Here is a 72,089-nt window from a genome sequence, read left to right on the forward strand (position 1 = left end):
GATAATGTCAGGACTTTGTATATCGCGACCGTATTAAAACTCCTCCCATAGACTTCAATGGGTTGCGCCATTTAAAATAACCTAATACTTATCTCTTGCACACTAAACTGACATTGCGTTAACCCCTTAATGACCACAGCACTTTTCCATTTTCTGTCCGTTTGGGACCAAGGCTATTTTTACATTTTTGCGGTGTTTGTGTTTAGCTGTAATTTTCATCTTACTCATTTACTGTACCCACACATATTATATACAGTTTTTCTCGCCATTAAATGGACTTTCTAAAGATACCATTATTTTCATCATATCTTATAATTTACTATAAAAAAATTTATAAAATATGAGGAAAAATTGAAAAAAAACCCAATTTTTCTAACTTTGACCCCCAAAATCTGTTACATATCTACAACCACCAAAAAACACCTATGCTAAATAGTTTCTAAATATTGTCCTGATTTTAGAAATACCCAATGTTTACATGTTCTTTGCTTTTTTTGCAAGTTATAGGGCAATAAATACAAGTAGCACATTGCTATTTCCAAACCATTTTTTTTCAAAATTAGCGCTAGTTACATTAGAACACTGATATCTTTCAGGAATCTCTGAATATCCATTGACATGTATATATTTTTATTTAGTAGACAACCCAAAGTATTGATCTAAGCCCATTTTGGTATATTTCATGCCACCATTTCACCGCCAAATGCGATCAAATAAAAAAAATGTTCACTTTTTCACAAATTTTTTCACAAACTTTAGGTTTCTCACTGAAATTATTTACAAACAGCTTGTGCAATTATGTCACAAATGGTTGTAAATTCTTCTCTGGGATCTCCTTTGTTCAGAAATAGCATACTTATATGGCTTTGGTGTTGCTTTTTGGTAATTAGAATGCCACTAAATGCCACTGCGCAACACACGTGTATTATGCCCAGCAGTGAAGGGGTTAATTAGGGAGCATGTAGGGAGTTTTTTGGGGTAATTTTAGCTTTAGTGTAGTGTAGTAGACAACCCCAAGTATTGATCTAGGCCCATTTTGGTATATTTCATGCCACCATTTCACCGCCAAATGCGATCAAATAAAAAAAAAAACGTTAAATTTTTCACAATTTTAGGTTTCTCAATGAAATCATTTACAAACAGATTGTGCAGTTATGGCACAAATGGTTGTAAATGCTTCTCTGGGATCCCCTTTGTTCAGAAATAGCAGACATATATGGCTTTGGCGTTGCTTTTTGGTATTTTGAAGGCTTCTAAATGCCGCTGCGCATCACACGTGTATTATGGCTAGCAGTGAAGGGGTTAATTAGGTAGCTTGTAGGGAGCTTGCAGGGTTAATATTAGATTTAGTGTAGAGCTCAGCCTCCCACCGTAAACATCAGACCCCCTGATCCCTCCCAAACAGCTCTCTTCCCTCCCCCACCCCACAATTGTCCCCGCCATCTTAAGTACTGGCAGAAAGTCTGCCAGTACTAAAATAAAAGCTATATTTGTTTTTTTGGTGGTTTTTTTTAAAAGCATATTTACATATGCTGCTGTGTACTATCCCCCTTAGCCCCCAACCTCACTGATCCCCCCCAAACAGCTCTATAACCCTCCCACTCTAACTTAATGGGCGCCATCTTGGGTACTGGCAGCTGTCTGCCAGTACCTAGTTTAGACAAAAAAATTTTGTTTTTTTGCATTTTTTTAACTTTTCTGTAGTGTAGCTTCCCCCCACACAAAAACCAACCCCCCACCCCTCCACGATCTCTTTTTGTGGGTTTTTTTGTATTTGATTATGGCCCTTTTAACTTTTTACTGTTAATTGATTTTCTGTAGTGTAGCGGTTACCAACCGCTCCCGCCCCGTGCACGCGCCCCGCCCGCCACCCTCCGTGCACGCGCGCGCGTCCGTGCGCGCCCCCGACGGTGCCGCCCCCGATCCTGCCCCCCCCCCGACGTCACACGGCACACCGATGGCCGCCCACCCGCCTCCCAAGTCGGCTCCCACCCACCAACGATACCGGCCATCGATGTCCGGTGCAGAGAGGGCCACAGAGTGGCTCTCTCTGCATCGGATGGCCATGTATGGTTATTGCAGGATGCCTCCTTATCGAGGCATCACTGCAATAACCGGAAAGCAGCTGGAAGCGAGCAGGATCGCTTCCAGCTGCTTTCCACACCGAGGACGTGCAGGGTACGTTCTCAGGCATTAACTGCCTTTTTTTTGAGGACGTACCCTGCACGTCCTCGGTCATTAATTGGTTAAACAACTGCGCTAATGCCCAAGGTAGTTATGAATTACGTTACATTCTAATGTTCTTCATATAGAAGAAAATTTTATTTTTATTTTTAAATATATATTTTTCTATATATCTGATCAATTTTATGACACATATATCCCTGTGTTTTGTATTTACATAGGGGAGGTTACAAAAGCCTGTGTCACCCTGGGAGGTTCCCAGTTGGTTTGTTTGGAAGTATGCATTGTGTGGGTGCTGGTTAGGGTCCCAGGAAGGGGGAGAACTTGTCGTGGTCCTGGGCTTGATCCTTTGGCGCCAAATGTAACTGACTTCCCCCAGTTTTGCTTTTAAACATTGCTGTGAATCTGCTAGTGAGTGCTGTTTTTTTTTGTGTTTTGTATATATATATATAGATATATGTAGAAATATATATTTAAAGATAAACAAAATATCAGTGCAACCCTCTAATGGTATAACCTTTAATGGATGCATCTTAAAGGGCCATTGTATTGTAAACCAAATTTTCTTTGCATAGATGTTTCTCTTGTTAAGTGTATCCAGTCCACGGATCATCCATTACTTATGGGATATTAACTCCTCCCCAACAGGAAGTGCAAGAGGATTCACCCAGCAGAGCTGCTATATAGCTCCTCCCCTAACTGCCATTACCAGTCATTCTCTTGCACCCAACGACTAGATAGGATGTGTGAGAGGACTATGGTGATTATATTTAGTTTTATACCTTCAATCAAAAGTTTGTTATTTTATAATAGCACCGGAGTGTGTTATTCCTTCTCTGGTAGAATTTGAAGAAGAATCTACCTGAGTTTTTACTATGATTTTAGCCGGCGTAGTTAAGATCATATTGCTGTTTCTCGGCCATCTGAGGAGAGGTAAACTTCAGATCAGGGGACAGCGGGCAGATTAATCTGCAAAGAGGTATGTAGCAGCTTATTATTTTCTGACAATGGAATTGATGAGAAAATTCTGCCATACCGATATAATGTAAACTCAGCCTTAAATGCAGTAGCAGCATCTGGTATCAGGCTGTCATGTATGTATATTTTACACTTCAGTATTCTGGGGAATGGCACTTCACTGGAATTATACTGTGTGCATAAGACTTTAGCCTAATTTGCAGGGACTGGCAACAGGCTCTTTAATAACACTTAATTTATGTTAAACGTTTTTTGCTGGCATGTAAAATCGTTTCATTTTCTGAGGTACTGGGTGAATAAAATGTTTTGGGCATTATTTTTTCCACTTGGCAGTTGTTTTATTTAATTTATGACAGTTTACTGATCTCTCTCACTGTTGTGTGTGAGGGGGAGGTAAAAAAATTCAGTCAGAAGCTCATTGTATTTCCTGCATGATCCGGTTCATCTCTACAGAACTCAGGGGTCTTCAAAACTTGTTTTGAGGGAGGTAATCATTCACAGCAGAGCTGTGAGATTGTAGTTGACTGTGATAAAAAACGTTTATTTCTGTAACTTTTTTTTTTTTTTTTTTTTTTTTTCTGCTATCAGGGTTAGTTATCCTTCGCTAATGGGAACAAGCCTTTGCTAAAATTGTGTTTTTTACAAAGATTTGATGCTATAACCTTTCAGTTTATTAACTTTCAACTGTCATAACTCTTTCTGTGCTTCTTATAGGCACAGTACGTTTTCATATTATAGTAAATTACTTGAAAAGTATTTCCAAGTTGCTAGTTTATTTGCTAGTGTGTTAAACATGTCTGATTCAGAGGAAGACATCTGTGCTATATGTGCTAATGCCAAAGTGGAGCCCAATAGAAATTTATGTACTAACTGTATTGATGCTACTTTAAATAAAAGTCAATCTGTACAAATTGAACACATTTCACCAAACAACGAGGGGAGAGTTATGCCGACTAACTCGCCTCACGTGTCAGTACCTGCATCTCCCGCTCGGGGGGTGCGTGATATTGTGGCGCCGAGTACATCTGGGCGGCCATTACAAATCACATTACAGGATATGGCTACTGTTATGTCTGAAGTTTTGGCTAAATTACCAGAACTAAGAGGTAAGCGTGATCACTCTGGGGTGAGAACAGAGTGCGCTGATAATGTTAGGGCCATGTCAGATACTGCGTCACAACTTGCAGAACATGAGGACGGAGAGCTTCATTCTGCGGCTGACGGTTCTGATCCAAACAGATTGGATTCAGATATTTCAAATTTTAAATTTAAGCTGGAAAACCTCCGTGTATTACTAGGGGAGGTGTTAGCGGCTCTGAATGATTGTAACACAGTTGCAATACCAGAAAAAATGTGTAGGTTGGATAAATATTTTGCGGTACCGTCGAGTACTGACGTTTTTCCTATACCTAAGAGACTTACTGAAATTGTTACTAAGGAGTGGGATAGACCCGGTGTGCCGTTCTCACCCCCTCCGATATTTAGAAAGATGTTTCCAATAGACACCACCACACGGGACTTATGGCAAACGATCCCTAAGGTGGAGGGAGCAGTTTCTACTTTAGCTAAGCGTACCACTATCCCGGTGGAGGATAGCTGTGCCTTTTCAGATCCAATGGATAAAAAGTTAGAGGGTTACCTTAAGAAAATGTTTGTTCAACAAGGTTTTATATTGCAACCCCTTGCATGCATTGCGCCTGTCACGGCTGCAGCAGCATTTTGGTTTGAGTCTCTGGAAGGGACACTTGAATCAGCTCCATTAGATGAGATTACACACAGGCTTAAAGCTCTTAAGTTAGCTAACTCATTTATTTCAGATGCCGTAGTACATTTAACTAAGCTTACGGCTAAGAATTCCGGATTCGCCATTCAGGCGCGCAGAGCACTGTGGCTAAAATCCTGGTCAGCTGACGTTACTTCTAAGTCTAAATTACTTAATATACCTTTCAAAGGGCAGACCTTATTCGGGCCCGGATTGAAAGAAATTATCGCTGACATTACAGGAGGTAAAGGCCATGCCCTGCCTCAAGACAGAGCCAAACCTAAGGCTAGACAATCTAATTTTCGTTCCTTTCGGAATTTCAATGCAGGAGCAGCATCAACTTCCTCTGCTCCAAAACAAGAAGGATCTGTTGCTTGCTACAGACAAGGCTGGAGACCTAACCAGTCCTGGAACAAGGGCAAGCAGGCCAGGAAACCTGCTGGTGCCCCTAAAACAGCATGAATTGAGGGCCCCCGATCCGGGAACGGATCTAGTGGGGGGCAGACTTTCTCTCTTCGCCCAGGCTTGGGCAAGAGATGTCCAGGATCCCTGGGCGCTAGAGATAATATCTCAGGGATACCTTCTGGACTTCAAATACTCTCCCCCAAGAGAGAGATTTCATCTGTCAAGGTTGTCAACAAACCAAATAAAGAAAGAGGCGTTTCTACGCTGCGTACAAGAGCTTTTATTAATGGGAGTAATCCATCCAGTTCCACGGTCGGAACAGGGACAAGGGTTTTACTCAAATCTGTTTGTGGTTCCCAAAAAAGAGGGAACTTTCAGGCCAATCCTGGATTTAAAGATCCTAAACAAATTCCTAAGAGTTCCATCGTTCAAAATGGAGACTATTCGGACAATTTTACCCATGATCCAAAAGGGTCAGTACATGACCACAGTGGATTTAAAGGATGCTTACCTTCACATACCGATTCACAAAGATCATTACCGGTATCTAAGGTTTGCCTTTCTAGACAGGCATTACCAGTTTGTAGCTCTTCCATTCGGATTGGCTACGGCTCTGAGAATCTTCACAAAGGTTCTGGGTGCTCTTCTGGCGGTACTAAGACCGCGAGGAATTGCGGTAGCTCCGTACCTAGACGACATTCTGATACAAGCTTCAAGCTTTCAAACTGCCAAGTCTCATACAGAGTTAGTACTGGCATTTCTAAGGTCGCATGGATGGAAGGTGAACGAAAAGAAGAGTTCTCTCTGTCCACTCACAAGAGTTCCCTTCTTGGGGACTCTTATAGATTCTGTAGAAATGAAGATTTACCTGACAGAAGACAGGTTAACAAAGCTTCAAAATGCATGCCGTGTCCTTCATTCCATTCAACACCCGTCAGTAGCTCAATGCATGGAGGTGATCGGCTTAATGGTAGCAGCAATGGACATAGTACCCTTTGCACGCCTACATCTCAGACCGCTGCAATTGTGCATGCTAAGTCAGTGGAATGGGGATTACTCAGACTTGTCCCCTACTCTGAATCTGGATCAAGAGACCAGAAATTCTCTTCTATGGTGGCTTTCTCGGCCACATCTGTCCAGGGGGATGCCATTCAGCAGGCCGGACTGGACAATTGTAACAACAGGCGCCAGCCTACTAGGTTGGGGCGCTGTCTGGAATTCTCTGAAGGCTCAGGGACAATGGAATCAGGAGGAGAGTCTCCTACCAATAAACATTCTGGAATTGAGAGCAGTTCTCAAGTCGGACAACATCACGACTGTAGCTTACATCAACCATCAGGGAGGGACAAGAAGCTCCCTAGCAATGATGGAAGTATCAAAGATAATTCGCTGGGCAGAGTCTCACTCTTGCCACCTGTCAGCAATCCACATCCCGGGAGTGGAGAACTGGGAGGCGGATTTCTTAAGTCGTCAGACTTTTCATCCGGGGGAGTGGGAACTTCATACGGAGGTCTTTGCCCAAATACTTCGACGTTGGGGCAAACCAGAGATAGATCTCATGGCGTCTCGACAGAACGCCAAGCTTCCTCGTTACGGGTCCAGATCCAGGGATCCGGGAGCGGTTCTGATAGATGCTTTGACAGCACCTTGGACCTTCGGGATGGCTTATGTGTTTCCACCCTTCCCGATGCTTCCTCGATTGATTGCCAGAATCAAACAGGAGAGAGCATCAGTGATTCTAATAGCGCCTGCATGGCCACGCAGGACTTGGTATGCAGATCTAGTGGACATGTCATCCTGTCCACCTTGGTCGCTACCTCTGAAACAGGACCTTCTGATCCAGGGTCCCTTCAAACATCAAAATCTAATTTCTCTGAAGCTGACTGCTTGGAAATTGAACGCTTGATTTTATCAAAACGTGGTTTTTCTGAGTCAGTTATTGATACCTTAATACAGGCTAGGAAGCCTGTTACCAGAAAGATTTACCATAAGATATGGCGCAAATACTTATATTGGTGCGAATCCAAGAGTTACTCATGGAGTAAGGTTAGGATTCCGAGGATATTGTCTTTTCTACAAGAAGGTTTAGAAAAGGGTTTATCCGCTAGTTCCTTAAAGGGACAGATTTCAGCTCTGTCCATTCTTTTACACAAACGTCTGTCAGAAGTTCCGGACGTTCAAGCTTTTTGTCAGGCGTTAGCTAGGATCAAGCCTGTGTTTAAAACTGTTGCTCCACCATGGAGTTTGAACTTAGTTCTTAATGTTTTACAGGGGGTTCCGTTTGAACCCCTTCATTCCATTGATATCAAGTTGTTATCTTGGAAAGTTCTGTTTTTAATGGCGATTTCCTCGGCTCGAAGAGTCTCTGAGTTATCTGCCTTACATTGTGATTCTCCTTATCTGATTTTTCATTCAGACAAGGTAGTTTTGCGTACTAAACCTGGGTTCCTACCTAAGGTGGTCACTAACAGGAATATCAATCAAGAGATTGTGGTTCCATCTTTGTGTCCTAATCCTTCTTCGAAAAAGGAACGTCTACTACACAATCTAGATGTAGTCCGTGCCCTGAAATTTTATCTACAGGCAACTAAGGATTTTCGACAAATGTCTTCCCTGTTTGTCGTTTATTCTGGTCAGAGGAGAGGTCAAAAAGCTTCGGCTACCTCTCTCTCCTTTTGGCTTCGTAGCATAATACGGTTAGCCTATGAGACTGCTGGACAGCAGCCTCCTGAAAGAATTACAGCACATTCTACTAGAGCTGTGGCTTCCACTTGGGCCTTTAAGAATGAGGCTTCTGTTGAACAGATTTGCAAGGCTGCAACTTGGTCTTCTCTTCATACTTTTTCCAAATTTTACAAATTTGACACTTTTGCTTCTTCGGAGGCTGTTTTTGGGAGAAAGGTTCTTCAGGCAGTGGTTCCTTCCGTATAAAGAGCCTGCCTGTCCCTCCCGTCATCCGTGTACTTTAGCTTTGGTATTGGTATCCCATAAGTAATGGATGATCCGTGGACTGGATACACTTAACAAGAGAAAACATAATTTATGCTTACCTGATAAATTTATTTCTCTTGTAGTGTATCCAGTCCACGGCCCGCCCTGTCACTTTAAGGCAGGTAATTTTTCCATTAAACTACAGTCACCACTGCACCCTATAGTTTTCCTTTCTCTGCATGTTTTCGGTCGAATGACTGGTAATGGCAGTTAGGGGAGGAGCTATATAGCAGCTCTGCTGGGTGAATCCTCTTGCACTTCCTGTTGGGGAGGAGTTAATATCCCATAAGTAATGGATGATCCGTGGACTGGATACACTACAAGAGAAATAAATTTATCAGGTAAGCATAAATTATGTTTTTGTAGATGATCAATTTATATAGCCTATCTGGTAGTGTTTTTGTAACAATGTTTAGTTTTTTGTTTTTTTTCAAACAAGCGTTTTTGATAAGAGAGTAGCATAAGACAATACACTTATTTTGGAAACAGTAGGGTTTCAGACATAGTATGAAATAGCAAGATAATACATAAACCAATTGTCTCATTATCTTTCAAGGATAGAATCTAGTTTTGCTTATTTTTTAATAACATTGTGCATATTTTCAGACTTCTAACCAAGCCCCACAGTGTCAGAAGTAGATTTACTTTCCAGTCTACTGCTGGCTTCTGTTTGTATAATCTGTCTTTTCATATGCAGGGGAGCGGGGGAGTGTCTTAAATGTAGTCACTTTCCCTGGGTGTTCCTGCTAACCTAATCAACAGTACTAAACTTGGAGCTTCAAAGTAAGTTTTTTTAAAGGTTTTATACTGGATGTTTAGATCAGTATCTGTGCATCTGTGCAATATCTTCTTTATAGTAGTGTCTATTACATGCAGATTTATGAAAAGTGGTGTATACTGTCCCTTTAATTCTAAATGCTATTAACTGTTTATGTATCCCTATTGTATTAAAACCTTCCTACCTAAACCACAACTAAACCATTTACCACTTTGCACGACTCTGCAGCACAAAGCCGCTCCATCAAACCCCTGCCTGAAATCATCCTTTTAAAAAAAAAAAACACCCACAAAAACATAGCCCCAAAACAAGCACCAAGCTTCCCCCTAATGCAAAGACATTAATCTATGATCACGTAATGTCTTCTTTCTTGTTGGATGAATAAGTGACACAGAGGTTCACAAACGCTCTAATGCAACATAACGCTTTATTTCAAACAGTGATCATTTGTATGAAACGCGTATAATGCAGAGGGGTCATGGTCCTTTCACTTTGCTTTCTTTTACTATGTAACCCGGTGCACGATATATGTTCTTAGGAAAATCAATTTAACACCTGAACTCTTACTTTATCTGGCTTGGCTGTTTGAAATAGAGCATTATGTTGGATTAGAGTGTTTGTGGACTACTTAGTGCCGGAACATCTGTGTCACTTGTTAAGCTTCAGTTTTATCGGGGGTCGTCTCCATTGCACCCGACTTTTCATTCACACCCAACAGTGTGTTGACATGGAAGAACACCACTGTCTACCTTTGGCTGAGCATCCCCCCCACCTTGTGTTCCTATTTCTTGTTGGATTGATGGGTGGAGGAATGGCCAAACTGATAAATAGGGGAATTGGTTAGCTTTATATACTTCAAAAGCTTTCCTGCCTTTATAATCAAACACCAATTATTTTTGTCTATTGCCATTTATTCATAATAGGTGTTTATATTTCACAGCAAATACAATTTGTGCAATTGAGATAAATATACATCCCAAAATATTTCATACAAGTCTCCCCTTTGTAATGGTCCATGTTCTTTTAATAGAATCACTGGGGTTGTATTGTGCTTTTATGATTATCTTAAATCATCAGAATATAGAACTTCTTCAATGTAGAATGACCCCAAAAAATCTTCTACAAATATAATTAAAAAAATGAAGAGAAAACTTTCAATGACATGTTCTTGTTATTCAGGATGTTGTCTTCATGATTCAGATCCAGGTCTTCTCAAAAACAGGTCTAGACTAAGCAGCTTGGCCTTTGTATTGTTAGCGAGGGACGGCATACATAGTATATTTCCTAGGTCTTGATGCGTTGCTGTTAGGTTCTGGTGTGATCTCAATGTCCTTTTCATCTACTGTCGGCTTCAAGGTTAACTTCTGTAGTATGGTGGTTAGGAAAAGAAATAACTCCATACGGGCCATGCCTTCACCAGCGCACACTCGTTTTCCTGCAATAAGGAGATGGGAGACACAAGTATATTGAGATGAGAAAAACCAATCATGAAACCTTCTACTTAAAAAGTATATGTTCCCTAAAATAGCATTCTAGAACCATCGACACAATGTTGACGGAATATATGTCAACATTAAAAAAGACAACGGGAAATTATATAACTGACCTTGGTTTGTACTCACTTCTCTGTTGTCTGGTGCTGTTTGGCATTACCTAAGGTATCCTATCCTCTTGGATGTCTATTATGCACACTGCAACATGATAATATATTTTGATAGCTCTAGTATTAGTATTTCCCTTTTGCTTTTATAACAGAAAACCTACCAAACAACATATTTTAAATAGCAAATCTACTATTGAGAACCAATGTAAGATATATAATTGTCCCATTCTGTTTTTTATCAATGAGGTGAAGCTGATCAAGGGTTTGCATAAAGGAAACTATTCAAGGGACATGATACCCAAATATTTAAGCACTTGAAAGTAAAAAGCTGACTAGAAAGTATCACCTGAACACCTCTATGTAAAAAAGGAAGATATTTACCTCAATTTTCAAGAGACTTTAAGTAGCCAATTAAGATGCTGGTCCCAGGGCTAACTAGGTAGTGTGCATTGGGAATGTGCAATCACAGTCATGCTATTTTCCTGTTCAGTTTAAGGAAGTTTTGTATGAAATCTCACAAGATTTCAGTGACATTTCATGAGATCACAGCAAACCAAAGCATGACCATAGCACTGCTGATGCTGATTGGCTATTTGTTTTTTTTGTTTTTTTCCATTTTGCCGCTGGACAGCAGCTGAAATATAATTGCTCAGAGAGCACTCACTATTGTGAGCTGAAGAAATTTTGAGGTAAAATATCTTCCCTTTTTTACATAGAGATTTTCAGGTGATATTTTCATGTCAGCTTTTTACAGTTACGCTGCACCACTTTCAAGTGATTTAGCATATGAGTATTATGTCCCTTTAAGTCACTTTCCAAAGGATCATTTATATTAAACAATAAGCAGAAAAAAAAACAATATAGGCAATGGGGCCTATCTATCAAGCTTCAAATGGAGCTTGAGGCCCCGTGTTTTTGGCGAGTCTGCAGGCTCGCCAGAAACAGCAGTTATGAAGTAGCGGTCTAAGGAACACTTTATACGTGTTCCTAGGGATCCCTATGTAAAAGCACTTTTGGCTGTTTTTTGTTGTTGTTGTTGTTTTTTTCTAACACCTGAGACCTGATATCTTTGAGCCCTTATATCTTTTTATTGCAATTTTTTTTAAAATAGTTTTTTTTAGATACTGTTATAATAAGTGTAACTGTACTCTGTAATGTATTTGTGATGTGTTTTGTGACACTTTTTTGACTCGTGTAACCGTTAACCAGAGCTCTGAAGTTGCGGTAATCATTCTAGCATACATTGAAATTGTGCTCACGTGTTCGCATTTACTTTCAACTTGAAATACAGGTGGATTTTAATTTGAGCGCAAACAGCCACAAAAAAAAAAATGATATCACTTATAATCTAGCCCTTATAGTTTCTACTAAATTGTCAAAATAAAGTGCAGACATTTTTTAGAACATTTGTGTACTGCACAAGACTTCTTATCAAGAGTTTATTAAATACATCTTATTAATCAGAAATGGTATCGCACACATGGAAATTTCCTAAAATCTCAACTATAACAATTAGAATCCACTAGCAAGTGGACTTTAGATTATTCAGGTATAGGGTTGCAAGGTGTCCAATTTTTAACAGGACAGTCCAGTATTTTTTATCAGGTTGTCCAGTATAAAATCTTCCCAAACATACTAGACACTTAAATGTCCAGTGTTTGTTGTAGTTTTTAAAGTTCCTGAGTGTTATATAAATATAAAAGACATCTTATACCCAAACGTGTTACAAATATGGAGCAGACAGAAGTGAGGGGCAGTCAAGGGGGTGAAATCTGGCAGCCAGAGATTAAATAATTGATATGTATGTTACTGGCCACCAAGGGGTAAACGTACTGCTCAGCTGTGAAAAATATACATTATGGGATCAAGAGTTGGGGGCTAATGTACAGCTTTTGGGGGGGAAACATTTTGTGAATCCCACCTACCATTTTACCCCAGTTGGCCAGTTTGCCCAGTATTTTTGTGGAGGGAAATTGGCAACCCTATTCAGCTATCAGTTAGGAATTGTGAGATGACCGTATTGGTTTTCTTGAAGCCAGTGAGCTATTATTGGTGACTTATTGATCTTACCTACAGAAAATGGAATAAAACTCTCAGATTTCTTAAAACCTCCGTTTTCATCAAGAAAATGATTCGGGTCAAACTGTTGTGGATTTTTGAAATATTTTGGATCCTTCAGGACAGACGTTAATATTGGAAACAATGTCATACCCTAATATAGGAAAATAAATTAAAGTATCATTTGTTATACAATGTTTATAATAATGATAGCAAATTTAAGGAATCAGTGCTTCCAAAAATACCAAAGTGTTCCTTTGTGTTCATTTTTGTATTTGAAATAATTGGTTTTGCTCATTAATCCCATAACACGGGACATGCCCATAACAATGGGCTGAGCCTGCAAGTAAAGCAGATTTGCTACTGTTATTTATGTTAGGTATCAAAATGCTAATTATGACCGGAAGGTTGAATAAACACAAGCAGCTATTTCGTGTACACAATCTCTCCCTCCTTTCCCCCCACTAGGAGATTAATTAGGACTATCGTCTCCTGTTGACATAGTTTTTCTACAGAGAATATGTTTGTTATTAATATTTTTAGTAAAGGTGGTAGTTCCTAGAGACAAATGCAGCTATTTCAAATAACAAAATAAAGGTACAGGAAGTGTTTGCAAAGATTAAAATTTTAGCGTACAAAACCCCTTTATCTAGAGAATAGAAAGAGTAAGGCACTTTAGTGCAAGCCTGCATTGAAAGAAATCAGGGAGAGGCTGAAAGGAAGTTGCTTGAAACCAGATCATTTGGATTTACGAGAGAAAACTTTGTTGAATTCCTCTAACCTTTGGGATATGGTATCCTCTAAAGGTTGTGTCTTTGCTGGCTGCACGAGGAACCCCCATTGGCACAATATCTGCAAATCTCTGAATCTCATGGATCACAGCATCGGTATATGGCATTTTGCTCCGGTCATCTATTGATGGCAAGCGCTCATGGCCTACCACACGATCTATCTCATTGTGGACCTTCTCTGAAGACAAATTAGAGTTATAAACACGCATTACAAGAAATAAAAACAAAGACAATGTAACATATACTAGGGCCATGGATTTAATATCCAATGAATGTGCTCTAACCTCTATGGCAGTGGAAAAATAACAATTTTTATATTTAAATTACAGTAAAAACAGGCAATACAAATACTGTATAGATGCACTGCAATTGTTTTCACTATACATAATCTAACTTTTTATGGGTAATTACAATTTTAGTGTAAAGGTCATTGAACTATCACCAAATGTATAAATCTCCCTAAATGACCTGAGAATGGAAGATAAGGATTACTGCTTTTTGATGTAGAATAAAAATATAGTGGTGCCGATTCCATTACAGAGACTGAAACTGTACACTTATCCTATATAATAAAAGGCCAAGTGTGTTTGTCCGAAGCTGTCATGCGCAGTAGAGACTGCGTGTGAGGACAAACACACCTGGCCTTCCAACTGATCTGGCGTTGTGGAGTGGGCATGGCCAGGCGTGGCCGACGTGGGTGTGGCACGCGGATACGGTGTGGGCGGGGCGTGACGCGGATGGGGCCGGGTGTGACACGGACGGGAACGGCCGGGGTCAGGCGGGACCAGATGCCGGGGCCGACTGCAAAGACAGGAGAGCTCTAAAGATGCAAAGAGACTATATAGAGAGACTAGAGCAGAAGAGGGGGATAAAGAAAGGGAGAGAGACAGCAAAAGAGGGGGAGAGCACAAAAGAGAGGGGGAGAGAGCACAAAAGAGAGGTGGGAGAGAGCACAAAAGAGAGGGGGAGAGAGCACAAAAGAGAGGGGGGAGAGAGCACAAAAGAGAGGGGGGAGAGAGCACAAAAGAGAGTGGGGAGAGAGCACAAAAGAGAGGGGGAGAAAGTACAAAAGAGAGGGGGAGAGAGCACAAAAGAGAGGGTAGGGAGAGCGCAAAAGAGAGAGGTAGAGAGAGCAAAAGAGAGGGGGAGAGACAGCAAAAGAGAGGAGAGAGAGAGCAAACGAGAGGAGAGAGAGAGCAAACAAGAGGGGGGAAGAGAGAGAGGGAGAGAGACAGCAAAAGAGGGGGAGAGAGACAGCAAAAGAGGGGGAGAGAGACAGCAAAAAAGGGGGAGATAGAGCAAAAGAGAGGGGGGGAGAGAGAGAGCAAAAGAGAGGGGGAGAGAGAGCAAAAGAGAGGGGGAGAGAGAGCAAAAGAGAGGGGGGGAGAGAGCAAAAGAGAGGGGGAAGAGAGAGAGAGCAAAAGAGGGGTAGAGAGAGAGCAAAAGAGGGGGAGAGAAAGCAAAAGAGAGGGGGGAGAGAGAGAGCAAAAGAGAGGGGGGAGAGAGAGAGAAAAAGAGAGGGGGAGAGAGAGAGCAAAAGAGAGGGGGAAGAGAGAGAGCAAAAGAGAGGGGGAAGAGAGAGAGCAAAAGAGAGGGGGAAGAGAGAGAGCAAAAGAGAAGGGGGAAGAGAGAGAGCAAAAGAGAGGGGGAGAGAGACAGCAAAAGAGGGGGAGAGAGAGCAAAAGAGAGGGGGAGGGAGAGAGCAAAAGAGAGGGGGAAGAGAGAGCAAAAGAGAGGGGGGGAGAGAGCAAAAGAGAGGGGGGGGGGAGAGAGAGCAAAAGAGAGGGGGGAGAGAGAGAGCAAAAGAGAGGGGGAGAGAGAGAGCAAAAGAGAGGGGAGAAAGAGAGGGGGGATAGAGAGAGAGCAAGGGGTGGGACCACTGTACTGCAAAAAATGGCCTGTGTACACGGGCTTTAGGACTAGTTTCTTCAATAATTAAATAACTTATATAATACTTCTATAATCTAATAGTATACCTAGGTAAGCTCAGGAGCAACCATGCACTACTGGGATCTAGCTGCTGATTGGTGGATGCATATATGCCAGATGTTTTTAACTAGCTCCCAGTAGTGCATTGCTGCTCCTCCAACAAAGGATAAGACAATGAAGCTAATTTGATAATAGAAGTAATTTGGAAAGTTGTTTAAAATTGTACGCTCTATCAGAATCTCGAAAAAATGAAAAATGTTATGTCCCTTTAAGTTTGGCGTTTTGAAAAAAGTCTTCAGACTGATATTGGGTAAAACATAAACAGGCAAGTTACCTTGTATGTGAGGGTATTTCAGCATGATCAAGAGGGCGTATGTTAATGTTATGCTTGTAGTCTCCGTCCCAGCAAAAAATAGATCATCAACAGTGCTGATTAGATTATCATCATTAAATTCAGTGTTAGGATTTTTTTTCTCCTGTTTAAAGTTGAAAAATGAATTAGAAAAAAAAAGTAAAACCTTTCCCATAATTGTTCACCTTTTATATTTAAAAAAATACCTCATTCATCTTGATAAGGAAACAGTCAATTAAATCCCGGGGGCAATTCTCATCCAGTGACTCTTTGTGGGCAGCCAACTTTTCCTTCAAAAACTCCTTTATACTGTTGAAGTATGTGAAAATCTTTTGATGAGGACCAGGTATATAGCTGATAGCATTTGGAAAGAAATTGAGAAGCTGTGAAAATGGAAAACAAAATACAAAGATAAAATTAGTTTGAGGCTTTAAAATGAGCTACCTAATTTACTGCCAATACATATTCCTATTCTTAATCTTATCGATAAGACTAACCTGCCCAGTAGCACTGCCAAAAAGTTTGGTCATTTCTCTTAGGTTGAACAGAAGAGTCTTAAACTCCTTGTCTTTGTAGTCAAACCTCTCACCAAAGACTACGGAGCAGATGACATTGGAGACAGATGATATTAACATGTACGTTGGGTCAAATGGGGAATCTGTCAGAGTAAAAGAGTGAATCATTATAATCTAAAATTTAATATTTGCAGCAATGATTAGCACAAATAATTAGGTTAGGTTCACCACCAACCTCTTAAATCTATCTACTCTGTCTTATCTTAACAATTCCAATATTATGCTGCCCAACTTGGGCCTAGTTTCCATTGAGGTGGTAAAGTTTGGAATATAAAAACATTTATCTCCATTAAAGTCTATGGAGAATTTTTATGTTACTACCAGTTTCCAAACTTTACCAACTCAATGGAAACTAGGCCTTGTACACTTTAGGCCTAGTTTCCATTGAGATGGTAAAGTTTGAAAACTGGTGGTAACATAAAAAGTCTCCATAGACTTTCATGGAGATAAAGGTTTTTATCTCCAGTTTCCTCAATTTAATACCTCAAGGGAAATGAGCCCTAAGGCCTATTTTCTATTAAGGTGGTAAAGTTTGGAAACTCTTGATAAAAACATTTATCTCCATTAACGTCTATGATCAAGTTTCTATTGAGGTGGTACATTTTGAAAAATGATGGTTACATAAAAATTATTTATAAACTTTAACGTAGATAAATGTTTTTATGACGACACCGATGGAAACTAGGCCTATGGAGATTTGTTTGATACCACCAGTTTCCAAACTTTACCACCTCAATAGAAACTAGGTCTATGTAGGTCCTAGTTTCTATTGAGGTGATACAGTTTGGAAACTATTGGTAACTTGAAAATTCTCTTTAGACTTTAATGAAGATAATTGTTTTTACTATAAGTTTCCAAACTTTACCACCTCAATGGAAACTAGTACTAAATTCTTTATGTTAACCACCAGTTTCCAAAATGTACCACCTCGTGGGAGACTAGGCCTATGATTGGTTTGATTTTGTCTATGGTATCCCTAGAAAAAATGGTGTGGAAACTGGTGGTAAAAATATTTATGTTCTTTAAAGTCTATGGGCTAGTTTCCATTGAGTTGGTAAAGTTTGGAAACTGGTGATAAAAACATTTATCTCCATGAAAGTATATGGAAATGTTTTAATGTTACCACTAGTTTCCAAACTTTACCAATTCAATGGAAACTAGGCCCAAGGTCCCACATTTAGGCCTAGTTTCCATTGAGGTGGTAAAGTTTGGAAACTGGTGGTAACATAAAAATTCTCCTTAGAATTTAATGGACATAAATATTTTTAATACCAGTTTCCAAACTTTACCACCTCAATGGAAACTAGACTTTATTCAGGGGGTTTAAAATGAGCAATGGGATTACAGCTTGATTTACCAATGGGATTACAGCTTGATTTACAATCTAGGTTAAAGTAGAAAATATCCATGAACGGGAGGGAGGGGGGGGGGGGCATTAGTTATGCTTCTGTCTGCAGCTAACAGTGGAACATAAACATTATATTACAAAAATGACCCATGAACATTTTAAAAACGGGGAGGTAGGTAAAAAAGTTGTCAACAACAAATAGTAACACACGTTTTATTATAAAGGAGTTTTAGATAACACTTAACTCACCCAGAATGGGCCAGACTACGAGAGGCGCGCTAACAGTTACGTGCGAGCAACAAGGGGTTTATCGTGGCTGTTTACGTGTGTAGGGTGTAGCGTATTACAAGTTAAAAGTAAACGTGAGCTTGAGCACAATTAAAGTTAACGTGCGTTGGGAAAGTGTGTCCTCACAGCTCCGGTTAACCGTTTAGCAAAAAAAAAATTGCCATTAAACACATGAAAAATACATTGAAAAGTACAGTTACACTCATAATAACACTAATAAAAATTATTTTAAAAAACTGCACAAAATATTTATAAAGGTTTAAAGATATGAGGCCTCAGGTGTATATACTGTGTGTATGTATATTTCTTTCATGTAATTAGCAAGAGTCCATGAGCTAGTGACGTATGGGATATACATTCCTACCAGGAGGGGCAAAGTTTCCCAAACCTCAAAATGCCTATAAATACACCCCTCACCACACCCACAAATCAGTTTTACAAACTTTGCCTCCTGTGGAGGTGGTGAAGTAAGTTTGTGCTAGATTCTACGTTGATATGCGCTCTGCAGCAGGTTGGAGCCCGGTTTTCTTCTCAGCGTGCAGTGAATGTCAGAGGGATGTGAAGAGAGTATTGCCTATTTGAATTCAATGATCTCCTTCTACGGGGTCTATTTCATAGGTTCTCTGTTATCGGTCGTAGAGATTCATCTCTTACCTCCCTTTTCAGATCGACGATATACTCTTATATATACCATTACCTCTACTGATTCTCGTTTCAGTACTGGTTTGGCTTTCTACTACATGTAGATGAGTGTCCTGGGGTAAGTAAGTCTTATTTTTGTGACACTCTAAGCTATGGTTGGGCACTTTTATATAAAGTTCTAAATATTTGTGTTTAAACATTTATTTGCCTTGATTCAGGATGTTCAATATTCCTTATTTCAGACAGTCAGTTTCATTATTTGGGATAATGCATTTGAATAATCAATTTTCTTACCTTAAAATTTGACTTTTTTCCCTGTGGGCTGTTAGGCTCGCGGGGGCTGAAAATGCTTCATTTTATTGCGTCATTCTTGGCGCGGACTTTTTTGGCGCAAAAAAATTTTCTTTGTTATTTCCGGCGTCATACTTGTCGCCGAAAGTTGCGTCATTTTTGACGTTTTTGCGCCAAAAATGTTGGCGTTACCGGATGTGGCGTCATTTTTGGTGCTAAAAGCATTTAGGCGCCAAATAATGTGGGCGTCTTTTTTGGCGCCGAAAAATATGGGCGTCATTATTGTCTCCACATTATTTAAGTCTCATTGTTTATTTGCTTCTGGTTGCTAGAAGCTTGTTCACTGGCATTTTTTCCCATTCCTGAAACTGTCATTTAAGGAATTTAATCAATTTTGCTTAATATGTTGTTTTTTCTTTTACATATTGCAAGATGTCTTAGATTGATCCTGAATCAGAAGATACTTCTGGAAAATCACTGCCTGATGCTGGATCTACCAAAGTTAAGTGTATTTGCTGTAAACTTGTGGTATCTGTTCCTCCAGCTGTTGTTTGTAATGAATGTCATGACAAACTTGTTAATGCAGATAATATTTCCTTTAGTAATGTTACATTACCTGTTGCTGTTCCATCAACATCTAATACTCAGAGTGTTCCTGTTAACATAAGAGATTTTGTTTCTAAATCCATTAAGAAGGCTATGTCTGTTATTTCTCCTTCTAGTAAACGTAAAAGGTCTTTTAAAACTTCTCATTTTTCAGATGAATTTTTAAATGAACATCATCATTCTGATTCTGATAATGATTCCTCTGGTTCAGAGGATTCTGTTTCAGAGGTTGATGCTGATAAATCTTCATATTTATTCAAAATGGAATTTATTCGTTCTTTACTTAAAGAAGTCTTAATTGCATTAGAAATAGAGGATTCTGGTCCTCTTGATACTAAATCTAAACGTTTAAATAAGGTTTTTAAATCTCCTGTAGTTATTCCAGAAGTTTTTCCTGTCCCTGATGCTATTTCTGAAGTAATTTCCAGGGAATGGAATAATTTGGGTAATTATTTTACTCCTTCTAAACGTTTTAAGCAATTATATCCTGTGCCATCTGACAGATTAGAGTTTTGGGACAAAATCCCTAAAGTTGATGGGGCTATCTCTACTCTTGCTAAATGTACTACTATTCCTACGGCAGATAGTACTTCCTTTAAGGATCCTTTAGATAGGAAAATTGAATCCTTTCTAAGAAAAGCTTACTTATGTTCAGGTAATCTTCTTAGACCTGCTATATCTTTAGCGGATGTTGCTGCAGCTTCAACTTTTTGGTTGGAAGCTTTAGCGCAGCAAGTAACAGATCATAATTCTCATAGCATTGTTAATCTTCTTCAACATGCTAATAATTTTATTTGTGATGCCATCTTTGATATCATTAGGGTTGATGTCAGGTATATGTCTCTAGCTATTTTAGCTAGAAGAGCTTTATGGCTTAAAACTTGGAATGCTGATATGTCTTCCAAGTCAACTTTGCTTTCCCTTTCTTTCCAGGGTAATAAATTATTTGGTTCACAGTTGGATTCCATTATTTTAACTGTTACTGGGGGGAAAGGAACTTTTTTACCACAAGATAAAAAATCTAAAGGTAAATTTAGGTCTACTAATCGTTTTCGTTCCTTTCGTCACAATAAGGAACAAAAGCCTGATCCTTCCCCTACAGGAGCGGTATCAGTTTGGAAACCATCTCCAGTCTGGAATAAATCCAAGCCTTTTAGAAAGCCAAAGCCAGCTCCCAAGTCAACATGAAGGTGCGGCCCTCATTCCAGCCCAGCTGGTAGGGGGCAGATTACGATTTTTCAAAGAAATTTGGATCAATTCGATTCACAATCTTTGGATTCAGAACATTGTTTCACAAGGGTACAGAATAGGCTTCAAGATAAGGCCTCCTGCAAGAAGATTTTTTCTTTCCCGTGTCCCAGTAAATCCAGTGAAGGCTCAAGCATTTCTGAAATGTGTTTCAGATCTAGAGTTAGCTGGAGTAATTGTGCCAGTTCCAGTTCTGGAACAGGGGCTGGGATTTTACTCAGATCTCTTCATTGTACCAAAGAAGGAGAATTCCTTCAGACCAGTTCTGGATTTAAAAATATTGAATCATTATGTAAGGATACCAACATTCAAAATGGTAACTATAAGGACTATTCTGCCTTTTGTTCAGCAAGGGCATTATATGTCCACAATAGATTTACAGGATGCATATCTGCATATTCCGATTCATCCAGATCACTATCAGTTTCTGAGATTCTCTTTCCTAGTCAAGCATTACCAGTTTGTGGCTCTGCCGTTTGGCCTAGCAACAGCTCCAAGGATTTTTACAAAGGTTCTCGGTGCCCTTCTGTCTGTAATCAGAGAACAGGGTATTGTGGTATTTCCTTATTTGGACGATATCTTGGTACTTGCTCAGTCTTCACATTTAGCAGAATCTCATACGAATCGACTTGTATTGTTTCTTCAAGAACATGGTTGGAGGATCAATTTACCAAAAAGTTCATTGATTCCTCAGACAAGGGTAACCTTTTTAGGTTTCCAGATAGATTCAGTGTCTATGACTCTGTCTCTGACAGACAAGAGACGTCTAAAATTGGTTTCAGCTTGTCGAAACCTTCAGTCTCAATCATTCCCTTCGGTAGCCTTATGCATGGAAATTCTAGGTCTTATGACTGCTGCATCGGACGCGATCCCCTTTGCTCGTTTTCACATGCAACCTCTTCAGCTCTGTATGCTGAACCAGTGGTGCAGGGATTATACAAAGATATCTCAATTAATATCTTTAAAACCGATTGTACGACACTCTCTGACGTGGTGGACAGACCACCATCGTTTAGTTCAGGGGGCTTCTTTTGTTCTTCCAACCTGGACTGTGATTTCAACAGATGCAAGTCTGACAGGTTGGGGAGCTGTTTGGGGGTCTCTGAAGCACAAGGGGTTTGGGAATCTCAGGAGGTGAGATTACCAATCAACATTTTGGAACTCCGTGCAATTTTCAGAGCTCTTCAGTCATGGCCTCTTCTAAAGAGAGAGTCGTTCATTTGTTTTCAGACGGACAATGTCACAACTGTGGCATATGTCAATCATCAAGGAGGGACTCACAGTCCTCTGGCTATGAAAGAAGTATCTCGAATACTGGTATGGGCGGAATCCAGCTCCTGTCTAATTTCTGCGGTTCATATCCCAGGTATAGACAATTGGGAAGCGGATTATCTCAGTCGCCAAACGTTACATCCGGGCGAATGGTCTCTTCACCCAGAGGTATTTCTTCAGATTGTTCAAATGTGGGGACTTCCAGAAATAGATCTGATGGCTTCTCATCTAAACAAGAAACTTCCCAGGTATCTGTCCAGATCCAGGGATCCTCAGGCGGAGGCAGTGGATGCATTGTCACTTCCTTGGAAGTACCATCCTGCCTATATCTTTCCGCCTCTAGTTCTCCTTCCAAGAGTGATTTCCAAGATTCTAAAGGAGTGCTCGTTTGTTCTGCTGGTGGCTCCAGCATGGCCTCACAGGTTTTGGTATGCGGATCTTGTCCGGATGGCCACTTGCCAACCATGGACTCTTCCATTAAGACCAGACCTTCTATCGCAAGGTCCTTTTTTCCATCAGGATCTCAAATCCTTAAATTTGAAGGTATGGAGATTGAATGCTTGATTCTCAGTCATAGAGGTTTCTCTGACTCAGTAATTAATACTATGTTACAGGCTCGTAAATCTGTATCTAGGAAGATATATTATCGAGTCTGGAAGATTTACATTTCTTGGTGTTTTTCTCATCATTTTTCTTGGAATTCTTTTAGAATTCCTAGAATTTTACAGTTTCTTCAGGATGGTTTGGATAAAGGTTTGTCTGCAAGTTCCTTGAAAGGACAAATCTCTGCTCTTTCTGTTCTTTTCCACAGAAAGATTGCTAGTCTTCCTGATATTCATTGTTTTATACAGGCTTTGGTTCGTATAAAACCTGTTATTAAGTCAATTTCTCCTCCTTGGAGTTTGAATTTGGTTCTGGGGGCTCTTCAAGCTCCTCCGTTTGAACCTATGCATTCGCTGGACATTAAATTACTTTCTTGGAAAGTTTTGTTTCTTTTGGCCATCTCTTCTGCTAGAAGAGTTTCTGAATTATCTGCTCTTTCTTGTGAGTCTCCTTTTCTGATTTTTCATCAGGATAAGGCGGTGTTGTGAACTTCTTTTAAATTTTTACCTAAGGTTGTGAATTCTAACAACATTAGTAGAGAAATTGTGGTTCCTTCATTGTGTCCTAATCCTAAGAATTCTAAGGAAAGATCATTGCATTCTTTGGATGTAGTTAGAGATTTGAAATATTATGTTGAAGCTACTAAAAATTTCCGAAAGACTTCTAGTCTATTTGTTATCTTTTCCGGTTCTAGGAAAGGTCAGAAGTCCTCTGCCATTTCTTTGGCGTCTTGGTTAAAGTCTTTGATTCATCATGCTTATGTCGAGTCGGGTAAAACTCTGCCTCAAAGGATTACAGCTCATTCTACTAGGTCAGTTTCTACTTCCTGGGCGTTTAGGAATGAAGCTTCGGTTGATCAGATTTGCAAAGCAGCAACTTGGTCTTCTTTGCATACTTTTACTAAATTCTACCATTTTGATGTGTTTTCTTCTTCTGAAGCAGTTTTTGGTAGAAAAGTACTTCAGGCAGCTGTTTCAGTTTGATTCTTCTGCTTATAATTTCAGTTTTTTTCATTATAAGATTTAAACTTTGTTTTGGGTGTGGATTATTTTCAGCGGAATTGGCTGTCTTTATTTTATCCCTCCCTCTCTATTGACTCTTGCGTGGAAGATCCACATCTTGGGTAGTCATTATCCCATACGTCACTAGCTCATGGACTCTTGCTAATTACATGAAAGAAAACATAATTTATGTAAGAACTTACCTGATAAATTCATTTCTTTCATATTAGCAAGAGTCCATGAGGCCCACCCTTTTTGTGGTGGTTATGATTTTTTTGTATAAAGCACAATTATTCCAATTCCTTATTTTTTTATGCTTTCGCACTTTTTTCTTATTACCCCACTTCTTGGCTATGCGTTTAACTGATTTGTGGGTGTGGTGAGGGGTGTATTTATAGGCATTTTGAGGTTTGGGAAACTTTGCCCCTCCTGGTAGGAATGTATATCCCATACGTCACTAGCTCATGGACTCTTGCTAATATGAAAGAAATTAATTTATCAGGTAAGTTCTTACATAAATTATGTTATATATATATTGTATATATATATATATATATATATATATATATATATATATATATATATATATATATATATATATATATATATATATATATATATGTGTGTGTGTATGTATATATATATATATATATATATATATATATATATATATATATATATATATATATATATATATGTGTGTGTGTGTTTAAATTTGTGTGCATTTCTATTTATGTGTCTATATGTATTTACAGACATATATACACATATAAACACAAATACATATGTATACATAAATAGACATATTTATATATATGTGCATTGGAGCCCTTTGGCCCTTTGCTGTCAAGTAGATGAAAAAGCATATTTATGCAATATAAGTGTTATACTGTGTATTTACTGAGGAGGCTCTCAATACCTGGCTGGGTAGGGATGCTTAATAATCTGGATATCATCAACTTTAAATTATCAACTTTCATCAACTTTAAATTAGAATATGATTTACAACAGATACACTTTTTGGATCTGAATATATTTAAAGTTGACAGAGAGGGATTATGCAAATTTGGCACCTCCCTATACACTAAACCCACTGACCAAAATTCCTTACTTGAGGCCCACAGTTATCACCCTGCACATCAAAAGAGGGGGATTGTTGCCTCCCAGCTCACTTGGGTTCTGCGAAACAATACAGAGGCAGCAGTCAGAGAGAAGCAGCTTTATGAGATGTCAAATAAATTGACTAAAAGAGAATATGAGGATATGACTTTGGGCCATTCTACTCTGGTGACTGAGCCATACATGATTTTCATCTAGTATGTACAATAAGGTGCACCGCCGCCGTATATTCTCAATGTGATTCCTGAACTGTATGATCATTGCCAAAAATATTGTGTAAGATTGTGCATATAACACATCTGACTGCTTAAGTCCTCTGCTAAATGTTTTTACCATACATCTTGAAGCATGACTGTCATCACTATTATGATGTTTTTATATTGATTTTAATTGTCTCCATGCCGTATTGGGCTGTGATATGGTGGCGTATGGTAACACTGTAGTGATCTGTTCAGCCCTATTGACGTATAGCCCTGTGTTGAGGGCACGGTACTGGTAGTTAAATACCATTGGATAACGGGCTGACAACAGAATACATGCCCCCTTAATATACGCATCGGCACGAGTCGTACGCTGATGACGTCATTAATATGGGAGCCAACACGTGGATCGCAGATGCGGCTCGGCGTTTGGAGATGTGACACTTATGGGTATTTAAGGTATTGGTTTTTAGATAGATACAGCGCCTGTATAGATGTTTGCTCTAACATGCATTTGATAAAGGGGATGTAATCTCTCCAAAACATTATGCTCTGTTTTATTGAATAACATTAAAAGTTATATTTTAACTTTGAAAGCCAGTGAGTGCCTTCTTTTTTGCTTTATTATTTATAATAATAATAAATTTCAGTAAACACACTATGTACTTTGCGAACAATCTCGTTCCAATAGAAAGATCAACCACAGATCAAACTGCACTTCAGTTCAAAGGCAAAGTACATCAAGAGGTAAATTTGCACTTATCTTACGCTAGTATCTGATGTTTCGACGTTCATACAAACACTCCTCTACCATCCTCTCTGGGTGTGAATACACCGATGTGACGTATCAGAGGAGGAGTGGCTACTCTGCCACAAACATCAAGGGATCCTAATTAGCCAAACAGTGGCCCAGCTGTTGCATCAGCGTTAACGCTCTGGCTTTGTATGAAATAAAACAAATCTTACCAAAGATGTACCCTCTTTTGAAAGTAACTTGAGTTGTTTACTTAACTGCGGAACCACACTGCATAACACTATATTCAGTGTCACAAGTCTTACCAGAGATGTACCAGCATCTTTCCGAAGTAGCCAATGTCGCTCACTTCACTGCGGATCCATGCCGCATGAACACTGTATCAAGTGTCACAAATCTTACCAAAGATGTACCAACTTTTCAAAGTAACCGGTATAGCTCACTCTGCTACTGCTCCATATCCCACAAACAAGCAGGCCGGGATCCTGGCTTAAATGATAAGTTAGAGTTTGCCAGCTTCCTATAATGTATAAAGTATAATATGTGGAATATATATTTATATATATATATATATATATATATATAGCCAAACTTAATGTGAATCCGCCCTCCTAAGGCCAACCATCCGGATGTTCTGTGTAAATATTACAGCTTCACAATAACAGCAAACAAACCAGGATTTCTTCAAAGTGAGTCAAATTTATTGACGTTTCGGGGAGTAAACCTGCCATTCCTCAGAACAGTTACATCACTTCCGGTTTCGGTTAGTGCGGAAAAACGTCAGTGCTGACGTTATTTCGTGTTACTGTTTACCAACATTCTCATGTGCTCCTTAACTGAACAGGTAATATACTATTGACAATACTCTTGTGAACAATTTTGAATAGTGCAGTCAAAAATCATAGGCCTAGATTTGGAGTTTTGCGGTAGCCGTGAAAACCAGCGTTAGAGGCTACTAACGCTGGTTTTAGGCTACCGCCGGTATTTGGAGTCAGTGATTAAAGGGTCTAACGCTCACTTTTCATCCGCGACTTTTCCATACCGCAGATCCCCTTACGTCAATTACGTATCCTATCTTTTCAATGGGATCTTTCTAACACCGGTATTTAGAATCGTGTCTGGAGTGAGATTTAGAACTCTAACGACCAAACTCCAGCCGCAGAAAAAAGTCAGTATTTAAGAGCTTTTTGGGCTAACGCCGGTTTATAAAGCTCTTAACTACTGTGCTCTAAAGTATACTAACACCCATAAACTACCTATGTACCCCTAAACCGAGGTCCCCCCACATCGCCGCCAATCTAATAAAAATTTTTAACCCCTAATCTGCCGACCGCTACCTACGTTATCCTTATGTACCCCTAATCTGCTGCCCCTAACACCGCCGACCCCTATATTATATTTATTAACCTCTAATCTGCCCCCCACAACGTCGCCGCCAGCTACCTACAATAATTAACCCCTAATCTGCCGACCGCAAAGCGCCGCCACCTACGTTATCCTTATGTACCCCTAATCTGCTGCCCCTAACACCGCCGACCCCTATATTATATTTATTAACCTCTAATCTGCCCCCCACAACGTCGCCGCCAGCTACCTACAATAATTAACCCCTAATCTGCCGACCGCAAAGCGCCGCCACCTACGTTATCCTTATGTACCCCTAATCTGCTGCTCTTAACACCGCCGACCCCTATATTATATTTATTAACCCCTAATCTGCCCCCCACAACGTCGCCGCCACCTGCCTACACTTATTAACCCCTAATCTGCCGACCGGAGCTCACCGCTATTCTAATAAATTTTTTAACCCCTAAAGCTAATTCTAACCCTAACCCTAACACCCCCCTAAGTTAAATATAATTTTATTCTAACGAAATAAATTAACTCTTATTAAATAACTTATTCCTATTTAAAGCTAAATACTTACCTGTAAAATAAACCCTAATATAGCTACAATATAACGAATAATTACATTGTAGCTATTTTAGGATTAATATTTATTTTACAGGCAACTTTGTAATTATTTTAACCAGGTACAATAGCTATTAAATAGTTAATAACTATTTAATAGTTACCTAGTTAAAATAATAACAAAATCACCTGTAAAATAAATCCTAACCTAAGTTACAATTAAACCTAACACTACACTATCAATAAATTAATTAAATAAAATACCTACAATTACCTACAATTAAACCTAACACTACACTATCAATAAATTAATTAAATACAATATCTACAAATAAATACAATTAAATAAACTAACTAAAGTACAAAAAATAAAAAAGAACTAAGTTACAAAAAATAAAAAAATATTTACAAACATAAGAAAAATCTTACAACAATTTTAAACTAATTACACCTACTCTAAGCCCCCTAATAAAATAACAAAGCCCCCCAAAATAAAAAAATGCCCTACCCTATTCTAAATTACTAAAGTTCAAAGCTCTTTTACCTTACCAGCCCTGAACAGGGCCCTTTGCGGGGCATGCCCCAAGAAATTCAGCTCTTTTGCCTGAAAAAAAAACACATACAATACCCCCCCCCAACATTACAACCCACCACCCACATACCCCTAATCTAACCCAAACCCCCCTTAAATAAACCTAACACTAAGCCCCTGAAGATCTTCCTACCTTATCTTCACCATACCAGGTTCACCGATCGGTCCAGAGTCTTGATCCAAGCCCAAGCGGGGGGCTGAAGAGTGATGTCCATCCTCGGGCTGAAGTCTGTATCCAAGCGGCGGCTGAAGAAATCCATCATCGGGCTGAAGTCGGAAGTCCATCATCGGGATGAAGTCTTCTATCAAGCCGCATCTTCAATCTTCTTTCTTCTAGAGCGGAGCGGAGCCATCTTCTTCCAAGCCGACGCGGAACATCCTCTTCAACGGACGACTAGACGACGAATGACGGTTCCTTTAAGGGACGTCATCCAAGATGGCGTCCCTCAAATTCTGATTGGCTGATCGGAACAGCCAATAGAATGCGAGCTCAATCTGATTGGCTGATTGGATCAGCCAATCGGATTGAACTTGATTCTGATTGGCTGATTCCATCAGCCAATCAGAATATTCCTACCTTAATTCCGATTGGCTGATAGAATCCTATCAGCCAATCGGAATTCGAGGGACGCCATCTTGGATGACGTCCCTTAAAGGAACCGTCATTCGTCGTCTAGTCGTCGGTTGTAGAGGATGTTCCGCGTCGGCTTGGAAGAAGATGGCTCCGCTCCGCTCCAGAAGAAAGAAGATTGAAGATGCGGCTTGATAGAAGACTTCATCCCGATGATGGACTTCCGACTTCAGCCCGATGATGGATTTCTTCAGCCGCCGCTTGGATACAGACTTCAGCCCGAGGATGGACATCACTCTTCAGCCCCCCGCTTGGGCTTGGATCAAGACTCTGGACCGATCGGTGAACCTGGTATGGTGAAGATAAGGTAGGAAGATCTTCAGGGGCTTAGTGTTAGGTTTATTTAAGGGGGGTTTGGGTTAGATTAGGGGTATGTGGGTGGTGGGTTGTAATGTTGGGGGGGGGTATTGTATGTGTTTTTTTTACAGGCAAAAGAGCTGAATTTCTTGGGGCATGCCCCGCAAAGGGCCCTGTTCAGGGCTGGTAAGGTAAAAGAGCTTTGAACTTTAGTAATTTAGAATAGGGTAGGGCATTTTTTTTATTTTGGGGGGCTTTGTTATTTTATTAGGGGGCTTAGAGTAGGTGTAATTAGTTTAAAATTGTTGTAAGATTTTTCTTATGTTTGTAAATATTTTTTTATTTTTTGTAACTTAGTTCTTTTTTATTTTTTGTACTTTAGTTAGTTTATTTAAATGTATTTATTTGTAGGAATTGTATTTAATTAATTTATTGATAGTGTAGTGTTAGGTTTAATTGTAGGTAATTGTAGGTATTTTATTTAATTAATTTATTGATAGTGTAGTGTTAGGTTTAATTGTAACTTAGGTTAGGATTTATTTTACAGGTAATTTTGTTATTATTTTAACTAGGTAACTATTAAATAGTTATTAACTATTTAATAGCTATTGTACCTGGTTAAAATAATTACAAAGTTGCCTGTAAAATAAATATTAATCCTAAAATAGCTACAATATAATTATTCGTTATATTGTAGCTATATTAGGGTTTATTTTACAGGTAAGTATTTAGCTTTAAATAGGAATAAGTTATTTAATAAGAGTTAATTTATTTCGTTAGAATAAAATTATATTTAACTTAGGGGGGTGTTAGGGTTAGGGTTAGAATTAGCTTTAGGGGTTAAAATTTTTATTAGAATAGCGGTGAGCTCCGGTCGGCAGATTAGGGGTTAATGTTTGAAGTTAGGTGTCGGCGATGTTAGGGAGGGCAGATTAGGGGTTAATACTATTTATTATAGGGTTATTGAGGCGGGAGTGAGGCGGATTAGGGGTTAATAACTTTATTATAGTAGCGGTGCGGTCCGCTCGGCAGATTAGGGGTTAATAAGTGTAGGTAGGTGGCGGCGACGTTGTGGGGGGCAGATTAGGGGTTAATAAATATAATATAGGGGTCAGCGGTGTTAGGGGCAGCAGATTAGGGGTTCATAGGGATAACGTAGGTGGCGGCGTTTTGCGGTCGGCAGATTAGGGGTTAATTATTGTAGGTAGCTGGCGGCGACGTTGTGGGGGGCAGATTAGAGGTTAATAAATATAATATAGGGGTCGGCGGTGTTAGGGGCAGCAGATTAGGGGTACATAAGGATAACGTAGGTGGCGGTCGGCAGATTAGGGGTTAAAAATTTTTTATAGAGTGGCGGCGATGTGGGGGGACCTCGGTTTAGGGGTACATAGGTAGTTTATGGGTTTTAGTGTACTTTAGAGCACAGTAGTTAAGAGCTTTCTAAACCGGCGTTAGCCCAGAAAGCTCTTAACTACTGACTTTTTTCTGCGGCTGGAGTTTGGTCGTTAGAGTTCTAAATCTCACTCCAGACACGACTCTAAATACCGGCGTTAGAAAGATCCCATTGAAAAGATAGGATACGCAATTGACGTAAGGGGATCTGCGGTATGGAAAAGTCGCGGCTGGAAAGTGAGCGTTAGACCCTTTAATCACTGACTCCAAATACCTGAGGGCGGTAAAAACCAGCGTTAGTAGCCTCTAACGCTGGTTTTCACGGCTACCGCAAAACTCCAAATCTAGGCCTAAGAAAATAAACAAATCCTATATAATAAAAGGCCAGGTATGTTTGTCCGATGCAGTTGTGCGCAGTAGAGACTGCGCAAGACAAACATACCTGGCCTTAACACCTTAACAACCAGCACTGATGCACAATAGTGACACCTGGCCTTAACCCCTTAATGCCCAGCACCATACTCTGAGCCTCACTCTGCCGCAACCTCGCTAAAAGTAGCAAGACCGCGCTATTTCTGCAGGCCCCACGAGTGGAGCAGTGCAGAAATAGTCTTGCAGAGGTCCTGAAGCAGAGAGGGACACTCTGTGTTCCTCTCTGTATCGGGCAGCGGTGGTGCTGATCGTTGGTTGCCTGGGAGGGTTAGTAGGGTGGGCGGCCCATTGCTGGAGGGGGACGGAAGCGGATGGGACCTTAGCGCTACAGAAAAAAAAATGTTAAGAGCGGCAGGGAGGGGGAAGGAGGGATGGGGGATGAGGGAGAGGGGATCCTAGTGGATGGGGGGATCAGAGGGTAGGGAAAGGTTTTTGGAGGGAGAGGTTGGTAAATGGGGGAGGGAGTTAGGCAGCTACATACCTGGCCTTAAGGATGAGTGTGTGCTCAAGATAAAAGTGCACAATGCCTCCTAAGAGGTATATTTATTTCCTTAAACATTTTGGCTCATGTACACGGGCTTTAACACTAGTATATTATTTTAAAAAATAAAAAAGGAAACTTTCCAACAACTGTAGCCTTCCTATATATCTTAACTGCCAATGCATATCTGTTTTCCTTCCTTTCCTCCTTCCTACTTTCTTTCTTACAGCATATATTCATCCTTTAACATTAAAGAGACAGTCTACTTGAAAAGTGTTATTGTTTAAAAAGATAGATAATCCCTTTATTACCCATTCAACCAGTTTTGCATAATTAATATACTTTTTACCTCTGTGATTCCCTGTATCTAAGCCTTTGAAGACTGCCCCTTATCTCAGTTCTTTTGACAGACTTTCATTTTAGCCAATCAAGGCTGACTCATAAATAACTCCACAGGAACGAGCACAATGTTATCTATATGGCACACATGAACTAGCCCTGTCTAGCTATGAAAAATTGTCAAAATGCACTTAGATAAGAGGTGGCCTATAAGGGCTTTGGAATTAGGATATGAGCCTACCTAGGTTTAGTTTTCGACAAAGAATACAAAGAGAACAGAGCAAATTTGATGATAAAATTAAACTGGAAAGTTGTTTAAAATTGCATGCCCTATCTGAATTATGAAAGTTTAATTTTGACTTGACTGTCTTTTTAAGTTCCTTACCACAATGTTACTCTGCCTTTGTCCATATTACCTACTACCTCACCAACCTTTGTGTGTTTTGATCTCATCCACCAGACACACTGCTTCTTCCTGAATTCTCTCCTCAATGCTTCTCTTCCCCATGCCAAAATTCCTCAGTGTCATGAGAGAGAACCTACGCATGGTTTTCCAACGATCCCCATTGCTAAAAATGATGCCTGCAAATAATTTAGGAGCAACGTTATTATCAAGGTTACTGACATGATGTAACACTTTTATATCCTAAAAATACTTCTAGCTTACATACTGATCATTAGAAAAGATGTGTTTGTGACTTACAAAGAGAAAATAAAGTTTTACTGCTCTAATCACAAAAGGGTTTCATTGTTATAGCAGACACTCATGGAAAAGATCGTACTCACCATTTAACTCCTTTATGATGGGGGCAAATGTTAATGATCGGAACAAAGTTCCAATGTAAACAAAAAGGAAGTCACATGATCGCCAATGTGATCACGTGATTCCAACGCTAGGATTGGATCCTTGGGGGACTGCCTACGGTGCTAGGAATGTCCCTCAAGCAGATCTTAAACTTTGTCGAAGCAAGGAGTGCTGGACGCCATAAAAGGTAGGACGTTCCATATTGTCCAAACGGTGTTAAAGCCTAATGCCTTAAGGATGGCATGGAATGTCTTAACGGTGTTAATCTGTTAACAGAGTTTATGGGAATTTTTAGTAAAGTAAAAAATATACTCCTGATTTACTAAAATCTTGTATTGACTGTGAAAGTTAAAGCAGACCTGCCAACTGTACCCATTTGTACAAAACAATCCTGAATTTAGAGTTCTGCTAGCCAGCCATATGAGAGGATTTCCTGAGCCCAGGGGTGATCAACCTTAGCCCTCCAGAGGTTTTGGAAATAAATTTCCTATGATGCTTGTGATGAGAGTGGGAGGTAACGTCACCGGATAGGGGCGTGGCTTATAGCCGGTATTAGCTATGTCGCAGTTACTTAATAGATAATTTGTACAATCTGTATACTTCTATGTTGTGTCCTGCATCTCATGACATGGTGTCAGAAGTACTTGCCTGCGCTTCTGTTTCCTGAGTAATGACGATGTCGAAGTTTACCCCACCTGAGCCTTTTGATTTCTCTCAGCCTGCAGCTTGGCCCACATGGCATCAGTGGTTTCAGCGCTTCAGGATTGCTTCCAAGCTGGACAAGGAGAGTGGTGAAGTACAAGTTAATTCTCTTTTATACTCTATGGGGAATGATGTGGAACCAGTGTTCAATGCCTTTACTTTCCAAGGAGGGGAAGAATTTGACTTTGAATTAGTTATGAACAAACTCAGTGCTCACTTTGTGCCCAAAAGAAATGTGATTCATGAGAGGACTTGTTTTCACAAACGTGCTCAGCGTGTGGGAGAATCCATGGAGTCATTTGTGCGCAGCCTGTATGAACTAGCTAAATTCTGTGAGTTTGGTGTTGCTAAAAAAGAGCAAATCAGAGACAGAATAGTCATAGGAATTACAGATGCTGAGGTCTCACTGAAGCTACAGTTTGAGGCTGAATTAACATTAGATGGGGCTATTAGGATGGCCCGCCAGAGTGAACTGGTGAAAAAGCAAAGTGCTGATCTGTGGTCTGAGTGTATTATGGATGAAGTGCAGCAGTTCAAGAGAGCTGCAGGTGAAAGGCACAGTGTGAGCGGTAGACCAAGGGCAACAGATAGGCCAAGAAGTGGATGGGTGCAGCAGGCTCACTGCACGAGGTGTAACCATACCCATGATCAGAATGTTGTATGCCCCGCTAAAGATAAAAGATGTAGAAAGTGTAACCAAATGGGTCATTTTGAAATGGCGTGTAAAACTGAATACATTAAGGAGATGCAGGTAGATAGTGACCAGGAGGGTCAAGAAGTGTCCTTTGTAGGGTCTGTTGTTGAACGGTCTGGTCCAGATGGAGATTGGTGGGTTACCCTTACTGTAATGGAAACCAAGGTTGCCTTCAAGATTGACACGGGAGCAGACATTACTGTTATGTCCCTTGCAGCATTCATAAAACTGCCTCGACAGCCTTAGCTGGTGAAAGTTACAACGAAAGATCTTAGTCCTAGTGGCGGCATCGATTGTGCAGGGACATTTCTTGCCAGCTGTGAGTACAAGCAGAGGAAATTCACCATGTGGGTAATTAGAGGTCAATGTATTAACAACCTATTGAGCAGGAAAGCAGCCTGTGGTTTGGGCCTTGTCGCCAGAGTGAATGAGATTTCAGAAGACATGTTTGGTGAATTGGGCCTACTGAATTGCAACCCAGTCCGTATATCACTTAAAAGTGACGCAGTCCCATACAGCATTACCACTCCTCGTAGAATTCTGATCCCGCTCATGCCTCAAGTGGAGAAGGAACTTCTGCGTATGAAGAATATGGGAGTTATTAAACAGGTTGTTGAAGCAACTGACTGGTGTGCCCCCAGTGTGCCTGCGTAGATTTGAAAAGGCTGAATGAGGCGGTGAAGAGAGAGAGATGTGTGCTGCAGACGTTTGAAGACATAGTTCTGAAACTAGCTGGGGCGAAGTTCTTCTCTACACTGGATGCTTCCAGCGGCTTCTGGCAGATACCTCTAGATCCACAGTGCCGCAAACTGACTACCTTCATTACGCCAGTAGGTCAGTTTTGCTTCTGCAGACTCCCCTTCGGGATATCCTCTGCTCCGTAAATCTTTCAAAGAGAGATGAGTTCCCTCCTAAGGAACCACAAGGGCTCGGCAGTCATCATGGATGACATTCTAGTGTATGGGTCTACATTGGAAGAACATGATCAACGATTGAGCTGTGTGCTGCAGACCATTAGAGAGTCCGGGCTGAAATTAAATAAAGAGAAATGCCATTTTAGAAAATCTGAGTTATGTTACTTTAAGCATATCATTAATGGAGATGGCATCAAGACACTGATAAAATCCTTGCTATTGAACAGATGAAAAGTCCTTCTGATGTACAAGAGCCAAGACAAATATTGGGCCTTGTGAATTATGTGGGCAGTTTCCTTCCAGATTTATTCACAGTACTACACCCTATCACAGAGTTGTTGAAGAAGGATGTTGCCTGGGTCTGGGGTCCTTTACAGGAAGAAGCTTTTGTACAGGTCAATCCTTGCTGGGGTCTGCCCCAGTATTAGGGTTCTACGATCCTTCTAAAAAGACTGTGGTTAGTGCTGATGTGAGCAGTTATGGGCTAGGCCCTCCTGCAGCTGAACGAGAACAAACTACAGCCCATCGCCTACTGTTCCCGTACACTGACGACTGCTGAGTCGAAATACGCCCAAATTGAAAAAGAGTGACTGGCTGCAGTTTGGGCCTGTGAGCACTTCCAGCGTTACTTAGTGGGTTTAGAGAAATTTAGTCTGGAGGCTGACCATAAACCGCTAGTCCCTCTAATCAACTCATATGATATTGACAAAACATCCCTAAGATGCCAGAGACTTCTGATGAGGCTGCTCAGGTTCAACGTTCAGGCAGTGCATGTGCTGGGGAAACAACTGGTAGTGGCAGATACACTTTCCAGGCTCCTGCTGGCTGCTGCTGAAGAATCTTCAACGGAATCAGATGTAAAAGTTTATGTGGATTCAGTTCTGGCATCCAAATCCATTTTGTCAGGGAAGCTAGAGCAATTAAGAAAGGAGACACGTTTAGATACAGACCTTCAAGAAGTTATTAAGTACATAAAAGAAGGTTGGCCTGGATATCCTATATAAGTAGCCTGGATATCTTTAAGTTCTTACCAGTCAGAGAGGTCACAGCTCACGGAGCTGGGTGGGTTGGTGCTGTTCCAGGACCGCATTGTTATTCCTGTTAGCATGCGGCAGGAGATGTTAAGCAGGATTCATGATGGCCACTTGGGCATTACAAAGTGCAGAGAAAGGGCAGCTACGGCAGTATGGTGGCCTGGGATCAGTTCTGACATTACAAGCCACGTGTCAAAATGTGCCTTTTGCTGGGAACGCCGGACTACTCAGAGAAGGTAACCCTTGATTTCTACTCCGCTGCCTGCAGGCCCATGGCAGAAAATAGCTGCTGATTTGTGCGAACTGCACAGGAAAAAGTACCTAGTAGTGATTGACTACTATTCCAGGTATTTGGAAATTGCACCCTTGAATGAGATCACCAGTCAAGCCGTTATCACTCGTCTCAAGAGCTTGTTCGCCCGGTGGGGCATACCAATGGAGTTAGTGAGTTATAACGGAATGCAGTTTGCTTCCATGGAGTTCAGTTCTTTCAGCAGTGAATATGATTTTGTCCATTCTACGTCAGGTCCAATGGAATGACTGAAAGGGCTGTTCAAACAACAAAGTTAATTTTGAAGCAATCTGAGCCGTACCTAGCTCTCTTGGCCTATAGGGCAGCTCCCATTCAAGCCACGGGTTTTAGCCCGGCACAGCTGATGCTAGAACGTCAGATTCACACCACTTTACCCTCTGTGGGTGTCTTCCAGCCAACCAGCTCTGTTCCTCAGGACAAGGTCCTTAGGAGGGATGAAGAGGCTAAAAGGGGTTATCGATTCTTCTATGACAGAAAACACTCTGTGAGGCCCTTGCAGGAGCTATATGTGGGGCAAAGTGTCAGAATTAAACTGGATGATGAGAAGAAATGGAAGACGCCTGCTACAGTAATTAGACGCTCTCCAGAACCAAGGTTTTATGTAGTCCTTACTGATGGAGGAACAGTCACACGTTGAAATAAAAAACATCTTCAGCCAGTACCTGACAGTTTGGGACTGGATGCCTCAGAGCCACCGCTGGTGGGATCCCCTGTTTTAAGAGGGGTGCCTTCCCCTCATTAAGAGCACAGCGGGGATACTTCTTTGCTTCCAGTAGACTCTTAATAACCTTCTTCTGTATCAGAGTACAGTTCATGTAAAATGACGTCAAGTGGAAGGGTGGTGAAATTTCCAGCCGGATATCGGGATTAGCACTAGTTAGAGCAGTGACCGGAAGAACGAGCAGAATAATCCCATGGTCACTGTGGTCTAGGGTTGTCTACCCCGATGTTCAAGTCAGGATTGTATTTCTTGTTGTTCATATATATTCTCTTAAACTTGTTATTTGTTATACACTAAACAAAACTATTTTGTATGCTTCTTGTATACCTTGTTATTTGATGTACTCTTAAAAAAAATAATGTATGCTTTGTACTTTGAAAAAAGGGGAAGATGTGATGAGAGTGGGAGGGGACGTCACCGGATGGGGGTGTGGCATATAGCCGTTATTATCTATGTCGCAGTTACTAAGTTAGATGTGTTGTACAAGCTGTATACTTCTATGCTCTGCAATAAAATAGCATTGTACCTTCTATGTTGTGTCCTGCATCTCATGACAATGCTCAAGCACTTTAAGCTGGCTAAGCATCATGGGAAATAAAGTTCCAAAATCTCTGGAGGGCCAAGGTAGATCACCCCTGCCTTAGTCCATTGACCTCCCAGACAAACCCAGCAACACGCCAATCAAACCTGTGATCACACCCACCATCCAACCCATGACCCCACCTTTCCTGACATAGCTCCTCCCATTAAATGGTGATGGATCCCCCCTTAACCTCCTAAGTCTCAAATAGCCATCCACAAGTGTTAGAAGGCATGTTAAAGTTATTTCCAGAATATTCATTAAAATAATTTTTACACTAAATTTAAAAAACTACTTAATGAAATACTCAGCATAAATCTGTTTAATCTAGTGTGGCTGCATTTATACTTCTACATTCACAAAAAAGGGACCCATGTCGAAATATAAATGCAACCACACTAGATTAATATAATTCTATACAATAATTATTATTTTGCATCTTTCATTGAGAAGGTTTTTAAAAAATGTTGAATTTAGTGTAAATATGAATACAATTTAATAAATTGTGGTCTATGGCTACTAGTTGGAGCTACAATATTTGATGTAAAATGTACAGGTATAAACTATATATGTAATTATTGTTACATTATTGTAGGCTTTACTAAGAACTCATTGATCGATTGAAATATTGCACATTTCAGTGTTGGACCCCTGTTACATTAAAATAATTAGAAAGTTTTAATTAGAAAGTTTAATTGGACTGTTATTATTGTATGCAGTGGGGAAGTGCCTGGCAAGCACAGCTCGTGCCAAACAAGGAATAAGCCTGAGATACTACGTTCGGAGTTTTATAATATGACTATAGACACCCAATAGTGCATTGGTGTTCACTCAACAAAAGATACAAAGAGAATGAAGCAAAATTGATAATAGAAGTCAATTGGAAAGTTGTTTAAAAATGTATGTTCTATTAGATTCATGAAATAAAACTGATGGTTTAAACTTTCACACCTATATATTCCTACAGTTTGTGTACTAGAATAATTTTACACAATACTTTTTAGTCAGAGTTCAGGAGTGAGCTTTTATTGGCAAACTACTGATAGACTGGTTACACATTTGCCTAGTTTGCATCTATTTTAAAAAACAAACAATAACAGTAAAATTTATTTTTAATTAATCATGTCTTTATTGCTTTATACATTCTATTTTGATATATATACTATAGATTGTATAGTCATTTTATAGAAATCAGAACTTAGAATCTGAATCTAAAAATGTACCAATCACTGTCTAGATACCTCTCTAATCACAGAACTTATTATATATGACAATTTCTGGAGTCTCTACTTATTTAATGCATAAGCATCTTCTCTTTTTTTTTTAAAACTAAGGAATACGCCTGGGTGGCATTTTCTTCAAACAGTGAAACTTACCTGCTACACAGTGATTGTTGGATCTATCCAAAAGCTCATTTAGGAGATAGAATAAACAAGTGCTGACATCTAAACTGCTAAACTATATCTTTAAATGCAATTCAAATATTTATTTTGTATGCAAATATTTTCCAATGTAATGCTTTTAATACAAAATAATTCATTATGTGTAGAAAAACAATTTTCTTTTTTCACTATCTTTATTTTTTTTTCCTGTCATTAATCTCTAATAAAAGTTGATATTCTAATTCTGAGAGCTGAAAATGCAGACTTCTCAAGGTTAAAGGGATAGTCAACACCAGAATCTTTGTTGTTTATAAAGATAGATAATCCCTTTATTACCCATACCCCAGTTTTGCATAACCAACACAGTTATATACTGTAAATACACTTTTTACCTCTGTGATTACCTTGTATCTAGGCCTCTGCAAACTGCCCCCTTATTTCAGTTCTTTTGAGAGACTTGCTTTTTACCCAATCAGTGCTCACTCCAGGGTAACTTCACGTGGATGAGCTCAATGTTATCTATATGAAACACATGAACTAATTCCCTCTAGTGGTAAAAATGCATTCAGATTAGAGGCAGTCTTCAAGGTCAAATAAATCAGCATATGAACCTCTTAGGCCCATATTTATCAAGCTCCGTACAGAGTTTGAAGGGCCATGTTTCTGGCGAGTCTTCAGACTCGCCAGAAACACCAGTTATGAAGCAGCGGTCTAAAACCGCTGCTCCATAACCTGTCCGCCTGCTCTGAGCAGGCGGACAGGAATCGCTGGAAATCAACCCGATCGAGTACGATCGGATTGATTGACACCTCCCTGCTGGCGGCCGATTGGCCGCGTATCAGCAGGGGGCGGTGTTGCACCAGCAGCTCTTGTGAGCTGCTGGTGCAATGTTAAATGCGGAGAGCGTATTGCTCTCCGCATTTAGCGAGGTCTTGCGGACCTGATCCACACTGTCGGATCAGGTCCGCAAGACCTTTGATAAATAGGGGCCTTAGACTTAGATTTCAACTAAGAATACCAAGAGAACAAAGCAAAATTGGTGATAAAAGTAAATTGGAAAGTTGTTTAAAATTACATTCCCTATTTAAATCATGAAAGTTTTTTTTGGACTTGACTGTCCCTTTAAACCTGCTACATAGCTGTCCTTAATTGGCCTCAACAGGGAAAGATTACATAAGGAACTGCAGAACAATGCGAGTATTTGCTAACATAATGGGCATGCTAAGTTACAAGCTGTGATTTCCTCTGCCAAATAAGTGGTGAGGCAAGTTTTGATATTGTAAATCATTTGCAGTAATTAAGATGTTTAGCAATTTAAAAATAATTACGCTTGGCTTATATGTTATTCTATCTTAAGAAAACTAAAATGGACTAGTGACCACTTAATGGCTGATATAATATACATAGTATGTTGTTACTAAACACCTAGTAACTAGCTATAGAATTATGCATCATCCAAGTCTAAACATGTCTGAAAGAAATTAACATCTTGTTTGCTGCACTTGTTTTTTAATAGCCAAACTCAAACCACCACACGCCTTATCTGGGCTTGAGCCTGCAGACTCTTATAGTAGTATAAGGTGAATTATTTTGCAGTTGTTATATGCAAAAAAAACAACGAGAGAGCCATATGTAGCAAGTTTAGCCTTGACAAATCTGCAGTGTGCATTTCATATCTAAGAATTAGAAAATGCACAATTTTTAAAGCTAAATTACACGACAAGGGGAAGCAAAATAAATAATGAAAATATATTGCACAGTTATTTTATTAAACATAACTAAACATTTCAATTCAACTCTCAAGGTGCTTACTGTCCCTTTAAAAAATGTAATAGTTGTTGTTTTTAAAAGGGCGTGAGCTGTTAATTCATTAATTGGATAATTAATTTTATATTGGCAATCTTTAATGATCTCTGCTATTTAAGGTGCTGAAAGGTCTACAACAGGCGTGATCGATTGCACTTTCTTACCATAATCTTTAAAGAATAGGTCAACAATTTGTGTGCTTCCGCGATCACTAAACGAGTCACTTCGGTCTACCAGAGCCTCTTTCACTGCATCATAACCAACCAGTACCATGACACGTTCCGCAATCAAATCAAGAGTAAAAACGGGTCCATAGGTCTCACTCAGCTGTGTAGAAACAGACGGTGCAACAGAGTTCAGAACTTTGGACGTTGTAATACATTTAACTGTTTCAGTGATAGAGAATCGTTTAACTTTTTTTTTATACTTTTTATTTCATTTGATCTATTTACAAATGTTTCCTGCTGAAGTTGTTCTTATGTTAATACCAGAAAACTCTTTTTAAAGAATTTTGTTTCCTAGGTTTATTTTGGTTACATATTATTGATTATTAAAGATGTCATAATATAATTATTTTAAACTATAATGTTCATATTCTCTTAAAGTTTTTCATTTGAGTAAGCATTGGGGGCTAAATGCTTGCAAAGGATAAATGTCTCACAGATTTGTTAATACATAATTAATCTTAGAAATATTTATTTATACTTAACAAATGACAAAAGTTTTCTAAAAAAAATCATTCATATCTTTCTATCATGAAATTTGACATCTAAATGCCAAATATAACATCTGAATATTCTCATATTAAGATTTAAATATCAATCTTCATAGAACAAGATTTATCATTAAATATGCAGACAAAGGTGCACTTTTCTGCCTTTATTGGGTGGCAGACATTGCTGTCTCTTGATCTTGTAAAACCTATCAATCTCCCAGGCGTTAAAGGGACAGTCAACACCAGAATTGTTGTTGTTTAAAAAGGAAGATAATCCCTTTATTACCCATTCCCCAGTTTTGCATAACCAACACTGTTATAGAAGTAAACTTTTTACTGCTGTGATTACCTTGTATCTAAGCCTCTGCAAACTGCCCCCTTATTTCAGTTCTTTTGACAGATTTGCATTTTAGCCAATCAGTGCTCACTCCAGGGTAACTTCACGTGCATGAGCTCAATGTTATCTATATGAAACACATGAACTAATGCCCTCTAGTGGTCAAAAAGCATTCAGATTATAGGCAGTCTGTAAAGTCTAACAAATTGGCATATGAACCTCCTAGAATTAGCTTTCAACTAAGAATACCAAGAGAACAAAGCAAAATTGGTGATACAAGTAAATACGAAAGTTGTTTAAAATTACATTCCCTATTTAAATCATGAGAGGTTTTTTTTGGACTTGACTGTCCCTTTAAGAATTAGTGTTCGTACCACTGTTGCTTTTGAATTTACTCCAAGCAAGCTCTGCTCAAAAATAGGTGCCTATAGACATCAATCAATGTGTAGGAATGTGAAGGTAATATCTAAATGTTACATTTGATAATTACATTTTAACATCTGATATTAGAATGCTAACATTGGTTCTATAAAAAAAAAAGATTATCATTTATTTGTATAGCGCCACAATATTCCGTAGAGCTGGGTACAAAGATAGGGTATACAAGGACAAGGACTTGTGATAAAATACAACACATAACAAACTAAACAAATCTAGTATAGGAGGAAGAGGGTCCTGCTCCGGAGAGCTCACAGTCTACAGGTAGAGGGTGCAGAGACATAAGGTTTAACCATAATTAAAAACAAACTAACATAAAGCCACACATCCCTATTGAATACTATTAGTTTAAGTAAAAATTAAATTACAAAAAAATGTATTATATTATACAAGTCTAGATTTGAGGCTTTGGTTTTCTAAACTAATCCTGATTGTGTTTTAGTACAAAAAAGGCAGTTAACGGTGAATCTGCTGCTAATATACAATTGCTCCATTAAATTTCATTGTCTTTATCAATAACTTCCACTAATGATCTATACAACTTCAGATATTAAAAGTTAGTTTATTAAAAAAAATTGAAGAAATAAAATATATTTAGTTGTGGCTCAAGGAAAAGTTTTCCCAGCAGAAAAAAATGAACCTGCAAAATCTGGACCTCAAACTCACACTTACCTTCAACAAAGACTTTGGAAGCTCTTTAGGACTAATGTTCAAAAGGTTCCCTAATAAAGGTAAAGGGGTCGGCCCAGGGGGCAAATTTTCTTTCCTGAACTTGTTCCACCATGATATCAGATACAGCAGGAAGGTAATACAGGTTGCAAGCAGAATTGTTCCTGCAACACTCAGAGCCATAATGGTATTAACACGTTTGGAGAACAGTTCTTCCCCTCTCTCTCTCTCTCTCTCTCTCTCTCTCTCTCTCAATCTCTCTCTCTCTCTCTCTCTCTCTTCTTTTCTCTCTCTCTCTCTTCTATTCTCTCTTTCTCAGTCCTTTTTTCTCTGTCTTTTTATACCCAGTCCTTTTCGGACTATGCCCTTGTTTATTTGTTTTCTCTGGTGACCCAGCTTAAAATCACAGCTGACACAAGGTGTGTCTGAGAATTACACAGGGTTGCATAACCGGTTTGCTAGTATCACATAACATTGTAATATAGATATATTTAAATATATATATATTTATATATATGTCTAAGAAGAGAGAACAAATTATCAGCGCTAAGTGTGCCCCCCTCAGACTAAGGCTCTAATTTCTTAGAAAAATTAATAAACCGGCTGCCTAGTACCTGAAATAATAACAAAATGATAGGTCCCCACCAGTGTTCCCTCTAAGACCAGTTTTGTGTGGGGCCCAGTAGTGAAACAGTTAATAATATAACCATACCTTGCAGTCTGCATTGTGCAGTATTTGCTAATTGCAGGGTGTGGTTATCTAATTAACTGTTTCACTGCTGGTCTGCACACAAATCTGACCTTTGAGGGAAGACAGGTCCCCACCTAGCACTGTCTTATTTCCTATTTGTGTAAAAAATGGTTGAAAAGTGTGGTACCAGGGCGCACTGCTTATTTGAACAAATACAGATGTGTATCCAAAAAATATTGACAGAGATAGTAAATACTTGTCACCACCTGTTAGTATATCTACAATACAGATGAGAAATAAAAATAAAAAATGAACAAAAAATGAATCAACAGATCAGTTCCAATGTATTGCTTGATGTATGTTTGTTCTTAGGACAATCCAAAAATGTAGATAAGTGCCTACTTACTAAAAGATACCTCAATCCTATGAGATAAGTAAATGCGTCCCTTTATGGTACAGATGTCTCTTCAGTAGTTTAGGATCTTGCTTCCATGTCTCCTTGGTATAGTAGAAGTGTTGGATTTCTTTTCTGAATCAGGTTGATACTCTCCTCACAGTGTCACGATATACCATGGATGTACATAGAGAGAGGGAATACAAATACGGAACAGTAGTGCAACACCGTATGATGATTGTAGTTTATGGTATACTTAAAGGTAGAATGCTTACATTTATAACCCTCAATCTATTATGAGGTATCACTTAAGTTGTATAATAAAGATATCTAGGACATCAATAATGGCTCTTGTTATTGTGGAATCCAAAAGAAATAGAGATGAGTGCCTACTTACTAGTTACCTCAATCCTATGAGGTAAGTAAATGCGTCCTTTGTGTAAATAAAACGTCCTGCAGCAATCCGAATATTCGCTTCTGTGTCTCCTTAATATGGTAGGGGTGTTATCTTTTCTTTCAGCAAACTAGTTAAAAACAGTCTCTTTCAATTCAACTCCTAACGCGTTTCAAAGGTATCATACAACAAAAATCCTCTGATGAAGAAGGTAACCTATTGTCTAGATACCTTTGAAACGCGTTAGGAGTTGAATTGAAAGAGACTGTTTTTAACTAGTTTGCTGAAATCGCTCTGGTGTTATCCTGTATATGTGACTATTGTTTGCTGAATATATGAACAGTATTGGAAGAACAGCATTGTGATGTTTTAAACGAATTGTACATGCACAACTGATACCTCATAGTGGATTGAGGGTACCAAATGTGAGCATTTTTAAACTGTGTAAAATAAAGTAAGCTTTTTATTTACATACAGTATTGCACTATCTGTCTACATTTGTATCCCTTTATTATATGTCCACGAATCATCGTTTTACTGAGAGGAGGGCTTGTAAAGGAGTCTGCAAAGAAAAGATAACACCCCTACCATATTAAGGAGACACAGAAGCGAGTATTCGGATTGCTGCAGGACGTTTTATTTACACAAAGGACGCATTTACTTACCTCATAGGATTGAGGTAACTTCTAGTAAGTAGGCACTCATCTCTATTTCTTTTGGATTCCACAATAACAAGAGCCATTATTGATGTCCTAGATATCTTTATTATACAACTTAAGTGATACCTCATAATAGATTGAGGTTTATAAATGTAAGCATTCTACCTATAAGTATACCATAAACTACAATCATCATACGGTGTTGCACTACTGTTCCGTATTTGTATTCCCTCTCTCTATGTACATCCATGGTATATCGTGACACTGTGAGGAGAGTATCAACTTGATTCAGAAAAGAAATCCAACACTTCTACCATACCAAGGAGACATGGAAGCAAGATCCTAAACTACTGAAGAGACATCTGTACCATAAAGGGACGCATTTACTTACCTCATAGGATTGAGGTATCTTTTATTAAGTAGGCACTTATCTACATTTTTGGATTGTCCTAAGAACAAACATACATCAAGCAATACATTGACACTGATCTGTTGATTCATTTTTTGTTCATTGGTTATTTTTATTTCTCATCTGTATTGTAGATATACTAACAGGTGGTGACAAGTATTTACTATCTCTGTCAATATTTTTTGGATACACATCTGTATTTGTTCAAATAAGCAGTGCGCCCTGGTACCACACTTTTCAACCATATTTATATATATGTATATATATATTAATAATAGTACGTAAAATTATCTCATATAGACCATCTCTTACTAAAATTAAAAATCAAAAAGGTCCATGATGTCCAATATTTTATATAGTTGGATAGATGTATAAGACTTATCCATGACATTAAATGATAAAACTGTAGATCAATACTTGACCTGAGTAAAAAAATACATTTGTGTAATGCAATATCGTATAACATATACGAACAGACAAGCAACTCATAAAAATAGCTTTTTTAATGCAATAATCAAAATATTAAAGCATAAAACAATTTATTTTTTATTATAAATTTAATCCTGAAATAAAAAATATGCATAGAAAAGTTAGTCAATAATATTATTATACCACAATTGAAATTTCAAGAGTAGTGATGTCGCGAACTTAAAAATTTTGGTTTGCGAACGGCGGACACAAACTTCCGTGACTGTTTGCGAACCGGGCGAACCGCCATTGACTTCAATAGGCAGGCGAACTTTAAAACCAACAGGGACTCTTTCTGGCCACAATAGTGATGGAAAAGTTGTTTCAAGGGGACTAACACCTGGACTGTGGCATGCCGGAGGGGGATCCATGGCAAAACTCCCACGGAAAATTACATAGTTGATGCAGAGTCTGGTTTTAATCCATAAAGGGCATAAATCACCTAACATTCCTAAATTGTTTAGAATAACGTGCTTTAAAACATCAGGTATGATGTTGTATCGATCAGGTAGTGTAAGGGTTACGCCCGCTTCACAGTGACAGACCAAACTCCCCGTGTAACGCACCGCAAACAGTCCATTTGCACAACCACGAGATAAATAGATTTGATAGATAGATACATAGATTACATAGCTCAATAGATGCAATATACATATGATAGATACAAATTACATAGATCAATAGATGCAATATACATTTGATAGATATGAATTACATAGATCAATAGATGCAATATACATTTGATAGATACGAATTACATAGATCAATAGATGCAATATACATTTGATAGATACGAATTACATAGATCAATAGATGCAATATACATTTGATAGATACGAATTACATAGATCAATAGATGCAATATACATTTGATAGATACGAATTACATAGATCAATAGATGCAATATATATTTGATAGATACGATTGATAGTTAGATAGATTTGATAGATAAAGAGATAGATTTGATAGATATATAATTTCCCAGACAGAGAAATACAAGACGTGCGGTCTGGGACCCATGGTAAGGTTCCCAGAGGCAGTTGCGGCGCCAGGGGACGTGTATATGGCATGGATTTTCGGAACCGGGAGATGGAAAAAGATGCTTGGTCGGTCCTCCTGCTTCAAATTTGGGGCACTGCGCGTGCAATCTATTGTGCCACCAGATATGAGTGGTGTGTTAAGTAGTACTATTCTTAGCAGTTTAATACCTGTTACTCCCCCTATCGGGGGAGGTGTATATGGCATGGATTTTAGGAACCGGGAGATGGAAAAAGATGCTTGGTTGGTCCTCCTACTTCAAATTTGGCCGAAGCACAAGTGGCTGTCACAAAACAGTCCGGCCACAAGATAGATAGATTTGATAGATAGATACATAGATTACATAGATCAATAGATGCAATATACATTTGATAGATACAAATTACATAGATCAATAGATGCAATATACATTTGATAGATACGAATTACATAGATCAATAGATGCAATATTATATACATATGATAGATACAAATTACATAGATCAATAGAAGCAATATAAATTTGATAGATACAAATTACATAGATCAATAGATGCAATATACATTTGATAGATACGAATTACATAGATGAATAGATGCAATATACATTTGATAGATATGAATTACATAGATCAATAGATGCAATATACATTTGATAGATACGAATTACATAGATCAATAGATGCAATATACATTTGATAGATAAGAATTACATAGATCAATAGATGCAATATACATTTGATAGATACGAATGATAGTTAGATAGATTTGATAGATAAAGACATAGATTTGATAGATATATAATTTCCCAGACAGAGAATTACAAGACGTGCGGTCTGGGACCCATGGTAAGGTTCCCAGAGGCAGTTGCGCCGCCAGGGGACGTGTATATGGCATGGATTTTCGGAACCGGGAGATGGAAAAAGATGCTCGGTCGGTCCTCCTGCTTCAAATTTGGGGCACTGCCCGTGCAATCTATTGTGCCACCAGATATGAGTGGTGTGTTAAGTAGTACTATTCTTAGCAGTTTAATACCTGTTACTCCCCCTATCGGGGGAGGTGTATATGGCATGGATTTTAGGAACCGGGAGATGGAAAAAGATGCTTGGTCGGTGCTCCTACTTCAAATTTGGCCGAAACACAAGTGGCTGTCACAAAACAGTCCGGCCACGAGATAGATAGATTTGATAGATAAATACATAGTTTACATAGATCAATAGATGCAATATACATTGGATAGATACAAATTACATAGATCAATATATGCAATATACATTTGATAGATACGAATTACATAGATCAATAGATGCAATATACATTTGATAGATACGAGTCACATAGATCAATAGATGCAATATACATTTGATAGATACGAATTACATAGATCAATATATGCAATATACATTTGATAGATACGAATGATAGTTAGATAGATTTGATAGATAAAGAGATAGATTTGATAGATATATAATTTCCCAGACAGAGAATTACAAGACGTGCGTCTGGGACCCATGGTAAGGTTCCCAGAGGCAGTTGCGGCGTCAGGGGACGTGTATATGGCATGGATTTTCGGAACCGGGAGATGGAAAAAGATGCTCGGTCGGTCCTCCTTCTTCAAATTTGGGGCACTGCCCGTGCAATCTATTGTGCCACCAGATATGAGTGGTGTGTTAAGTAGTACTATTCTTAGCAGTTTAATACCTGTTACTCCCCCTATCGGGGGAGGTGTATATGGCATGGATTTTAGGAACCGGGAGATGGAAAAAGATGCTTGGTCGGTCCCCCTACTTCAAATTTGGCCGAAACACAAGTGGCTGTCACAAAACAGTCCGGCCACGAGATAGATTTGATAGATAGATACATAGTTTACATACATCAATAGATGCAATATACATTGGATAGATACAAATTACATAGATCAATAGATGCAATATACATTTGATAGATACGAATTACATAGATCAATAGATGCAATATACATATGAAAGATACGAATTACATAGATCAATAGATGCAATATACATTTGATAGATACAAATTACATAGATCAATAGATGCAATATACATTTGATAGATACGAATTACATAGATCAATAGATGCAATATACATTTGATAGATACGAATTACATAGATCAATAGATGCAATATACATTTGATAGATACGAATTACATAGATCAATAGATGCAATATACATTTGATAGATACAAATTACATAGATCAATAGATGCAATATACATTTGATAGATACGAATTACATAGATCAATAGATGCAATATACATTTGATAGATACAATTGATAGTTAGATAGATTTGATAGATAAATAGATAGATTTGATAGATATAAAATTTCCCAGACAGAGAATTACAAAGACGTGCGGTCTGGGACCCATGGTAAGGTTACTTCCTTTTGCACAATCGAGTACAGGTTGGGGTCCGGGATTGCCTTTTGTGCAAAGAAATTGTGGCCGGGTACCTTCCACTGCGGTGTCCCCTATCAGGGGACGTGTATATGGCATGGATTTTCAGAACCGGGAGATGGAAAAAGATGCTTGGACACCCAGTACAGGTCGTTCTCCTTCAGCCTTTTTATACGAGGGTCCCTGACCCTCAACAGGCACGACAGCATGAAAGACCCCATTTGCCATGACTTCCTTTTGCAAAATCGAGTACAGGTATGGCATCGATTTTAGGAACCCGGAGATAATTTTTAGGAACCGGGAGATGGAAAAAGATGCTTGGTCGGTCCTCCTACTTCAAATTTGGGGCACTGCGCGTGCAATCTACTGTGCCACCAGATATGAGTGGTGTGTTAAGTAGTACTATTCTTAGTAGTTTAATCCCTGTTATGTGCCTTTTTTTTGGTTTGGGTTTTGAAGCCACAGTGCAGCACCAGAGGCCAGAAAAATTAGGCATGTACACATGCCTGAAAAATTAGGTATTGTTGCAGACGCTGCTGTAGCAGCGGCCAGAAAAATTTATGTTTGTTTGACAGTTAGAAAGTGCCCTAAAACATTGCGGCTTGAACACTAGTTGTTGGCGGATAAGTCACACAAGTCATCCGGCATTCGAAGATAAAATACAGCAGCGTGTGTACCATAATTAGCCCAAGGCAGCTCATCTCATCAGGCCTTTTTTACTCGAATGTATCGCCCAATGTCAGTCCCTTTGGGATCCATCCCTCATTCATTTTAATAAAGGTGAGATAATCAAGGCTTTTTTGACCTAGGCGACTTCTCTTCCCAGTGACAATACCTCCTGCTGCACTGAAGGTCCTTTCTGACAGGACACTTGAAGCGGGGTAGGCCAAAAGTTCGATTGCAAATTGGGATAGCTCAGGCCACAGGTCAAACCTGCACACCCAGTAGTCAAGGGGTCCATCGCTCCTCAGAGTGTCGAGATCCGCAGTTAATGCGAGGTAGTCTGCTAACTGTCGGTTGAGTCATTCTCTGAGGCTGGATCCCGAAGGGCTGTGGCGATGCATAGGAGTTAAAAAGGTCCGCATGTCCTCCATCAACAACACGTCTGGAAACCGTCCTGTCCTTGCTGGCGTGGTCATGGGAGGAGGAGTATTACTTTCATCTCTTCCCCTGTTAGATTCCCGTTGTGCTGTGACATCACCCTTATACGCTGTGTAAAGCATACTTTTTAATTTATTTTTGAACTGCTCCATCCTTTCCGACTTGCGGGAATTCGGTAACATTTCAGTCACTTTATGCTTATACCAGGGGTCTAGTAGCGTGGACACCCAGTACAGTTCGTTCTCCTTCAGCTTTTTTATACGAGTATCCCTCAACAGGCACGACAGCATGAAAGACCCCATTTGCACAAGTTTGGATGCCGAGCTACTCATGTCCCGTTCCTCATCCTCACTGATCTCACTGAAGGTATCTTCTTCCCCCCAGCCACGTACAACACCACGGGTACCAGATAGGTGACAACAACGAGCACCCTGGGATGCCTGTTGTGCTTGGTCTTCCTCCTCCTCCTCCTCAAAGCCACATTCCTCCTCTGACTCCTCTTCCTCACAATCCTCTTCCTGCGTTGCCGCTGGTCCAGCAAACGATGCTGATAAGGCTGTTTCTGGTGGTGATGGAGACCACAACTCTTCCTCTTCACGCTCATCTACGGCCTGATCCAGCACTCTTCGCAGGGCACGCTCCAGGAAGAAAACAAATGGTATGATGTCGCTGATGGTGCCTTCGGTGCGACTGACTAGGTTTGTCACCTCCTCAAAAGGACGCATGAGCCTACAGGCATTGCGCATGAGCGTCCAGTAACGTGGCAAAAAAATCCCCAGCTCCCCAGAGGCTGTCCTAGCACCCCGGTCATACAAATACTTGTTAACAGCTTTTTCTTGTTGTAGCAGGCAGTCGAACATTAGGAGTGTTGAATTACAACGTGTCGGGCTGTCGCAAATCAAGCGCCTCACTGGCAGGTTGTTTCGCCGCTGGATATCAGACAAGTGCGCCATGGCCGTGTAGGAACGCCTGAAATGGCCACACATCTTCCTGGCCTGCTTCAGGACGTCCTGTAAGCCTGGGTACTTATGCACAAAGCGTTGTACAATCAGATTACACACATGTGCCATGCACGGCACATGTGTCAATTTGCCCAATTTCAATGCCGCCACCAAATTACATCCGTTGTCAGAAACTACTTTGCCGATCTCCAGTTGGTGCGGAGTCAGCCACTGATCCACCTACGCGTTCAGGGCGCACAGGAGTGCTGCTGCGGTGTGACTCTCTGCTTTCAGGCAAGTCAACCCCAAGACGGCGTGACACTGCCGTATCCGGGATGTGGAATAGTACCTGGGGAGCTGGGGGGGGGGGGTGCCGTTGATGTGGAGCAAGACGCAGCAGCAGAAGAGGACTCAGCCGAGGAAGAGGTTATGGAAGAGGATGGAGTAGGAGGAGTAGAGGAGGTAGCAGCAGGCCTGCCTGCAAGTCGTGGTGGTGTCACCAACTCCTCTGCAGAGCCACGCATTCCATGCTTGTCAGCCGTCAGCAGGTTTACCCAATGCGCAGTGTAGGTGATATACCTGCCCTGACCATGCTTTGCAGACCAGCTATCAGTGGTCAGATTGACCCTTGCCCCAACACTGTGTGCCAGACATGCCATTACTTCCTTTCGCACAATCGAGTACAGGTTGGGGATTACCTTTTGTGAAAATAAATTTCGGCCGGGTACCTTCCACTGCGGTGTCCCAATAGATACAAATTTTTTGAACGCCTCAGACTCCACCAGCTTGTATGGTAAAAGCTGGCGGGCTAAGAGTTCAGACAAGCCAGCTGTCAGACGGCGGGCAAGGGGGTGACTTTGGGAAATTGGCTTCTTACACTCAAACATGTCCTTGACAGACACCTGACTGTGGGCAGATGAGCAGGAACTGCTACGGAAAAGAGACTGAGTGGCGGATGGTTGAGAGGGGGCAAGGAGTACAGCAGTGGTTGACGTGGCTGAAGATGCTGGACCAGGAGGAGGATGGCGGCTTTGAGTTTGTGTGCTGCTTCTACTCATGTGTTCATCCCATCGGCATTTGTGATGTGAGATCATGTGCCTTCGCAAAGCAGTTGTACCTAGGTGGGTGTTGGACTTCCCACGACTCAGTTTCTTTTGGCACAGGTTGCAAATGGCATCGCTGTTGTCAGAGGCAGACACACACAAAAAATGCCACACTGCTGAACTCTGCGATGACGGCATTCTGGTGGTGGCAACAGCATGCGTTGATTGGCGTGCTGTCTGGCTGACCCCGGGTGCCGATGCATGCTGTCTGACTGTGTCACTATCTCCTTGCGAAGACCTCCCCCTGCTTCCAACTCGTCTCCTCATCCTCCTCTCTGTCTCCCCATCTGAACTTTCCCCCTCTTCTTCTTCTCTTCTAGCGGGCACCCACGTGACATCCACGGACGCATCATCATCAGCCGCTTCACCTGCGGGGTTAGCCAGTCAACTAGGTCCTCCTCAGAACTTTTCACGTTCATGGTACGTGGCCTCTGAACACTGGGCATTATTGTAGGGTCAAAGGGAATAACAGCACCACGACCACGACGGCACCTGCGGGGTGGCCTGCCTCTGCCTGTCATTTTTTTTTTTAAATGTAGACTTACACTACTATTAAACAAAATATGAGTGGTGCCACTGGGCAAGTGGGCACAGTATACGCTGTGAGCCTGACACAAAAAAGCAGACTGATGTTTCACAATCCAAAAAGTTTATTTTTTTAAAATGTACACTTACACTACTATTAAACAAGATATGAGTGGTGGCACTGGGCAAGTGGGCACAGTATACGCTGTGAGCCTGACACAAAAAAGCAGACTGATGTTTCACAGTCAAAAAAGTATTTTTTTTAAATATTTACACTACTGTTACAACAAATATGAGTGGTGGCACTTAGCAAGTGGGCCTGGCACACACGCTGGCAGGCAGGCAACTGCAATTAGATTGCACTAGCAGACTGATGTTTCACAGTCAAAAAAGTTTTTTTTTTATATATTTACACTACTGTTACAACAAATATGAGTGGATCCACTAACTTGGCAAGTGGGCCTGGCACACACGCTGGCAGGCAGGCAACTTCAATTAGATTACACTAGCAGACTGATGTTTCACAGTCAAAAAAGCTTTTTTTTTTTTAATATTTACACTACTGTTATAACAAATAGGATTGGTTGCACTAGTTGGCAAGTGGGCCTGGCACACACGCTGGCAGGCAGGCAACTGCAATTAAATAACACTAGCAGACTGATGTAAAAGTTTTTTGGAATTTTTTTTACACTAATGTTACAACAGATATGAGTGGTGGCACTGAGGAAGTAGGCACAGTATATGCTGTGAGACACACAGGCTGGCAGTGGCAGGCTGGCCTGGCAACTAAAATTAAATAACACTAACAGACTGATGTAAAAGTTTTTTTAAATTTTTTTTTACACTAATGTTACAACAGATATGAGTGGTGGCACTGAGGAAGTAGGCACAGTATATGCTGTGAGCCTGACACACAGGCTGGCACTAGTGGCAGGCTGGCCTGGCAACTAAAATTAAATAACACTAGCAGACTGATGTAAAAGTTTTTTTTAAAAAAATGTACACTAATGTTACAACAGATATGAGTGGTGGCACTGAGGAAGTAGGCACAGTATATGCTGTGAGCCTGACACACAGGTTGGCACTAGTGGCAGGCTGGCCTGGCAACTAAAATTAAATAACACTAGCAGACTGATGTAAAAGTTTTTTTAAATTTTTTTTTACACTAATGGTACAACAGATATGTGTGGTGGCACTGAGGAAGTAGGCACAGTATATGCTGTGAGCCTAACACACAGGCTGGCAGTGGCAGGCTGGCCTGGCAACTAAAATTAAATAACACTAGCAGACTGATGTAAAAGTTTTTTTTAAAAAAAAATTACACTAATGTTACAACAGATATGAGTGGTGGCACTGAGGAAGTAGGCACAGTATATGCTGTGAGCCTGACACACAGGCTGGCACTAGTGGCAGGCTGGCTTGGCAACTAAAATTAAATAACACTAGCAGACTGATGTAAAAGTTTTTTTAAAAAAAATTTACACTAATGTTACACCAGATATGAGTGGTGGCACTGAGGCTGGCAGTGGCAGGCTGGCCTGGCAACTGAAATTAGATTACACTAGCAGACTGATGTAAAAGTTTTTTTTAAAAAAAATTACACTAATGTTACACCAGATATGAGTGGTGGCACTGAGCAATTAGGCACAGTATATGCTGTGAGCCTGACACACAGGCCTGCTGGCAACTGAAATTAGATTACACTAGCAGACTGATGTAAAAGTTTTTTTTTTTAAATTTACACTAATGTTACACCAGATATGAGTGGTGGCAGTGAGCAAGTAGTCACAGTATATGCTGTGAGCCTGACACACAGGCTGTCAGGCATGCAAATGCAATTAGATTACAAAAAAAACAAAAAAAAAAAACCGACTGAAGTTCTAGCCCTAAAAAGGGCATTTTGGGGTGCTGTCCTTACAGCAGAGATCAGATGAGTCATTCAGGACTGTAGTGGACACTGAATACACTAGCCTAGCTATCAATTTCCCTATAAAATTATCATCAGCAGCAGCACTATCCCTCCTCTCACTAAGAATGCAGGATCATAATGAATCTAAAATGGCTGCTGCCCAGGAGCTGGGAGGATCTGGGAGGGAGTGTCTGCTGCTGATTGGCTGAAATGTGTCTGCAGACTGTGAAATACAGGGTCAAAGTTTACTCAATGATGACGAATAGGGGGCGGATCGAACATCACGAACAAGCTAAGATCGCCGGGAACTGTTCTCCGGCGAACTGTTTGCGACATCACTATTCAAGAGCTGAGATCTTAGCTATGCCAAGATTCAGGTCTCTAACATAAAAGGGATTAATGGGAGTTTTCCCAGTCCATGGCAACATTAAAAGCAACATTGCAGAACAGGTAAGACATCTGTAGCAACATTGATCCTCCAAGCGGCGCTGAAGAAATCTTCCATCCGGGCGAGGTCATCTTCCAAGAGGCGCTGAAGAAGTCTTCTATCCGGGCGAGGTCATATTCGAAGCCGGGTCTTGAATCTTCATCCCGCCGACGCGGAACATCCTTCTTTCCCGACGAACTACCGACGAATGAAGGCTCCTTTAAGGGACGTCATCCAAGATGGCGTCCCTTCAAGGAGCCTTCATTCGTCGGTAGTCCGTCGGGAAAGAAGGATGTTCCGCGTCGGCGGGATGAAGATTCAAGACCCGGCTTCGAAGATGACCTCGCCCGGATAGAAGACTTCTTCAGCGCCTCTTGGAAGATGACCTCGCCCGGATGGAAGATTTCTTCAGCGCCGCTTGGAGGATCACTTCATCGGATGGAAGATTTCTTCAGCGCCCCTTGGAGGATAACTTCTGCCGGTCCGGATGTCCTCTTCAGTTCCATCGGTGGCTCGGCTGAGTGAAGACAACTAAAGGTAGGATGATCTTCAGGGGATTAGTGTTAGGTTATTTTAAGGGGGGTTTGGGTTAGATTAGGGGTATGTGGGTGGTGGGTTTTAATGTTGGGGGGGGTTGTATTTTTCTTTTATAGGCAAAAGAGCTGAACTTTGGGGCATGCCCCCACAAAAGGCCCTTTTAAGGGCTGGTAAGGTAAAAGAGCTTTGAACTTTTTTACACTAATGGTACAACAGATATGTGTGGTGGCACTGAGGAAGTAGGCACAGTATATGCTGTGAGCCTAACACACAGGCTGGCAGTGGCAGGCTGGCCTGGCAACTAAAATTAAATAACACTAGCAGACTGATGTAAAAGTTTTTTTTAAAAAAAAATTACACTAATGTTACAACAGATATGAGTGGTGGCACTGAGGAAGTAGGCACAGTATATGCTGTGAGCCTGACACACAGGCTGGCACTAGTGGCAGGCTGGCTTGGCAACTAAAATTAAATAACACTAGCAGACTGATGTAAAAGTTTTTTTAAAAAAAATTTACACTAATGTTACACCAGATATGAGTGGTGGCACTGAGGCTGGCAGTGGCAGGCTGGCCTGGCAACTGAAATTAGATTACACTAGCAGACTGATGTAAAAGTTTTTTTAAAAAAAAATTACACTAATGTTACACCAAATATGAGTGGTGGCACTGAGCAATTAGGCACAGTATATGCTGTGAGCCTGACACACAGGCCTGCTGGCAACTGAAATTAGATTACACTAGCAGACTGATGTAAAAGTTTTTTTTTTTAAATTTACACTAATGTTACACCAGATATGAGTGGTGGCAGTGAGCAAGTAGTCACAGTATATGCTGTGAGCCTGACACACAGGCTGTCAGGCATGCAAATGCAATTAGATTACAAAAAAAAAAAAAAAAAAACGACTGAAGTTCTAGCCCTAAAAAGGGCATTTTGGGGTGCTGTCCTTACAGCAGAGATCAGATGAGTCATTCAGGACTGTAGTGGACACTGAATACACTAGCCTAGCTATCAATTTCCCTATAAAATTATCATCAGCAGCAGCACTATCCCTCCTCTCACTAAGAATGCAGGATCATAATGAATCTAAAATGGCTGCTGCCCAGGAGCTGGGAGGATCTGGGAGGGAGTGTCTGCTGCTGATTGGCTGAAATGTGTCTGCAGACTGTGAAATACAGGGTCAAAGTTTACTCAATGATGACGAATAGGGGGCGGATCGAACATCACGAACAAGCTAAGATCGCCGGGAACTGTTCTCCGGCGAACTGTTTGCGACATCACTATTCAAGAGCTGAGATCTTAGCTATGCCAAGATTCAGGTCTCTAACATAAAAGGGATTAATGGGAGTTTTCCCAGTCCATGGCAACATTAAAAGCAACATTGCAGAACAGGTAAGACATCTGTAGCAACATTGATCCTCCAAGCGGCGCTGAAGAAATCTTCCATCCGGGCGAGGTCATCTTCCAAGAGGCGCTGAAGAAGTCTTCTATCCGGGCGAGGTCATATTCGAAGCCGGGTCTTGAATCTTCATCCCGCCGACGCGGAACATCCTTCTTTCCCGACGAACTACCGACGAATGAAGGCTCCTTTAAGGGACGTCATCCAAGATGGCGTCCCTTCAAGGAGCCTTCATTCGTCGGTAGTCCGTCGGGAAAGAAGGATGTTCCGCGTCGGCGGGATGAAGATTCAAGACCCGGCTTCGAAGATGACCTCGCCCGGATAGAAGACTTCTTCAGCGCCTCTTGGAAGATGACCTCGCCCGGATGGAAGATTTCTTCAGCGCCGCTTGGAGGATCACTTCATCGGATGGAAGATTTCTTCAGCGCCCCTTGGAGGATAACTTCTGCCGGTCCGGATGTCCTCTTCAGTTCCATCGGTGGCTCGGCTGAGTGAAGACAACTAAAGGTAGGATGATCTTCAGGGGATTAGTGTTAGGTTATTTTAAGGGGGGTTTGGGTTAGATTAGGGGTATGTGGGTGGTGGGTTTTAATGTTGGGGGGGTTGTATTTTTCTTTTATAGGCAAAAGAGCTGAACTTTGGGGCATGCCCCCACAAAAGGCCCTTTTAAGGGCTGGTAAGGTAAAAGAGCTTTGAACTTTTTTAATGTAGAATAGGGTAGGGCATTTTTTTTATTTTGGGGGGGTTTGTTATTTTATTAGGGGGCTTAGATTAGGTGTAAGTAGCTTAAAATTGTTGTAATATGTTTTTAAATGTTTGTAACTTATTTTTTTTATTTTTTGTAACTTAGCTTTTTTTATTTTCTGTACTTTAGTTAGTTTATGTAATTGTATTTAATTGCAGTTATTTGTAGGTAGTTTATTTAATTTATTTAATGATAGTGTAGTGTTAGGTTTAATTGTAACTTAGGTTAGGATTTATTTTACAGGTAATTTTGTATTTCTTTTAGCTAGGTAGTTATTAAATAGTTAATAACTATTTAATAACTATTCTAACTAGCTAAAATAAATACAAAGTTACCTGTAAAATAAATATAAATCCTAAGATAGCTACAATGTAATTATTAATTATATTGTAGCTATATTAGGGTTTATTTTACAGGTAAGTATTTAGTTTTAAATAGGAATAATTTATTAAAGTATAGTGTAGTGTTAGGTGTAATTGTAACTTAGGTTAGTTTTTATTTTACAGGTAAATTTCTCTTTATATTAGCTAGGTAAGCTATTAAATAGTTAATAACTATTTAATAGCTATTGTACCTAGTTAAAATAAATTGAAAGGTACCTGTAAAATAAAAATAAATCCTAAGATAGCTACTATATAATTATTATTTATATTGTATCTACATTAGGGTTTATTTTATAGGTAAGTATTTAGTTTTAAATAGGATTAATTTAGTTAATAATAGAAATATTATTTAGATGTATTTAATTAATATTTAAGTTAGGGGGGTGTTAGGGTTAGTGTTAGACTTAGGTTTAGGGGTTAATAAATTTATTACAGTGGCGGTGGTGTAGTGGTGGGCAGGATAGGGGTTAATAAATTTATTATAGGTGGCGACGGTGTGGGGGGGCAGGATAGGGGTTAATAAATTTAAGATAGGTTGCGGCGGGTTCAGGGAGCGGCGGTTTAGGGGTTAAACTATTTATTTATTTGCGGCGATGTGCGGGATCGGCAGGATAGGGGTTAATACCTTTATTACAGAGGGCGGCGGTATAGGGGGGGCAGGATAGGGGTTAATAGGTATAATGTAGGTGGCGGTGGGCTCCGGGAGAGGCGGTTTAGGGGTTAAGACATTTATTATAGTTGCGGTGGGCTCCGGGAGCGGCGGTTTTTAGGGGTTAATAGGGATAGAGTAGCTTGCGGTGGGCTCCGGGAGCGGCGGTTTAGGGGGTAATAACTTTATTTAGTTGCGGCGGTGTAGGGGGACAGATTAGTGGTGTTTAGACTCGGGGTACATGTTAGGGTGTTAGGTGTAGACAGCTCCCATAGAAATCAATGGGATGTCTGGCAGCAGCGAACTTGTACTTTCGCTATGGTCAGACTCCCATTGATTCCTATTGGATCCGCCGCCTCCAGGCTGGCGGTTTGAAAACCAGGTACACTGGGCCGTAAAAGTGCAGAGCGTACCTGCTAGTTTTTTGATAACTAGCAAAAGTAGTGAGATTGTGCCGTACTTGTGTGCGGAACATCTGGAGTGACGTAAGAATCGATCTGTGTCGGACGGAGTCCGGCGGATCGAAGTTTACGTCACAAAATTCTACTTTTGCCGGTCTGAAGCCTTTGATAACTAAGGCGAATCAGCCTCGCCACAAATACGCTGTGGAATTCCAGCGTATTTGAGGTTGACGGCTTGATAACTACCCCCCATATCTGCAGAAACGTCTCGGTTATGACCTTTTTAGGTAATGAAGTATAAAGCTGTGTTAGTAATTTGTAAGGACTGAGAATTGTTCCCTATAGAGTAATATTGCACATCAAGAGGTTGTTATTGCTGGTTCCTATTCTGATTCTTGCCCCAATAGGAAGATCAAGGATGCTATAGTGGGGCAACCACTAGCAAAAGGCTGCCATAGAAATGTTGCTACAGATGTCTTACCTGTTCTGCAATGTTGCTTTTAATGTTGCCATGGACTGGGAAAACTCCCATTAATCCCTTTTATGTTAGAGACCTGAATCTTGGCATAGCTAAGATCTCAGCTCTTGAATAGTGATGTCGCAAACAGTTCGCCGGAGAACAGTTCCCGGCGATCTTAGCTTGTTCGCGATGTTCGATCCGCCCCCTATTTGTCATCATTGAGTAAACTTTGACCCTGTATTTCACAGTCTGCAGACACATTTCAGCCAATCAGCAGCAGACACTCCCTCCCAGATACTCCCAGCTCCTGGGCAGCAGCCATTTTAGATTCATTATGATCCTGCATTCTTAGTGAGAGGAGGGATAGTGCTGCTGCTGATGATAATTTTATAGGGAAATTGATAGCTAGGCTAGTGTATTCAGTGTCCACTACAGTCCTGAAGGACTCATCTGATCTCTGCTGTAAGGACAGCACCCCAAAATGCCCTTTTTGGGCTAGAACTTCAGTCGTTTTTTTTTTTTTTTTTTTTGTAATCTAATTGCATTTGCCTGCCTGACAGCCTGTGTGTCAGGCTCACAGCATATACTGTGACTACTTGCTCACTGCCACCACTCATATCTGGTGTAACATTAGTGTACATTTTTTTTAAAAAAAACTTTTACATCAGTCTGCTAGTGTTATTTAATTTTAGTTGCCAGGCCAGCCTGCCATTAGTGCCAGCCTGTGTGTCAGGCTCACAGCATATACTGTGCCTACTTCCTCAGTGCCACCACTCATATCTGTTGTAACATTAGTGTAAAAAAAAATTTTAAAAAACTTTTACATCAGTCTGCTAGTGTTATTTAATTTTAGTTGCCAGGCCAGCCTGCCACTGCCAGCCTGTGTGTCTCACAGCATATACTGTGCCTACTTCCTCAGTGCCACCACTCATATCTGTTGTAACATTAGTGTAAAAAAAATTTCAAAAAACTTTTACATCAGTCTGCTAGTGTAATCTAATTTCAGTTGCCAGCAGGCCTGTGTGTCAGGCTCACAGCATATACTGTGCCTAATTGCTCAGTGCCACCACTCATATCTGGTGTAACATTAGTGTAAATTTAAAAAAAAAAAACTTTTACATCAGTCTGCTAGTGTAATCTAATTTCAGTTGCCAGGCCAGCCTGCCACTGCCAGTCTCAGTGCCACCACTCATATCTGGTGTAACATTAGTGTAAATTTTTTTTAAAAAAACTTTTACATCAGTCTGCTAGTGTTATTTAATTTTAGTTGCCAAGCCAGCCTGCCACTAGTGCCAGCCTGTGTGTCAGGCTCACAGCATATACTGTGCCTACTTCCTCAGTGCCACCACTCATATCTGTTGTAACATTAGTGTAATTTTTTTTAAAAAAAACTTTTATATCAGTCTGCTAGTGTTAATTAATTTTAGTTGCCAGGCCAGCCTGCCACTGCCAGCCTGTGTGTTAGGCTCACAGCATATACTGTGCCTACTTCCTCAGTGCCACCACACATATCTGTTGTACCATTAGTGTAAAAAAAATTTTAAAAAACTTTTACATCAGTCTGCTAGTGTTATTTAATTTTAGTTGCCAGGCCAGCCTGCCACTAGTGCCAACCTGTGTGTCAGGCTCACAGCATATACTGTGCCTACTTCCTCAGTGCCACCACTCATATCTGTTGTAACATTAGTGTACATTTTTTTAAAAAAAACTTTTACATCAGTCTGCTAGTGTTATTTAATTTTAGTTGCCAGGCCAGCCTGCCACTAGTGCCAGCCTGTGTGTCAGGCTCACAGCATATACTGTGCCTACTTCCTCAGTGCCACCACTCATATCTGTTGTAACATTAGTGTAAAAATTTTTTTAAAAAAACTTTTACATCAGTCTGCTAGTGTTATTTAATTTTAGTTGCCAGGCCAGCCTGCCACTGCCAGCCTGTGTGTCTCACAGCATATACTGTGCCTACTTCCTCAGTGCCACCACTCATATCTGTTGTAACATTAGTGTAAAAAAAATTTCAAAAAACTTTTACATCAGTCTGCTAGTGTTATTTAATTGCAGTTGCCTGCCTGCCAGCGTGTGTGCCAGGCCCACTTGCCAACTAGTGCCACCAATCATATTTGTTATAACAGTAGTGTAAATATAAAAAAAAAAAAGCTTTTTTGACTGTGAAACATCAGTCTGCTAGTGTAATCTAATTGAAGTTGCCTGCCTGCCAGCGTGTGTGCCAGGCCCACTTGCCAAGTTAGTGGATCCACTCATATTTGTTGTAACAGTAGTGTAAATATAAAAAAAAAAACTTTTTTGACTGTGAAACATCAGTCTGCTAGTGCAATCTAATTGCAGTTGCCTGCCTGCCAGCGTGTGTGCCAGGCCCACTTGCCAACTAGTGCCACCAATCATATTTGTTATAACAGTAGTGTAAATATTTAAAAAAAAAACTTTTTTGACTGTGAAACATCAGTCTGCTAGTGTAATCTAATTGAATTTACCTGCCTGCCAGCGTGTGTGCCAGGCTCACTTGCCAAGTTAGTGCCACCACTCATTTGTTATAACAGTAGTGTAAATATTTAAAAAAAAAACTTTTTGGACTGTGAAACATCAGTCTGCTAGTATAATCTCATTGCAGTTGCCTGCCTGCCTGCCAGCGTGTGTGCCAGGCCCACTTGCCAACTAGTGCCACCAATCATATTTGTTATAACAGTAGTGTAAATATTTAAAAAAAAAACTTTTTTGACTGTGAAACATCAGTCTGCTAGTGTAATCTAATTGAAGTTGCCTGCCTGCCAGCGTGTGTGCCAGGCCCACTTGCCAAGTTAGTGGCACCACTCATATTTGTTGTAACAGTAGTGTAAATATTTTAAAAAAAAACTTTTTGACTGTGAAACATCAGTCAGCTAGTGTAATCTAATTGCAGTTGCCTGCCTGCCTGCCAGCGTGTGTGCCAGACCCACTTGCCAACTAGTGTCACCAATCATATTTGCTATAACAGTAGTGTAAATATTTTAAAAAAAACTTTTTTGACTGTGAAACATCAGTCTGCTAGTGTAATCTAATTGCAGTTGCCTGCCTGCCAGCGTGTGTGCCAGGCCCACTTGCCAAGTTAGTGGCACCACTCATATTTGTTGTAACAGTAGTGTAAATATTTAAAAAAAAAAAACTTTTTTGACTGTGAAACATCAGTCTGCTAGTGTAATCTAATTGCAGTTGCCTGCCTGCCAGCGTGTGTCCCAGGCCCACTTGCCAACTAGTGCCACCAATCATATTTGTTATAACAGTAGTGTAAAGATTTAAAAAAAAAACTTTTTTGACTGTGAAACATCAGTCTGCTAGTGTAATCTAATTGCAGTTGCCTGCCTGCCAGCGTGTGTGCCAGGCCCACTTGCTAAGTGCCACCACTCATATTTGTTGTAACAGTAGTGTAAATATTTAAAAAAAAATACTTTTTTGACTGTGAAACATCAGTCTGCTTTTTTGTGTCAGGCTCACAGCGTATACTGTGCCCACTTGCCCAGTGCCACCACTCATATCTTGTTTAATAGTAGTGTAAGTGTACATTTTAAAAAAATAAACTTTTTGGATTGTGAAACATCAGTCTGCTTTTTTGTGTCAGGATCACAGCGTATACTGTGCCCACTTGCCCAGTGGCACCACTCATATTTTGTTTAATAGTAGTGTAAGTCTACATTTTAAAAAAAAAATGACAGGCAGAGGCAGGCCACCCTGCAGGAGCCGTCGTGGTCGTGGTGCTGTTATTCCCTTTGACCCTACAATAATGCCCAGTGTTCAGAGGCCACGTACCATGAACGTGAAAAGTTCTGAGGAGGACCTAGTTGACTGGCTAACACAGGACACCCAATCTTCTACAGCTTCCGCTCGGAACCTTGACGCACCATCCACCTCCAGCTTAGCTTCGGGCACCTCTCAAGTGACCAGTGCCACTCGCCCGCCTGCCGCCACCACCAACACTAGCACCACAGCCGCTTCACTTGATCTGTCAGAGGAGTTATTGACATAGTTGGAAGAAATGAGTGATGCGCAACCATCATTGACAGAGGATGTAGATAACAGTGATATGTCTCAGTCAGGCAGCATTACAGACATGGACGTACGGTGTGATGATGATGATGTACCCGCTGCTGCTTCCTTTGTTGATTTGTCAGATACAAGTGAAGCGGTTGATGATGATGCGTCCGTGGATGTCACGTGGGTGCCCGCTAGAAGAGAAGAAGAAGAGGGGGAAAGTTCAGATGGGGAGACAGAGAGGAGGAGGAGGAGACGAGTTGGAAGCAGGGGGAGGTCTTCGCAAGGAGATAGTGACACAGTCAGACAGCATGCATCGGCACCCGGGGTCAGCCAGACAGCACGCCAATCAACGCATGCTGTTGCCACCACCAGGGCCGGCGAAGTCAGAAAAGTTGACGGCTTGATAACTACCCCCCATGGTCTCTTCCTGTGCCTGCAAGCTGCAGAACCATTGGTCGAACAAGTGTGAGCAAGAGTCAGCAAGACTGCAAAGAACTTTCCCTTCAGAAAATGTCTCTTATCAGTCTCATTTTAAACAGATTTACTAAAGATAAATATATGTATGAAATACAAATAATAAATGTGACCTCTTATTAGAAGGGTATAATCCAACTGAGATTGTCTCCTTACAATACTATAACAGAGACCAATATATTGCAATTAAGAAGATAAGATGCCCTATAGCTGAGGACATGAGTCCAGTTTACGTAAGAGAATACTGTTAGCACTCTACTCGTAATCTGCCCTAAATGTATACAAACATTATAGTACAGCATCACTTTATAAGGTTTGATCAATTTGATTTAAGCCTAAATTGAATAAGGAAATATGTCACATAATAAAGGTATTTTACACAATAAAAATAATTAAAAGAATATTTTTGACCCTAACAAACACATTCAATTAATTTCACAGAAAACTTAACCAATATTTTTTTAAAAATTGAATAAATATTATTACTTTAGTAGCATCTTTGAATAAGATATTTCTTTTTTATGACAAGATGAGTTCAGGGATCATCTTAATTACTAATGGGATATTCACCTCCTGGTCAGCAGGAAGAGGCAAAGAGCACCACAGCAGAGCTGTTAAATGGCTCCTCCATTCCCTCCTACGCCAGTCATTCTCTTTGCCTACGTTAGTGATAGGAAGAGGTAAAGTGAGGTGATAGTATAGATTCTTCAATCAAGAGTTCATTATTTTTTGAAACAGTGCAAGATGTGCTGTTTTTTCTTAGGGTGTAGCCGTAGTCCATATCAGTCTCTTCAGTATAGCCTTGGTGGCTTTAGAGCAATGGGAACTTGTGGGACATAATTCTCACTGCGCCTCCCATATTTCTTGCTGCCCTATCTCCTTAATTCTGAGGTATTCAGTGACTCAGCATTTTGTTTTTCCTCAGGTCGATGTGAGGGAGAGGACCTCTCAAGCCTGAGAGCTGCCTTACTGCCAGGCAGAAGTCAAGGTAAATGCTATGTTATTTTTCTGGGGCACAAGGAGACTCAGACAGTTAGCACACTCTATACATAAGGGGCTCTATAGGAAAGTAGCTCTTTATGTGGGGACGTTTAAATCTTTCCTTAGGGGAAAGTATTTGGGCAATATTATTTAACAGGCACTGGGGCTGGAGTTAAGCTGTTTTACAAATAATTAGGATGGCTCTGGTGGTTTCACTGTTCGATGTTAGACTTAACACATTCTATACATCTGCATAGGTTACGCCCACGATGGGCGGTGCTTCCGGTGTTTGCTCGCCTTTTCGTAGCACTTCAGTTTAAGGGAGCAGTCTAATCAAGAAGGGCTTATCCGAGCTGTGCTGGAGTCACATGGTAAAATTAATCATGCGCTGCTAGTGCAGTGTCGGTATTCCCTTTTCCTCTCAGCGCATCGTTGTTGGTTTCAAAGGAGAAAGCCAATACTAGAATGTATCATCTGAGGAGAGAAATCTAGCTGATATCTGGTCAGGTAGGAGCACTTCAGCTGAGCGCTGAGGTTGTTATTACAAGTGATTTGCATTAAAAATGAATCTGCAGTGAAATAAAAAAGAAGGCCGTTTTTTTATTTAAAGAGACAGTAACGTTTTTTTTATATTTAATATTTGCAAATACTTTTGAAAGTTTTTATTTTCTATTTGGCAAATTGTGAACAATCATGGACCAGGGGGACTTGCAAGATGTCACCTGTGCTTTATGTTTTGACGCCAATGTGGAACCACCAATCCCTTTTTGTCCTTCATGTATTCAAAGGACTTTAAGTTATAGGAAAAAGTTTTTTTTCAGAGCCATTTTCCTCTAAGGCAGCCATTGTCCAAGAGTCTAACGATGAGGGTCAATATATGCCGCAGCTTTCTCCCCATGCGTCCCAAATTTTACCGCCCTCATAAGCAGTGCCCTGCACTTCAGCTATAGTCCCTTTTGTTACAAGACATAGCTTCTCTCATGTCTTCTACTATTTCTGATGCTCTGTCTGCATTTCAATGTTACAAGGTAAACTTAAGAGGAAAGCCAGACATTCTGTAAGCAAGGTTTCTGATGCAATTGTTGCAATATCGGAGGTATCCTCCTAACGACCTGAAGAGGAGGGTGCCGCAGTGGCTTCTGAAGGAGAAATTTCAGATTCAGAGAGTCTGTTACCTCTGACAGACTCTGAAGTGGTATTTTTCAGATTTAAACTTGATCACCTTCGCCTGTTACTCAGGGAGGTTTAAGTTACCTTGGACAACAGTGACTCCACAGTGGTGGTTGTCCCTCAGAAGTCAAGTAAACTGGACAAATATTTTGAGGTTCCTTCCTACACAGATGTATTTCCAGTTCCTAAAAGAGCTACTGAAATCATTGCTAAGGAGTGGGAGAGACCCGGCATTCCCTTCTCTCCCTCTCCTATTTTTAAGAAAATGTTTCCAATAGCCGATTCTGTTAAAGAGGCTTGGCAAACTGTTCCTAAGGTAGAAGGAGCCATTTCCACCTTAGCTAAGATAACTACTATTACCATAGAGGATAGTTGTGCTTTCAAAGATCCTATGCATAAGAAGTTAGAGGGGTTACTCAAGAAGATTTATGTACACCAGGGTCTGCAGTGGCAACCGGCTGTGTGCATTGCCACTGTCACTAGTGCGGCGGCATATTGGTTTGATGCACTGTCTGAGGCCCTCAGGACAGAAACTTCTTTGGACGAAATCCAAGATAGGATTAAAGCTCTGAAGCTAGCTAATGCCTTTATTTCAGACGCTTCCCTACAAGTTATCAAATTGGGAGCTAATATCTCGAGTTTCTCTATTGTAGCCCGCAGAGCCTTATGGTTAAAGCCTTGGTCTGCAGATGTGTCATCTAAATCTAAACTTCTAGCTATTCCATACAAGGGGAAGACCTTGTTTGGACCTGTTCTGAAGGAGATTATTTCTGATATCACGGGAGGTAAGGGTCATCTTCTCCCTCAAGATAAGAGAAATAAACAAAAAAGACGACAGAGCAATTTTCGTTCCTTTTGAAATTTCAAAGGAAACTCTTTCTCTTCCTCCTCTAAGCAGGAACAGTCTAAACCTACATGGAGACCCAGTCAGTTTTGGAACAGAGGAAAACAGTCCAAGAAGCCAGTTAGTGATTCCAAGACAGCATGAAGGGCATGCCCCTGATCCGGGACCGGATCTGGTAGGGGGCAGACTTTCCTTCTTTGTTCAAGCCTGGGTTCTGGATGTCCAGGATCCCTGGGCAATATAAATAGTGTCTCAGGGATACAAACTGGAGTTCAAACTTTTTCCTCCCAGAGGCAGATTTCTAATTTCAAGATTGTCTGCAGACCAGACAAAGAGAGAGACGTTCTTACACTGTGTAGGAGACCTCTCCACTCTGGGAGTGATTGTTCCTGTTCCAAGTCAGGAACAGGGTCTGGGGTTTTATTCCAATCTGTTTGTGGTGCCCAAAAAAGAGGGAACCTTCAGGCCAATTTTAGACCTCAAGAGTCTAAACAAGTTTCTCAGGGTACCGTCCTTCAAGATGGAAACAATTCGTTCCATTCTTCCATTGATCCAGGAGGGTCAATTCATGACAACAGTGGATTTAAAGGACACGTATCTACATGTTCCCATTCACAGGGATCATCCCAAGTTCTTAAGGTTTGCCTTTCTGGACAAACACTTTCAGTTTGTGGCTCTTCCATTCGGTCTTGCCACAGCTCCCAGAGTCTTCACAAAGGTTCTGGGATCTCTGTTGGCAGTGCTTCAATCAAAGGGCATTGCAGTGGCACCTTACCTGAATGACATTCTAGTTCAGGCACCATCCTTTCAGCTAGCAAGATCCCACATGGACTTGGTGTTGTCCTTCCTAAGATCCCACGGATGGAAGGTAAATTTAGAAAAAAGTTCCTTAGTCCCGAACACAAGGGTAACTTTCCTAGGAACCATAATAGACTCTCTGTCAATGAAGATTTTTCTTACAGAAGTCAGGAAATTAAATGACCATCAGTGGCTCAGTGTATGGAGATAATCAGGCTGATGGTGGCTACAATGGACATCATCCCGTTTGCTTGCTTCCATCTCAGAGCTCTGCAGTTGAACATGCTGAGACGATGGAACGGAGATTATTCGGACTTGTCCCCTCAACTTCTTCTAGAGGAGGAGACAAGGGACTACCTACAATGGTGGTTGTCTCTGGATCATTTCTCCCAGGGAACATGCTTTCGCAGACCAGCTTGGGTGATTGTGACAACAGATGCAAGCCTTCTAGGGTGGGGAGCAGTCTGGGGCTCTCTACCCATAAACATTCTGGAACTGAGAGCGATCTACAACGCTCTTCTGCCCTGGCCCCAGTTAGCCTCGGTTCAGTTTATCAGGTTCCAGTCAGACAACATAACGTCAGTGGCCTACATCAATCATCAGGGAGGAATGAGGAGTTCCTTGGCGATGACAGCAAGCGGAGGCCCATGCTTGCTGTCTGTCGGCGATCCACATCCCAGGGGTGGACAACTGGGAGGCAAATTTTCTGAGCAGGCAGACCTTTCATCCGGGGGAGTGGGAACTCCATCCGGAAGTGTTCTCCAGCCTGATTCTCAAGTGGGGTCAACCGGAATTAGACCTCATGGCATCACGACAGAATACCAACCTCCCGAGATATGGGTCGAGATCCAGGGACCCTGATAGATGCTCTGGCAGCCTCTTGGACCTTCAATCTAGCATACCTGTTTCCTCCGTTTGCTCTTCTTCCTCAAGTAATTGCTGGAATCAAACAGGAAAGGGCCTCTGTGATCCTCATAGCACCGGCCTGGCCTTGCAGGATTTGGTATGCATGGAGATGACATCTTTACCACCTTGGAGGCTTCCATTGAGGAAAGACCTTCTGATTCAGGGGCCCTTCCTTCATCCAAATCTAGTTTCTCTGAAGCTGACTGCTTGGAGATTGAACGTTTAATTTTATCCAAGCAGGGGTTTTCTGACTCTGTTATAGAGACCATGATTCAGGCTCGTAACCCGGTTACTAGAAGGATTTACCATAAGATTTGTCGTAAATATCTCTATTAGTGTGAATCCAAGGGCTACTCATGGAGTATAGTTAGAATTCCAAGAATTTTGTCTTTTTCTCCAAGAGGGTTTGGAGAAAGGTTTATCGATGAGTTCTCTAAAGGGGCAAATTTCGGCGGATGTTCCAGATGTCCAATCGTTCTGTCAGGCCTTCGTCAGGATCAGGCCTGTGTTCAAACCAGTTACTCCTCCATGGAGTCTTAATTTAGTGCTCAAAGTTTTTCAAGGGGCTCCGTTTGAGCCTATGCATTCCTTAGATATTAAGTTATTATCTTGGAAAGTTTTATTTCTTGTTGCTATTTCTTCTGCTCGGAGGGTGTCAGAACTCTCGGCATTACAGTATGAATCTCCTTATCTTATTTTCCATTCCGATAAGGTAGTTTTACGTACTAAATTAGGATTTCTTCCTAAGGTTGTTTCTGATAGGAACATTAATCAGGAGATTGTTGTTCCTTCCTTGTGTCATACGTTTTGCATATGAGACTGCTGGAAAGCAGCCTCCTGAGAGGGTTATGGCTCATTCCACGAGGGCTGTTGCTTCCTCATGGGCATTTAAAAACGAAGCTTCTGTGGAACAGATTTGCAAGGCTGCAACTTGATCCTCTCTTCACACTTTTTCAAAGTTCTACAAATTTGACACTTTTGCCTCAGCTGAGGCAGCTTTTGGGAGAAAGGTTCTTCAAGCAGTGGTGCCTTCTGTTTAGGTTCCCTGTCTTGTCCCTTCCATATCATCTGTGTACTCTAGCTTGGGTATTGAATCCCATTAGTAATTAAGATGATCCGTGGACTAATCGTGCCATAAAAAAGAAAAGAAAATTTATGCTTACCTGATAAATTTATTTATTTTTTGACACAATGAGTCCATGGCCCGCCCTGTGTTGTTCGACAGGTTGTGGGTTTTTGTAAACTTCAGACACCTCTGCACCTTGGCTTTTCCTTTCTCTTCCTAACTTCGGTCGAATTACTGGAGTGGGAGGGAAGGGAGGAGCTATTTAACAGCTCTGCTGTGGTGCTCTTTGCCTCCTCCTGCTGACCAGGAGGTGAATATCCCATTAGTAATTAAGATGATCCGTGGACTCATCATGTCAAAAAAGAAATAAATGTATCAGGTAAGCATACATTTTCTTTTTATTGCAAATTTTGCAAAAGGAAACCCAAATTAAAACCCCCAAACAATATCAATCATTTAGTAGGCTTTTAGCAAGTAACCTTTTCTTTGAAATAATGTTACAACTATTAATTTAAGCTAAAGAAAATATACATTTTTAATATATTTTTTACAACTTTCACAAATTATATTTAGACACTCCTATATAGTAAAAACATACCCAAATGAAGACTCTCTTAAAATATTTCAAAAGGGATATTTTATTAATTTCTTCATAAATGGAAAGAGTCCACAGCTGCATTCATTACTTTTGGGAAATTTAGAACCTGGCCACCAGGAGGAGGCAAAGACACCCCAGCCAAAGGCTTAAATACTCCTCCCACTTCTCTCATCCACCAATCATTCTTTGCCTTTCATCCTAGGAGGTTGGCAGAGAAGTGTCAGAAGTTTTGTCTCTTATGGAGGGTAGTACTCTTCAACATGGGACAGGAGTTTTAAGTAATTCTGTCAGTCTCTCAGTGAGAGCCTGGATGAAAGTTAGAGTCCAGAGATGCAGGAAGAGTCTTTCTGCGAAACCATGCCAACTTATTTTAACAGCTCCATAAGCAATCGGCATTGTCGACCTTCGCTTCGCTGCCTGCTTCTTCTATCAAGTCCATGGCGGAGGCGATGCTACTATTTGTCATACTTGAAGGGCCATGTTCCTGTTTCCACAGCGTAGATTCCGTTAAGATAGTTTTATTTTACTTCTTCATGAATGTACTGTAACACAAATGTTTTCCGGTAAGGTGCCTACCTTGCGGGATTTACTAAACTATAGGGTCTCAGTGGGACTCCTTTTGTATCTTGGAATCTAGGGTTAATATCTCCTAAAGGGGGATTGTTGAACAGGTTTTTTTTAAAATCATGTTTGTTATGTGATTCAACCTGCTTATGTGTAGTGTTACTGAGGCTCATGGCTTTGGAACATAACGGCCTTGTAAGTGACGCGACTTTGTGGTTGGGCGCGCTTTTTTTGGACTGTACGGTTCACCTTGTGACCGGGCATGCTTACGTCTGGTTTACCATTTCCGTATTCCTGACTGTGTGGCGACAGAGAATTTCTGGTCCACGGGTGTCTGGTTCCTAAGAGGTGGTGAATTCCCCAGCCATTGTGGGTGTCAGGTGCCGTTTAAATTCTTTTATTATATAGTCCAGTGTTTTTGTTTTCCTTATCCAGTTATGAAGGATTCCGATGTTGAGATTGTTCAGATTTCGGATTCAGATTCTTTGTCTTGCAAGGAATGTGCATTGGCGCCATTGACACATGTCAGTCAGTTATGTTCCGTATGCCGTACTAGAGTGCCTTGTTCCTCGGGCTTGGGGAATCAAGGGACTGCTGCTGAACAATCCGTCTCTGGGGGTCCTGTCCTCCGAGAGGTGAGTTCCCTACCGATCCCTACTACTACACATGC

The 72,089-nt window shown here is 40.5% G+C and overlaps 1 protein-coding gene across 1 annotated transcript; it reads right to left on the bottom strand.

Annotated features, from left to right (window-relative positions):
• Positions 1-9,988: 9,988 nt before the first annotated feature.
• LOC128666849 (cytochrome P450 2A6) lies at positions 9,989-43,342 on the bottom strand. The gene is made up of 9 exons (XM_053721651.1): positions 42,967-43,342; positions 40,969-41,131; positions 32,286-32,435; positions 16,329-16,489; positions 16,038-16,214; positions 15,814-15,955; positions 13,541-13,728; positions 12,772-12,913; positions 9,989-10,533 (listed from the first exon to the last, which is right to left on the bottom strand). Exons 1-9 carry the CDS (start codon positions 43,144-43,146, stop codon positions 10,352-10,354), a joined length of 1,485 nt encoding a protein of 494 aa, XP_053577626.1. The 5' UTR covers positions 43,147-43,342; the 3' UTR covers positions 9,989-10,351.
• Between the last annotated feature and the right edge of the window lie 28,747 nt (positions 43,343-72,089).

This window comes from Bombina bombina, chromosome 7, assembly GCF_027579735.1.
Source record: "Bombina bombina isolate aBomBom1 chromosome 7, aBomBom1.pri, whole genome shotgun sequence".
In the NCBI taxonomy this organism is placed as follows: Eukaryota; Metazoa; Chordata; class Amphibia; order Anura; family Bombinatoridae; genus Bombina; species Bombina bombina.

Bases quoted from the DNA above. Each gene is read 5' to 3' on its own strand.
- LOC128666849 (XM_053721651.1), bottom strand. From the start codon at position 43,146: ATGGCTCTGAGTGTTGCAGGAACAATTCTGCTTGCAACCTGTATTACC. The intron at 16,215-16,328 runs GTTAGTCTTATC...CCATTTTCACAG, and splicing joins TTGGCAGTGCTACTGGGCAG to CTTCTCAATTTCTTTCCAAA. The intron at 10,534-12,771 runs GTAAGATCAATA...TCCTTATTGCAG, and splicing joins TTTTATTCCATTTTCTGTAG to GAAAACGAGTGTGCGCTGGT.